At 47.8% G+C, this 71,783-nt stretch overlaps 1 protein-coding gene across 1 annotated transcript; it reads left to right on the forward strand.

Moving 5' to 3' along the window:
• The first annotated feature begins 29,427 nt into the window (after positions 1-29,427).
• On the forward strand, positions 29,428-38,698 carry Pkdcc (protein kinase domain containing, cytoplasmic). Its single transcript, XM_051175163.1, has 7 exons — positions 29,428-30,205; positions 34,093-34,215; positions 34,690-34,961; positions 35,550-35,629; positions 35,833-35,937; positions 37,442-37,615; positions 37,832-38,698. Exons 1-7 carry the CDS (start codon positions 29,567-29,569, stop codon positions 37,915-37,917), a joined length of 1,479 nt encoding a protein of 492 aa, XP_051031120.1. The 5' UTR covers positions 29,428-29,566; the 3' UTR covers positions 37,918-38,698.
• The last annotated feature ends 33,085 nt before the right edge of the window (positions 38,699-71,783 follow it).

Here is a 71,783-nt window from a genome sequence, read left to right on the forward strand (position 1 = left end):
ATAGAGTGGAGGCTGCCATCATGTCTGAAGTGAAGGATGCTGGGATGCCTGCCAGCAACTCAGTCTCTCCCTCAAACCCTTGAACTTACTTTTTGTAATGCTTTTGGCAGGATAATTAACATACTGAAAGTGCCCAATTTGTTGCATATGCAGCTTGGTAAGTTTTCTACATTCAAATGTACCTTAGTAGTATGTTCTGTTAAAAGAAGAATCAGGTAGGTCTCGGAATCCCAGAAGTCTCTCTGCTGCATCACCCTGCAAAGGGCTAACTCCCAACACTATTCATCAGCCTCACATGTTTTAAAACTGTATATAAATAGAATCAAGTTATATGTTCTTGTGTCTAGGTGTTTGTTTGTTCCTCATTATATTACAGATGGAACCACCTAGACTTTCCCAGGTAAACATCAGCCACTCACTCATTTCTGAATAGCATCCTTTGTGTGAATCCACCACTGGTTATTAATCTGGGTATGTACGTAGTTTCCAATAACAACCGGGTTTTTAATCCTTTGCACCTTTGAATAGCTAAAGGGCAAGATCTCTTTGACCTTCAGATTGTGAGTCATTGCAAATGGACATTTTCAACAAAGGGAAAGACTTTTTTTTCTTAAGTTAAAGCACTACATTCAATAGCTGTGATATCTTTGCCTCTAATAGAAGTCGTAGAGAGATAGGACCTTAAAAGTCACTTTGGAGGGGCAGGAGAGATGGCTCAGAGGATAACAGTCCTGACTGGTCTTGTAGAGGACCCAGGTTTGATTCCCAGCACCTACTTGGAGGCTCACAACCATCTGTTAAGTCTAGTTCCAGAGGATTTGGTGCCTTCTACTAACCTCTGTGGGCACTGTATACACTTAAGTATACACAAACTTGTACATAAAATAAAATAATTTCTTTTAAAGTCACTTTGGAGATAGGTGTATGGTTCAGTTGAAAGAATGCTTATCTGGCATGTAGAAAGCCTTGGGTTCAATCTCCAGCAGTACATAAAATGATACCATGGTACATACCTAGAACTCAGCACAGCAGGTGAAGCAGGGAAACCAGATGTTAAACTTCATCCTCTACTACACACGGAAATCAAGGCCATCCTAAACCAAAACAGGAAAAAATGAATATATTTGCTCGCTCTCTCTCTCTCTCTCTCTCTATATATATATATACATATATACATACATATATATACATATATACATACATATATACATACATATATACATACATATATACATATATGTGTATATATGTATGTATATATGTATGTATATATGAATGTATATATGTATATATATGTAATCACAGAAGAATAATATGATACTTATGCCTGTTGAAGGAAGAAGTCACTTTGAACAAATACGTAAGGAACTCTACATCTTCCCTACTCTGTCTGAGCTACTGCAACAAAATGCCATCAACTTGATAAATTTATAAACAAATTTAAGCGTCACAGTTCTAGAGGCTGAGATCCAAACATTGGCAAGGGCCAGACATGGTAGCACATGCTTATTCTCAGTACTCAGGAAGGCAGAGGCAAGTGGATCTCTGTGAGTTCAAGGCCAGCCTGGTCCTACTTAGCAATTTTCAGGCCAGCCTGGCTATAATAATGATAAATTAATTTAAAAATCATTATAGCTTTGGTGTGTGATATGACTCCTTTCTCTGGTTCATAGGCAATACCTTCTGCCTACATCCTTCCACGGCAACATGACCCAGTGGCACACTGACGTTCTTTTTTATTGGAGCACTTACCCTTCCTGGGGGTTCTACCTCTACATATGAATTGGTTTCCAAATGTCACCTTCTCACAGTGGGGAGATGGGGACCCAGAGAGTCAGATGCAACAGTCCCCACTAAATCTTCCTTAGAATCAGTCACAATTTCAAGCAGAGATCTACCCTATCCTGTGAGCAAATCATTATGAGATCAGGGGACCCCAGAGCACAGCACAGGAGAGGCTTCATAAAACCTTCCTCGTCCTGGAGAGGTAGGAAAATAGTTTCTTCTAACAAATGCTTGTTAGCCTTTTTCCTTTCCCTCCCCAAAATTGGAGGCACAGATGTAAGTGACTTAAGTGGCTGAAAACATTTCCCTCTATTTTGCAGACACAAGGGGAGGAGGAGAGGGTGAGTGACATGCATAACCATGCTAAATTAGTAATTTCCCTTACCCTGAATTTCTCAGTTACCATAATGAATGCACTTATGTTACAGAAAATGCCTGAGGCCTCATTTGACCCCAAAGTATCACAGGGGCTATAATAGTTGTCCCGTTCTTCCTCTTCTTTCTCCTCCTTTTTTAAGCTAACCCTTCCCCGAAGGGGCAAACACCTTTCACTCGCACTAAAGACTCATTGAGAACACTATGCTCACAGATTTCACCAGGACCTTCTGGAGTTCTTATAAGGAGGAGGAAGATGGTGGGTATCACAGCTATGTGATCCCTGCCCAGGCCATTTCTCTGAGCTGTATCCTCATCACTAAAATGAGGACAATAATGGTCATCTCCTGGGATTTTATATTAAGTGAGTTAATATATGTGAAAAGCTTTCTAGCTGGGGGACCAGTTCATACCAGACATCCATTCTATTGCAGCTAAGGACGACAGCAGCACAGCGAAGAAGGAGATTCTATTTATTTTCAGGATATAGTTAAAGTTGATCAAACATCACCTTGCAAATGTGATGGCATATCACATCTTGTAGATGCGATCCTGTCATCTACTGTGTTGCTGAGATCTCAGTCTCAGAAAGTTCTAGACATCCCCCTGGGGAAAAGGATTAAGCATTGGGTTGAGGGGCTGGAAGAGGTGGCTCCGTGGTTAAGAGCACTGGCTGCTCTTGCAGAGGACCCAGGTTTGGTTCTCAGTACTCACGTGGAGGCCCACAACCATCCATAACTCCAGTTCCAGGGAATCCAGCATCTTCTTCTGTCTTCATTGGGCACCACTGAAGTGGCTCACAGACACACAAACAGGCAAGACATTCATAATTATTCAATACATTTTAAAAGTAAAATAAAATGACTCCGCAAGTGAGTTTGTCACTTAGCTCTCTGACTATCTACACATCACTCAACAAGCTTTTGTGAAGCAACCCATGCAGTCCTTTACTTTCCGCTGAAAGCCAGTAAACAAGAAAATAAGCAATAAGAGATAATTGATCACAAGTGTGCTACGTTACAATAGATTCCAATGACGAAAAGTAAGCAAGATGCAGCAAAGAAGGAAGGAAGGAAGGAAGGAAGGAAGGAAGGAGAAACAGACTAGGATTCAAAAAGGAACTAAGAAATAAAGGGGGCTCACTTGGTGGCTGGAGTATACAGATATGAGAGAGCAGACAGAGAAAGGACAAAGAGAGAGGAGGTGAAGGGAGAGGTAAAGGAGGGAAAGGGGAAGAGGAAGATTAGAACAGAGGAAGGGGAAAAGAGGAGGAAATGCAGGACAAGGAGATGAGGGCAGGTCCATAGTCATGACTTGGGTTACACAAGCTTTGTAAACCATGGTAAGGAGCCTGAATATTCCTTCAACTCTGACTCTGCACAAAATTCTGTTTTCTCCAGGTCTTACACATAAAACTCCCAAATGTTTTTTTAAAATAGGTTAGCAAACAAAGCTTCAGCAGCCAATTGTTGCTCCAATGGAAACTTTCAATGTAAATTTAAAAACACTCTTCTTGCAAGCTTGCCACAAAAGGGCCTGGGCTGCTGTTGAATTTTCTTTAATCACTAATAACAACATCCAAGCTGACACCATGGCATGGCGGTGTTGGGGGGCAGGGGGAAGACGATGGACAGACAGACAACCAGGTGAAGTACTCAAGAGCCCTTGAATACTTTTCTACAACTTCCTGTGACTTTGCACCTAGTTCCAATTTGAAACACCTAGACCTGGTAGTGTTAAAACAGTAGACAGCCTTGTCAGCTAGGACAATCTGATCTGCTGTGTCTCTTCTCCCAGTGTCGTCTGGGCAATCCAACGGCACATTAAAAGCCAGGAAACTGAGAAGGTAGAAAGATGGCCCAGCTGGTAAGAGTACTTGCAGCTCTTCCAGAGGCTCTCGGTCTCATTTCCAGCACCCACGTGAGGCAGTTCACAACTGTCTCTAAACTCCAGCAGACAGACACACCTACACATAAATATAAAATAACGAAAATAAAGAAATAAAACCTAGGAAACTGGAAAACCAATCTTTTCCATGTGTTTGTTATTTCATAGGGCAATATAGAAATATAGTTTCCACAACAGCTTCACAATTATAGACATTTGTCCGCAGTCAAGACATAGAATTTGCAAAGCATGTATTTTTCTCCAGTGTGAACCCTCTTTTGTGGGGTTGGGGCAGGAGGCTTCTGGAAATTTCTCTCTGTAAACGGACTACACTTTAAGAGCTAACCTTGCCCTATACTTTTGCACATTTTAGGCTCTACTTACATCTGAGAGTCGAATTTTCCCCCCACAGAGTGTTTAAACACAAGCATGGAGTTATGTTCACAAACATATATTTAAGCAGCCTGAGTTTGCAACCAACAAAAAAGAAAATCTCAACATTAAAACCTTGCTAAAAAAGAATTTTAAAAAATGGTGTCCACAGTTTGGTTATCTCTTACATGATGTCTTGTGTCATTCCATCACTAGCAAGAATCTCATGCAATCTCTATGTTAATAGCTAAGAGCCGCAGCTAGCGGCTCCCAACCTTCTAAATGCCGGGGACCCTCTAATGTAGTTCTTCCTAACATGGTGCCCCACCACCATAATTTTCATTACTAAGTCATAACTGCAATTTTGCTACTGTTATGAATCATAATGTAAATATCTGATATGTAGATATCTGATATGTGACCCATGTGGAATGGTCATTCAACCCCAAAGGGGTCAAAACTCACAGATTGATAACCACTGATCTATCTTTTCATAACAGATTGTATAGTCTTTGCTTGAGACAAAGCCCTAAACTTTCTATATGACTAAGGATGACCTTGAACTTCTGATTCTCCAGCCTTCATATCCCCAAGAGCTGAGATTATAGACCTGAGGTGCCACACCGTTAATATGGTGCTGGGCATCAAATCCAGAACTCTACCAACTGAACTACACCCCCGGCTCTTGGACATTCTTCTAACACACTTGGCAAGGGTCATGGGCTGCAAAATTTCACAGAAGCAGCTATGGAAGCAGGAATTCCAATCAGTTAAAGTAACATGGGGTCAATTCCCCGCCCCCCTCTCTCTGGCTTAAGTCTCCAAAGAAAACAACCAACTAGTATGCAGATACAAGGACATACCGGAGTGGTAGCCTGGAAGCCAGTCTGTTTGATTCTCAACTTTCTCAATTATCTGTGTGACCTTAGGCAAGTTAATTAATAATTCATTGCCTTGGTCCTATCATCTGTTCAACCCAAGCCATAAGGTAATCTGTGCTGTTGATTACTGTGCAGATTAAATGAGATAATGTGTGCAAAGGATTTAGCCCAGTGTTCTTGGTTACTGATAAATGCTTCAAAAGCACTCTCTGTTATTGAATTCTGCTTGGTAAGCAAAATCTAAACAAATGGCCCTTAAGACTGAAGACAGCTCCCTCATCCCAGAGCAATAAATCCTCCCTGGCCATCAGGCTATTCTTGCATCTCATAGCCTACATTCCCCTCCCCAAGGCCAGGCTTGGAGAAGCTTGCCATAGCCATCTTGCCACTCTGAACCATTTTCCCCACCTCTTCTCAGCCCATTTTTTTTTTCTTTCTGTTTAAAGTGCAGTGTCTTCCCACAGTGCTGGTAGACATCACATCTCCCCTGCATCCCCACCCAATTTGGTGTTGATTCAATTAGAACTACTCTCCTAGCTCAGCGAAGGCACCCAAGGTCAGAGGCAAGTGCAGAAATTGAATTACCTTCCCTGTGAGTCACAGCCTATCATTTCATGTTTGTGTCAGTAAGCTCTTTCTGTGAGAGCTACACACGCAATCTAGTCGCATAGATCCTGCCCTTTTGTTTTGTGTTCCTTTAGAACACATGTAATTTTATTTTAACTCCTATAACTTTGTTTCTCACAATGGGAACTATATGTGTGCATTTTTTCCTCCTCTGTTGTCTCCTTTGATGTCAGTCTCCTTGCTTAGCTGAAAACCAACTATTTCCATTCTGACCGTGACTGGCTTTGGAAATGTCCTGGGCATATAACCAATGGCTTCACATTTTCCCTTTCAATTTCCAGAAGTACCCTGTGTTCAATAGGTCTAAAATCAAACTCACATTCTCATCCCCCAAGCTTTCTCTATGCAACCTTACCTGAATGATGGTGTCCCCATCACCCGTGCATCTGGACAAGCCTGGGATCCAGGGGTTGTTTTCAATACCTTCTTTCCTTGCCTGTCATATGCACTTGTACCTCTAAGATCCAAGTTCCTGAGCATCCCCTGAACCCATCCATTTCTTTCTATCTTTACTGTCTCAATATCAGTCTAAGCCACCATGGCTCCTGACCCAGACCAGAACAATAGCCTCCTAGGTGGGTCTCCCTGCCACCTTCGTAGAATTCTCCAGCCTCTTACTGACCATTTTTAGGAAAGACACATGTTCTGTTTTCCAGATTTTTCAGCTATGGCTTCTAACCTTGCCATACATTGAATCAACAGGCATCTTCGTTGAATTCAGAATCCACGTGGAGAAGTTTTAATTCACTGGGTTGAAGAATTCCAGAGACTTCTTAAGTATCCCAAAATGACCCTGGTGCAGCTAGTCTGCCAATTAGCATCTGAAAGTCATTGGTTGCCTCTCAGAAGCACCATCTTTGGTCCATTTTAGAGATTTTCAGGCATGCCTCCAACATGAAAAAAGCACTTACTGAATCTCCACTATGTGCCAGGCCACTTCAGGCACAAGGGCTACAGTGATGTAGAAAGCATACCAAAGCCCCGGTCTTCACACAGCTGGTGACAGTCTCATGATAAGAGACAAAGGAAACAAAAATTAGGATGAAATGTTGATGGCAGAAAGTGCTACAGAGAAAAGCAAGTTGAAAGTGGAAGACAGCTATGGAGGGAGAGATGGTTTGAATGGGGAGAGACAAGAAGACCTAGAACTAAAATTAACTGCCAGGCAGTGGTGGCACGCACCTTTAATCCCAGCACTTGGGAGGCAGAGGCAGGTGAATCTGAGTGTGAGGCCAGCATGGTCTACAGAGGGAGTTCGAGGACAGTCAAAACTGTTACACAGATAAACCCAGTCATGAAAAACCAAAGAAAGGAGGGAGAGAGGGAGGGAGGGAGGGAGGGAGGTTAACCAAAGACTCCAGAGAAGAGGACTTTCCATGGTGAATTATAGCAGCAGCAAATAAGCCACTCTATTTTCCAAAAGAAAAATACATATTCTACAAATCCTGTGTTCATGCTCTCAGTCCTCAACTCAAGACTAGAGAACATCCCCCCAATAAAATGTGACTTCACCATGCTGCCATTGCCCAAAGTCTTCCTTCTGCCTGAGATCTTGCTCTGGACCCTCAACCTATGACCCTCACAGACCCAGCCCTGTTACCACCACCCATGTATACCTGAATGAACTTCTACTCTAGGCACTTAAGATGGGGCACTGTGTTTCCTGGTTGATAAATGTGTCCCCACCCCCAAGACCAGGCTTCAAATTGTCTGTATTGTTCTTATCCATTGTCAGATCTTTAATATTCAACAAAGCCCTGGGCCCAGAGCAAATTGTTTTAAGTATTTATTTATTTACTTATGTATTTATTTAATTTTTATGTGTGTTGGTATTTGGCCTGTGTGTTTGTGTATGTGTGTGTGTGTATCTAAGGAAGTCAGATCCACTGGAACTTGAGTTACAGTCATGAGCTGCCATGTGGGTGCTGGGAATTGAATCCAGGGCCTCTGAAAGAGTAGCCAATGCTGTTATAACCACTGAGCCATCTCTCCAGTCCCACCAGAGTAGATTCTTTTATCTTTGTTTTGTTTTGTTTTTATAGACAGAAACAGTCCTTACTGTCCTGGAACTCACTCTATAAACCAGGCTGCCTCGGACTCACTGAGATCTGTCTGCCTCTGCCTCTCAAGTGCTAGGATTAAAGGTGTGTGCCACCACTGCCCTACCTAGAATAGATGCTTAACAGTATAAATCTGAAAACCCAGAGCTTCTGCTGGCCAGTCCTTTGGGCTGTGACACCTCATCCCACCATTCTTTGGCTCCAGGAGGTGGTCCGCATGCTCAGGTAAGTAGTGATAAGCCATGGTAGTAATTAATACTAATACTTTCTACAAACGGGCTTCTCTTCTAGCTCCTCTGTGAAGCTGTTAGCCTCATGGAGAAGGGCTGTAGGGAAAGCCTCCCAAGCCTGGGTGGCAGCTGAAGACTGTTTAGAAAAGCTACATCTGAAAAATCCCACATTTGCTCAAAGATTTGAGGAGAAAACAAAAGAAAATCTAGCAGGTTGGGCAGGGACTCAGTCAGGAATCCTGCCTGCAGCTCAAGCTTGGGCCTGGCCCAATGGCTTCAAAATGTTTTTTTCCCTGAATTCATATTTTAACATTGGGCACCAATTGTAACATGAAAAATAAAAGACCCAGAGACTGATACTGGGGTTTTAAGCTTCAAGCTGAAGATCAAAGAAGCAAAGCAGCCAGCCACTCTCTAGCTTTTACTGCTACCTCAGACTGAAAGGGTTGATCCTGTCTCCACGAATCCTCAGAGGCAAAAGCTCTGAATTCCTGTCTCCTCCTCCTCCTTATATTCCTTTCTATGCCCAGCCATGTCCTCCTGTCTCCACCTCCCTAGTGCTCGGGTCAAAGGCTCTGTTACTCTTCACTCTTGTGTTGGCCAAGGTGGCCTTGAACTCAGATCCACCTGCCTGTCTCCTGAGTCCTGGGATTAAAGGTATATGTGTCACCACTGCCTAGATTCTACAGCCAACTAGTGTGGCTGGCTTTGCTTTCTGATACTTCAGGTAATCTTTACTAAATCATAAATGATATATCACCACACCTCTGGATTTTCCTTCCTCTTCCTCCTAATTATTTATTTATTATCTACATTGTACAACAAAGAAATGGAGAGAGGTCCAGGCCTTCAAAGAAGTCATAGCTCCTCAAGAATCCAAAGTCCCTTCACCAAAGGTCTCTCTTAGAATCCTCTTGGGGGAATTTGGAGGAGGGAGGCGGCTAAATCTGGAACTGGATTGAACAGGGATCCAAAAGCCCAGAGGTTTCTAAAAGAAATGTGTTTCCTGGGTTGGCCCCAAATAGACTTGGGACCATTTGGTTTTCTGGTCTCATTGTTGTATGGTCTTTCAAGTCTGCCCTTGGCCAGCCACAATATCACTTAGCTCCAGGCACACTCCTGTGCTACAAGCAGGAGCTTCATTGAACTGGGTCTCCAGCACCAAAAGGAACAGCATTTGGTCCCTGTGTGCACAGAATTCCTTCTCACCCAATGACAGAGAGAGCCCTTCCTTACAGGAGCCTCCTGACTCTTCACCCCACCTTCTCTCCATCTGTCCTTCACCCCAAGAGAACATTCCTTCAGCTGGATTTTCCTACCATCTGAAGATCAAAATTTCAACACAGGGAGGGTTGATTGCGGTATGTACCCTTGTGTAGGGGGTAGGGAAGACATAAAAACGATGAAATAGAGAGAAATAAAGGGTTCAGTTAGAGCCCAATCTTTTGACGCTGGGAGCTATACAGAAACTTGACACCAAGGCCAGGTTTTGCCTGGGGTGGGGGGGGGGAGTGAGTAAACCATCTTCCCGGAGCAGGAAGTGAGGGAGAGCCAGAAAGAGAGGGAGCCGGAGAAGCTCTGTTTTCTTTGGCCTCCTTCAGCCCTGGAGGGAACTGGGAGAGAGGGGGAGAGGCTGCAAAACGGAGAGATCCGGCTTTTGTGTCCTACCCTCCCCCAGGAGACAAGACTGAAGGAAAAGTGGGGGGGGGGCAGGGAGAGGAGAGGGCCACCCAGGCCAGGCCAAGATTTCCTCCCTGCTGCTCCTTGTGACATGAAGGGAGCTGGGAACACAAAGTCCTAAAATCAGAGGCCAGATAACAGAGAGCATGGAGTGTGATGGAGATTGGATCAGCTGAGGTGGGAGGCATGACAGGCTAGGTGTGGGAGGACCGGAATTACCCTAAAATACTCATTCCCAGCCCTGCTCTGCTCAAGGAAGGCCTTCATCTTGTGCTCACCAAAGAGGTAGGAGGGTCCAGCCTGGGAAACATGCCAGGCTTAGGCCGACAAGGGCACCCCTCGGGAAGCTGGATCGCCAGCATGCCTCAGTGTCTACTGAGTTCATGCTAAGACATAGCTGGATGTGGTTATTCAACTCTCCCATTGACTTCCATCCCAAATGCCACCCTTTACAGTCTCAAAACCTCAAAGTGATCACAACCCACACGCTCCAACAGTTGAATTCAACCCCACACCTTTATCAGCATCAACATCTCCTAAACCTTACTGTGGAGTGTGTGTGTGTGTGTGTGTGGGGTGTGTGTGTGTGTGTGTGTGTGTGTGTGTGTGTCCAGCTTCTGCAGTAGAAATGCTGTAGCATTTCTACAGAAAGAGCATGGGAAGAATGGTCATTTTATAAACACTGCCTCACTCCTGGGCTCCTAAAAACTCTGAAACCTCATCACTGCACCCCTGACCCCGTCTCTTCCAGGGATGAGTCTTATCTGGGCCCAGTGAATATTCTAATCCATAGCAAGCAACAAGCTAGGTAAAAAGGCCTTCTGAACCCTCAAGGTGCCAGAGCCTTCCAGAACAGAGCAGGAACAACCACCTAAACAGTGGCTTCCTTCATATACATATCACAGTGGGGGCTTGTTCATCTACCACAAGATACCAATCAGGACCACACCAGTTTCTTCTTCCTGCTCCAGACCTGCATATTTCTCTAGTGCAGTGAGGAAAGTTAACAGCAGGTCTGCTTCCCCCACCCCCAGAAGGCCTCAACTGAAGAAACACTGGCTTGCAGAGTTCCACAGATACCCACAAGTCTGGGACAGACTGGAAGAAGGGCACTCCCTTCTAGACCCCTCTGTTTCCCCTGGGCCAGGCTATGTGTTGGTGTGTTGGGAACTTAACAGCCAGAATGTTTGTCTGCCCAACCATGAAAGACCACATCAAAAAATGCTTGGCTCGCCCATTTAACCATACAGCCATATAACCCTTGGTCTTCTTGGAATTACCTATAGCCTTTCTTTCTTCAACCAGCCTAGGAACTCACTCCCAAGATGGCCTAGAGAGACCACCCTTAGCTGCTTCTGTCCAGTCCCATATTGTCCCATCCCCCATATTCCCATATTCATCCCCCTCCCATAACCAATCTGAGTATCCTTCCACCGCCATCTGCATTTGTCTTATAGAGCCATATGCTCTACTGGAACAGAAAGCCTTGAGTGTCACAGACAGGTAGCACCAGGGAGGCGTGAGACCTCTGACACTATTGTCTCTGACATGAAACTTCATAGCCAAGACCCTAAGGGAGCAGAGGCAAAGGCTTGGTGACATGGAGGCCCCCACCCCACAGGCCTTGCCTAGAAACTGATGGCTCCAGAGATTAGGGAGCCACCACCTACAGAGCCCCTCTAGACTCCACAGATGACGATACAAGTGGGAACAGGAGTAACCAGCACTGAGAGGGGAAGAACAGATGTGGCCATCAGAGCCCCAGATGTGGCTCAGCCATGGTCACTGCCAGGAATGCTGTGCCTCTAGACAGGAATGTAGACCCAGATGTGGACAGCAATGGAGATGGGGGCTGGAAGAGGAGACGGAACAGCTTCTGGGCTCCAGGAGGGGCACGGCTCTGAGAAAGAAAGAGGTTTAGTGTTCGGCTTCTCAAAAATGTTCAGCCTGTTGTGTGTGTGTGGGGGGGGGGTTGCACAAATAAACACACCATCCTCCTGCATCCCAAGCCTCGTCACTCCATCCTAATACTTCTGCAAATCCCGATGCTTGACCTGACCTCTGTTCTTGTGTACCTCCTGCCACTCAGGGGAGGGCAGTGATGGCTGCCTCTGTCTCTGGAACAGGGAGGGAGATGTCACTTTTAACCCAGCAGGTCAGCATCTTTCCTGAGCTTCACAATGTCCAGTATTCCAAGCACCATAGAGATGAAGAAGGAGCCCACTGCCCCATGAGTCCACCCAGCCCCATGCACATAAACACCCCAGTGACAAAGCTTCCTGCGACATTGCTCACAAGGCCCATTTACTTCACTTAGTTTTGAATTTTCATCTTGGGAGAAATTTAGCAAATTGCTAACAGCAGGAACTTCCCAGAAGCGGCAGGATATATTCAGTATATTCTCAGCCTTGCAAGTTTCAGACATATCTTCCCCCAGGAGTGTCACCTAAAGAAGTGGAGGAAACAGGACTATGGAGGTGGCTGGCATTGCCTGGGGTGGAAGAAGTCACCTAAGACTGTCTGCCCAACCCCGCCTTGTAACATGTGAAAACATAGACAGCAGCCATACTCTACTGCTCCAAGAGGACTGGCTATCTCCACAGACTGTCTCTGCTGGGCAGGAAGTTCTTTAAATATAACCTGAGCCCCTCCTATCACCAGATCAGCCACCCTCCGGTCAGACCTCAGGAAAGGGGATGTGGAGAAATATAGCTGTCACTTCTTTTACTGAGAGCCAGAGAGGAGGTTCTGGGGTATTGAGCCCCAGTCCTTACTTGTTTCTTGCCTGCCTTCTGCATACACCTGCTCTACGACCTACCCAACTCTGGGTGGGAGTCCTCAGAAGTAGTTCTAAGTGTCATCCTGTCCCTTCAACAGGGGTCTCTAGGGATCCTGACAGAGCTGGCCTTCTCCCTCCAATCTCCTACAAAAAGCCATATAAACACTCACAAGAGTACCTGCTGTATGTCCCACAGGCTTCAGTAAATCTAATTCTACCTTGACACCAATGGGGATGCCACCAGAGTACTCAATAAGAGGAAACAACCTCTGAGAGGATTAAATCGTGGCCTCGGACTACATGGCTAATACCATGTCAGGACTGAGCAGAAACCTACATCCTCTACCTGTGCTGAAACCTCAGGTGACATGAGGAGAAGGCAGGACAGCTCAATCTAACATCCCTTGGGTGACAGAGGAGCTCACACAGCACTGCTCTCTGATCATCTCTGAGGTGACTTCCCCAACTAGGTTCAAGCCTGCACCCACACCTTTGCACAGCCCAGTCCCAGGGGTCTCAGCAGCCAAGGGCATGTCTCCTCCTCCAGAGGAGAGTGGATAGCTTTTTTAGTCCAATCTGGAATTAGAAATTTATAAGGACTCCTCATATCAGACGAGCTTAAATCAAGAAATACTAACCTGGGCAGTGGTGATGCACACTTTTGATTCAAGCACTTGGGAGGCAGAGAGAGGCAGATGAATCTCTGAGTTCAAGGCCAGTCTGGTCTACTAAATGAGTTCCAGGAAAGCCAGGGCTGTTACATAAAGAAACCCTGTCTTTAAAAAAAAAAAAAAAAAAAAGTAGAGAAAGAAGCCCAAGAAGAGAGGCAACCACGGCCAGTTAGCCAGTTTGACATAAAGGTAGAATTCTCAGGCAACAGGAGAGAGAGCAGAAACATATCATGCAGAGGAGATGGAAAGCCCAGAATGGGCACACCCTACATGGGGTTCTGCTGGCCATCTACATCTCAAAGTCCAGAACCCGGGTCCCTGAGGGGCTGTACAGCCCTCTCACTGCGGGTCTGCTCTGCATTCCTCACATACTTTACGCTCAATTAGGGAGAAATTATCAGGGGAGTGAGCAAGGCCACAGCATCACATCTTGCCCCACACCACCAGGGTCACATGGAGAACAGCCTCGGTCCATAGGGCCAGGCATGATCTTAGACCAGAAGGTTCAACAGGAAGAAAAAGGCAAGCAGCGAGGGCAGAGTGTCTCTCTGCTCTCCACAAGATAAAGGGTAGTAAAGGAGAGGAGGGTAAGGGAGAGGAAGGGTTCTGAAGAGGAAAGGTCACAACTGGGGGGAAGACGGAAAGCTTCTTGGTTCACTACAGTCACCCCCCACCATCACATATCCCCTGAGATCTCCTAATATACTTACAATGTTACTCACCTTCACCAAGGACCATGGGAATGATGTCTCTGGTCCTCCAATCCCAATGCCAGTCTCAAGTCTGCCAAGGGATGCTATATGTGACAACATGAATGTTCTTTCTTCTTCCTTGGCCTAGTCAGCCTAGCAAATTCCTCTGAAGTCAAAGACTGCCTTCTCCTTCCAGAAGCCCTTCCCTGACAGCCCACAGGCCTAAGATCTCTTTCTCTGATCTCCCTTGTCTGCCACCTAAAACTAGAACAGCTCTTAGCACACAGTTTTGTTCTTCTAGGTGTATTTTTCTGCATCTCCTTCAGAACAAATGGGAACTAAATGGTTGTTCTTGTTCACTGAGCCTCTTGTATGTTTCAGGCACCTGGCTAGCTAGTGCCATATCAATGAGTTCATTTGTCCAGATACCACTGGTATTCTTATCCCCACTTTATTCATAAGCAAGTTGAGACTCGAAAAGATTACGAAAATGCGTCCACAATGACCCTGCTAGTAAATCAGTGAAGTGGAGGTCTTAATGCACTATGTTCATCTATCAAAAGTCATGCTGTTAACCTAACTCGGCTGTGCCCAAACTCTGAACCCCAAAATCAACAAAAGACCTGACCCAATGCAAAAGCAAAGTCTTTAATTTTACAAGTTAATTCAGTTTTACCTCCATCTGACACAGCAGGTGAAGCAGGCAGGACCTTGAGCAGCAGTGGGGCAGAGAATATATTTGGGTAGAGCAAGGGGAGTGGGGGGGGGGGGCGCTTGTACATAGCAACAGTCTCAGAATTGGTACATCTCTGGGCTTGGGTGACCTGTCCTGTGTTGATTGGTCAACTGCAGCAGCACGAAGGTTGCTATGCCTAGAGGCCCTTCCATTGTGGTTGCTACACTGCATTTCATTGTTATCAGTAAAGCACATCCAGAGCTCACCAATTAACTTCTGATTGGTCCCTCACCACATGGAGGACAAGGTCAGACAAGGTCAGGAAATGTCAAGAGCTCAGCACTTGTTGCTGAGTCAGGGGTCTATGTCTTGCTGGGTCTTTCTGCAGCCTGTCATGACAGCCAAAGCTGGGCTGGGTGAGGGTCTGGGCCCTTCAACACAAAGATTTTTTTAAAAAGATTTATTTATTATATATACAGTGTTCTGAATGCATGTGTGCCATGCAGAAAAGGACACCAGATCTCATTACAGATGGTTGTGAGCCACTGTGTGGATGCTGGGAACTGAACTCAGAACCTCTGGAAGAGCAGCCTGTGCTCTTAACTTCTGAGCCATCTCTCCAGCCCGACACCAAGATGTTTCAGGATGGAGTTTGCCTAACTGTGCTTCCCACAACATGACAAAAAAAAAAGTGCTCAGTATAAGATGGGTAGATGGACAGATAGACAAACAGATGGACAAATAGAAGGTTGATATGGGTTTCACAGATTCAACCACAGAACAGAAACAAAAACCAAACCAAAACAAAACAAAACAAAAAACCTGTTTTCCAATCCCTACTATAACATTCAATGGGTTAAATTTGTGAGACGATTTGTTAACCCAAGCACCCAATTCTATGATTTTGTTGTGTCTCAGATTATGACTGCACTTAAGATAGCATGTGGCCATTTGGAGCTTCAGGCTATGATCATATGAGGGCTTCGGTTTGGGGCTACTGTCATAATTTGGGTATGAAGTGCCAACAACCACACACACACACACACACACACACACACACACACACACACACACACACACAAAGGTTTCTGTGTTAAAGGCTGGTTGCAGGTGATATGGACTCTTAGGAAGTTGGATCAAGAAGACTCTAATCTTATCAATGGACTAAGCCATTGATGGCAAATTATTGGGAAGTAGAGCCTAGTTAGAGGAATTATGTTACTGGGGGGTACGACCTATAACTTCTCTCTCTCTCTTCTTTCTTTCTCTGTGTGTGTCTGTCTGTCTATATGTATGTATGTATGTATCTATCTATCTATCTATCTCTGCCCGTCTGTATGAATGTCTCTATTTCTGTGTGTGTGTGTGTGTGTGTCTGTCTGTCTGTCTATATGTATATATGTATCTCTGTCTGTATCTATCTATCTCTGTCTTTGTGTGTATCTGTCTATATTTATGTATGTATCTATCTCTGCCTGTCTGTATGAATGTATCTTTCTCTCTATTTCTGTCTTTGTGTGTGTGTGTGTCCATATGTAAGTATGCATGTATCTATCTCTCTGTCTCTGTGTATATGTATGTATGTATGTATATATCTATCTCTTCCTGTCTATTTATGTGCATATCTATCTATCTCTACCTGTTTGCCTGTATGTATGTATGTATGTATCTATCTGTCTATCTCTGTCAGCATGCCTGTCTGTTTGAATCTATCTCTGTCTCTCTTTCTGTATATATCTTTCTTCCTTCCTTTTCTTTTTTTTTTCATTGTATTATTCATTTTATTAATTTTTTTTTACAAAAGTTTATTACAGTGTACAACAGGCTCCAAGACAACGCTTCATTCTAGCTGTAGGTGGCAAAGATGTTATGGCAGGGAATCCAGATGTTTAAATAGGAATGGAAGAGGGTCACCATCATCTCAGATATGAGGAACAGCTTATTTTTTGCCAGATTTCTTGATTCCACCTGTGGCCAGGGGTCCCTTCCCCGCAGCCTTGGCTTTTAGCTCCTCGAGTTTCTTCTGCTCCTCTTTTTGCTTCTGCTTGAAAGCCTTGTCTTCCTCATCCATCTTCTTGGCCTGCTTCTTGGGCCGTTTCAGGGGCTTCTTTTTGCCACCTTCGCTGCCTGACATGGCGCCCACCCCTTCCTTTTCTTTTGCTGCCTCCCTCCCTTCTCTCTTCTCCTTGCCACTCTAAGGTGAGCAGTGTCCCCTACTGAATATATCTGTCACCATGACAGCTCATGGTGCCATGCCTTATGCCCAAAGCCATGGAATGTAACCATGTCCTGAGACCACTAAAATCATGAGCCAAATGAACCTTCCTTGCTGTAAGCTGATTTGCTCAGGTATTTTTTCATCACAACAGAAAGTGATTAGCACAGCCGTTTGGAAATTGTAGTTTGTGGCCAGAAGCATGAGCCAGTTTATTAGCAGTTTGGGCCTGTGTCAGTGGTCAGCCAGTAGAAGCTGGAAGAAGAGAACACATTCCTGGGAAGCCAACCTCCATCTGGATAGAAAACGGACAGTCTTCAACCATAGTCCTTCAGTCCTAGGCATTTGGGGGCGAGGCAACTGGGAGAGTTTGGGCTAGGGTGCCTGGGAAGGGGGACAAGGCTTGGAATGTACTAAGTATGTGCCATATGTGCTTTGTGAATCCCACATCCATGAGAGAGCAGGATATGGCACATGTGTGTGCTGTGTGTGTGTTGGGGCAACAGGGGCAGGGTAGGGTGTGGGAGAGACAGGCACACACCTGTAATAACATTGGCTTCAGACGCTCAGAGAGAAGAAATCCCCCAACTGTTTTATCAGAGCCCAAGTTACCAAATTACGTTGTTGTTTTAAATTTGAGCTCCTCTGCCTGCAAATGGGGGGATCTCAGGTTCACGAGTTTAATGCTTGGTTGGGCCTGGAGCTCTGCTTCCCAACCCAACTGGATTCCCAGACTCCTGGCCTGAGGAACAAAAGTCTTCTCTCTCAGGGCTTTGAAGTGGAAACACTAACTGCTCCCTTTAATTAGAAAGAAACCCCCTATTGTTCCTACTTTATTACTGATGGATGGAGACGTAGCAGGGGGCAGATTCTGAAGAACACAGTTTGGTAGGGGGAGGGTAAAGAGGGACCAAGAAATCTTGAATACACAATCTCCTAGGCCGGTTCCATGCACCAAGCCAGAACTCCTTGTCCACCTACTCAACAAAGAGTCTACCGGGCCCTCCAGCTTTTGATTAGGCAAGACCAGGAGTAGACAATGAGAGCTGAGACTAAACCAGTCCTGTTAACACACGCAATAAAAATATGGAGAGATCATCCCATGAGGCAACCTCCTAGGGCAGTTCTGAGGATGGGAGGGGACAAGCTAGGTTCTACAGTCTGGAGAGTTAGCAGATAGACTAGAGGAAGGTGTTCCTGGGCCCTGCCGGTAAATGTCCCATGCAGGGACACCGAAGTCAGAATGGGTTGGGCTTTTCTGAGGACACAGGGAAACTGAGGGAGCAGACCTAGAAGAAAGAAGGCAGGAGGAAAAGATCTGAGGGCCAGAAACTTCGGGACACTTCCAGCCTGAGCAGATAAGACTATGTTGTGTGTGTGTTGGGGGGGGGGGGGATAGTTAGCCTCTGCCCCACCCCCACCCTGGGAGCCAGCAGCTCGGTGCAGGAAAACACACTGGGAAGGGTGAAACCAGAGAGGAACTCTGGGTTGCTCACACAGAAGCTGGGATAATGATGATTTAGATGGAGGTGGCGGTGATTGTAAGACCAGGAAGCGAAGGTGAGTCCGGGATAGACTTCAAAGGGGCAAACAAGCCATGCTGACAGCACAGATATGAGGGGATAAAGGAATGACAAGAGTGAGACACGTCCAAGATCTCTAGTCTGGGAAACAAGAATGTGGATTGGGGAGGAAGGGAGCAGAGGCTCTGGGGGGAAGGGATGGCGGTAAAGGAATTATATATATAAAACCCTCCCAAATCCTCACTCTCCTTTCCAAGGACAAAAGATGTTCTGAACTGAGTCCAGGGAAAGGAAGGTGGGTTCCTGGGATCTGTACCAGTGAGGAATGCAGCTGCCTCTGCTGCTTTCATGCACTTCAAAGTGACTCACACCTGTGTTTCATTCCATCCTCAAAAGAACCGCAGCAGGTGTCTGCATCCCCATTTTGTAGATGAAAAAAACTGAGGCCCAGAAAGGCCGAATCATTTGCCCCAAGTCACAGGGGCACTTTTAGGGTACAGCTGAGAATAGACACCTTCTGGGTTCCAGCTCAGAAGCCCTTCCACTGCCTGGGGGCAGCTGGGCCGAGGGAGAGGGAGGGGCAGTGGCAACACCCGCCCTGAGTTACAAGGGGGCGGAGACAAGCAGTCAGGGGGCTCCCGGATGAAGAGCCATTAGGATTTGAACCACACGTTCACTTGGAGTAGGGTAAGGCAGGAGGAGCTCAGGGTTGGAATCGCCAAGTCTACTCAGACATCACAGGCGGTTTGAATCAGCGTGCTACCTTGATAGGAATAATGGGGGAGCCTGAAGACAGTCTCATGCCTGCCCCATCCATCCGGGCAGAGAACGGTATCTTCCAAGAGACCTTTTCTGTCTGGGGTGTCATGTCCATACCCCCTCGCAAGCCCAGCGAATCCATAAGGAAATCCTGTCCCAAAGAACACCTGTTCTTTTCCCCACCAGAAGAACCACTAACAGGTTGCCAGAAACGTCTGGCCTCTGGTTCTGGTTTGACAAACTCTGACCTTGACCTTTATTGAGGTCAAACATGGTTCCTAGGGAAATGCAACAACCGTGGGAGATGAACTAGTCTAGGATGAGATCTGTGGACACACAACCAAGTTGTGTAGACGCACCTGGATAATAACAAATGAGACCAGGAAAGCGAATGTCCCACCTATTTCCTGGTAGAATGGGTGCCTTGCGGGTTTTTGTTATTGTTATTGTTTGGTTTGGGTTTTGTTTTGTTTTTTGAGACCATCTCACACAGTAGCCCAGGCTGGCTTAAAACTCACTACATATCCCAGGCTAGCCTTAAACTCAACCAAAATCCTCCCACTTCAGCCTCTTGGGTATTAGGATTGCAGACACCATAAGCCATCATACCCAACCTGTCCCTGTGTTCATCATTTCGCTCATTCAACATGACAACTGCCACTGTGGCATTCCTTTTCATGAGACACTTAACCTAGGCTGTTCAAAACCCATGAAGGCTGAAAGTAATCATTGTATAAGGTGACATATTCCCACGGATAAAACCAGATCTGTTGTTCAAAGATCCTATCAGAGCTAGGACCCCACTCCCTTACCTCCCACCCACACCCGTAACAAAGTAGCAAAGTAGCCCTTCCACAGGGAAAGAGAACAATGTGTGTGCATTCCTCCAAGCATCAGGGATCTGTTTCATGAAAATTTGGCCCTTAACCCACCCCCTAGGTCCTGCCCCACCCCCCAAAGATTGTCTTAGAGCTTAAAAATACAATGAAGTTAATTTTTAAAAACCTTTCATTGAGTTCCTTGAGGCCCCTATTAATTTTATTGTTTCAATAAAGCATTTATTTAATTGTCTCCAGAAGGGTCCTGTTAAAGGCACAGATGTTACCTGAATCAGAAGGGAGGGAGAGCCAGGAGCCTTTTTTTCCACCCTTTCCCATTAGCACGTTAGCAGGATTCTGTTATTGGATTAACTGATTGTCACCTTAAAGTCATGGAGTAGAGCCCTGAGGGAATGGGACAGGGCTCAGTTAAACCACAGGCCACAGTTTCAGGGAGCCAGGCTCAGTTGATAAGGAGGCTGGTTTGGGCTAAGACGAGAGAGGTTTATTTGTGGTTGCTTTCCCATTGGTAAGGAGACACTTGTGGTTTAGCCTCTAATGTATGACTGATGTCTGTCATTTGGATGATAAGCACATTACTAGATGTATAGTGTCCAACCCATAGGAGGAGAAACATTCAGTTTCACTAGCCAAAGACCTGTACCACCACTGCTTGGAGCTGGAAACATCCACCAGAGAATAACATGAAGCCCCACCCTCATGGTGCTTACATAAGAATGAGGGGGAGGCTAGAGGCAGGCAGGGAAAACTACTACAGATATGGCAAGATGGTTTCAGAAAACAGTGTCTTGAGAACGTAAAACAGGGCACATGATGGGCAGTGGTCAGAGGAGGCCTGTCTGATGGGAAGATGTTCCCTTCCTGGGGATGTCTGAGGCCTCACAGGGCCCTATAGGTAAAGGGAATAACAGAAGCCCTGTCGGAGAGGACTGTCACCAAACGCTAAGAAAGTGGAAAGATACAGCAGAAGGGGAGCCCCAGAGTCTTCTTTTCATCGAGAATGTTTGAGGCTGGAGTGATGACTCTGTGACAGTGCCAAGTATGAGAAGCTGAGTTTGAATCCCCAGGACCCACATAGTCTTATCAGGTAGCAAGTCTGCAATTCCAGAGTGCCTAGTAGGCATGGAAGGCTGGCCCAGGAGAATCCTTGGAAGCTCACTGCCGACTAGCTTGCATATGGACAGGGACTGGCATCCAACCCTGTCCTCTGACCTTTATACATGCACCACCACGTTCGTATATACAAATCACACCACACACACACACACACACACACACACACACACACACACCACCCCACACATGAAAAGAGTTTTTAAAAATGTTGAGACTGGCTGAGGATGGTAGTATACACTTGTACTCCCATCACTTGGGAAGCAGAGGCAAGCAGATGACAAATTCAAGACCAATCTTGACTATACAGCAAGTTTCAGGCAAGTCTGGGCTACCAAGCAAGACCTGGAGAGACAGAGAGAGAGAATACGTCAGCTGGGTGGTGGTGGGGCACACTTTTAACAGCACTGGGGAGGCAGAAGCAGGAAGATCTTTGTGAGTTCAAGACCAGCCTCGACTACACAGAGAAACCCTGTCTCGAAAAACCAAAGAGAGAGAGAAAAAATATGTCAAGAAACATCACAGGACAGGGACTAAAGTAAATGACCAAGACATAGGGGCAGGTGACCACAGTGGGCACTTTTAGTCCCACTGTTCTTAACTTCTATATGGAGTTAAAGCAGAAATTAAAAATGAAGTTTAGTCCCAGCCTTGGGCCATCTGTGGCAGAGTATGTATGGGAAGAATAAGCTATTAGCTAGACAGGAGAAGAACTCCTAAGATTGGTGAAGCCACCGGCTGGGCTGCCAGTCGGAGTCAGGAAGTACTTGTGCATACAAGAATCCAAGAGGTAGGCTTCGCCTAACAGTAAGTGCCAACTAAATTACTCTCCAAATGATGGGGAATCATCAAAGATTTTCCCAGTAGGAAAATGACGTGTTTAAAGCAGTGTTCTTGGCAGAGAGATCTGGTGCCCATGCAAGCTTTGAGATGGGAAGAGACCCAATCCTGAGAGCATCTGTGAGAGAAAGGCCCAGGCTCTGGAGAACAGGGATAACAAAGTAAAAAAAAAAAAAAAAAAAAAAAAAAGGAGCAAATCCAAATGAGAGGTTTTGTTTTTTGTCTGGGAGGAGGGGGGGGGTTGTTGTTGTTGTTGCTGCTGCTGCAGCTTCTGTTTTTGTTTGACAGGCCAGGATTGGGATTTGAGCTTGCAAACATCAGGAGTCCTGAGATGTCTAACCTTGAGCCCAACTGCAAAATAGCTAAGATAGTGGGGGAGGGGCTGTTGAGTCCACAGGCATCTGTGTGAGCCTTCACCCTCCTCTCTGGTCAGAGTGGTCACCTCTGCAGATGGGGCTGGAGGAGCAGGCAAGATGCCTCTCACATCTTACTACAGGTAATCTCCTCTAATGGAGGGATTTAGTGTAATTTTTACTTCCTTTTCTTTTTTTTAATGTGTGTGTGCCTTTTTTTTCCCAAATTTTTCAAACAATTATTTTAATTCCACACAGACTCCCCGAGTCAAGTTAACCCTTTGTCAGCTATCATTTCTGATTATTTTGTTCCCTCTCATCCTCAGAGAAGGGGAGGGAGGGGTGATTACAGAGCCTCTGAAGTTTCTGAAGTACTCTGCATAGAAGTTGCTTGAGCCTGGTTTTCTATTGCAGAACCTCTTCAAGGTGCCCATAGCTACTCGCTCCATACTTGTCTCCATAGCCACTAGCTCCAGAAGGATGTGGCTCACCTCCATCCTTTAAATGCTCAAACAGCACCACACACTTACCCTCTAACCAAGATGGCAGCTCTGGGCTTGGAAAGGCTGTCTCTGAGATCAACTCAGCCTGGCCAGGCGGTGAGCTATATAATACAGGCCAAAAGAGGGAATTCCCCACAGACCCTAGGTCATGAGAGGACTCCCAAGCTCAGGCCCTGCCCCCTGACAGTTGTCTTCAAGCACCTCACCTCCGCCTTCTTATTTCAATTCTCTCATCATGAAAATTGGAGATAATGATAGCGTTTATCTCCTACAGTTGTTAAGTAGATTATATGATAATGGAAGTCGTTTAATAAAAAGTGTGCTCTATCATTAGTATTAATAAGAACAATAAAATAATAAATCTTTACGACCGAACCGTGTTACCTGGAGGCTAAAGTGACTTTAATGAACCTGTATCTTGGTTCCCATTGGTGCCTCCCTCTCTGCCTCTCTCTTGGACTAGGTTTTCCTCCCTAGAAACTAATGAAAAGCTGAGGAAAGACCCGAGGATCTGGGCCAGCGTCCACTGCTGCTTACAAAGGCTGGCTCCTTCAACAGATCCCTGAAATGTACAAGCCTCGCCATCGTCTACAAAATAAGCACTCTTTCTGACCTCGTGGCATGTGTCAGGGAGATGGGGGACTTTCCTGGTTGAGAAAACAGGCCCTCCCAAGGAGGGAGTTCTCCATGGGAGTCAGGCAGCATAGCTCTCCACTTTTCTGTCCTTTGCTCTTCCCCTTCCCACATTCTCCTTTATTTAGGCCCTAATGGTTTGGGATGATTCTTCCCAGTTACACTATAAACTCCCGAGGCGGGCCATGAAGAGGGGGTTTAAATGAGTCCACCAGACCCAAGATAAATGATAATTAGGTATTTATTAGGGAAGAACTTACACAGATAAGAGTAAATAACCTTCGCATTCTTCCTGCTCCAGAAGATGCAGTCTCTACCCTTCCAATGTTCTCCTCAACCCAAGAAAGCATGAACCAGCCCCTCCTCTACCTTATAATGGGTCAGGTCTGCACATGAAGCTACACCCAAAGGGAGGGTGTTCACTGGCAAGGCAAGACACTACTACAAGGCCACAGAGCCAAGACTTTCTTGACTAGGCATGGTGCCGTCCTCCTGTGTGCTCCCGTTATAGGAGATGTCATTCTGTAAATATGTTTGTCTTATTGGTCAATGAATAAAGCACTGTTGGCAAAGAGGAAGGCAAGATAGGCGGGACTAGGAGACAAGAAGGATTCTGGGAGAGGTAGTAAAGAGGAGTCAAGATGTAGGACATGAGAGGAATAAGAGGTGAGGACTCTCTCTCCAGTAAGATAAGACCATGTGGAAACACTTAGATTGATAGAAATGAGTTACTATTTAAGACAGAGCTAGCCAATAAGAAGCTCTAGCCATTGGCCAACAACTTTATAACTAATAGAGTCTCTGTGTGTTATTGTGGGACTGACGTGGCCCTGGGACCAGTGCTGGCAGGAAAATGCTCGTAATACTCCCAGGACAAAGAAGAGAGCAGATGAGAGAGAATTTCCCAACCTCTGTAAGTCAGAGCCAGGTGCATACTCAGTGCCCTCCCCCTTCGGTTCCCCACTCTACTTCCCAAGCTACAGCAAAGCAGATGGATTCATAGAGCCAGGCCATGGTGGCGCACTCCTTTAATCCCAGCACTTAGGAGGCAGAGGCAAGTGGATCTCTGTGAGTTTGAGGCTAGCCTGGTCTACAGAGCTAGTTCTAGGACAACTAGGGCTACACAGAGAAATCCTGTCTTGAAAAACCAGTAAATGAAGGGGTCCTTCTCCTTGATCATGGTCAAGGAGAAACATTCCTCTATCTGCTCAGGGAGCATTGGTTGGTCAGAGAAGGTGTGATATGTTATCTCTAGCCACTACCTGCATACCTGCCTCCAGACCTGACTGTAGTATGCCCTGAGGAAGCATCTGCTTTACCAGCTCTTGCCAGGGCCTAACAGTCCCCACTTACAGATGGTAAACTGTCCGGCTCTCTGCTTGCCACTCCTTCTGCCCAGAATAGGCAGAAGCTCTGGGGCTTGATCCTTGCTGTTTATCCCTTCCCATCTCCCTGCTTCTCCATTCAGCTCAGGGTCCCAGTCCCAAAGTCAATGGCTCACACCTTCCCTCAGCTAACATTTACCACAGAGTTCAGTCACAGCAGCCACAACCTTAGAAAGCCAGAAAATGGGTGGGGGAGGAGAGATCACCACAAGATAGCCTGAGCAGTGGGTACAGCTGAGCAGGAAGGGAGGCAGCTAACAAGAACAGGCCTAGTCAAGAGCTAGAGGAGAAGCCACTGAACAGGCAGGCCCTGGTGCTGAGGAGACACTCTAAGCGGGCCAAGCTGTGGGGGCACCAGGAGCCCTCAGAACATTTTTTGTTCCTGGATTGAGAGAGGGCCTTGCCACATGACCTAGCTGTGGGGCTGAAGGGGCTCCAGTTTCCAGGCAGAGCCCCACCCAAGCTTTTCTCCAGATAGTTGCCATCTCTTCCTGGGCGCTGCTTTTTCCATCTTTGTCTGACTACCTTTCTCAGGATTCCTTGGGCTGCCCATGTTTCTGCATCTTCCTCTATCTCCACTCAGTCTTTCTCATTTTCCCCAACCCAATTTCTCATAATTTCTTGGGAACTCCAACTTGGGGTTCCCTTATGTCTTTTAGGCCAGAAACCCGACCTCTGCTATCTGGTTTTTATATATTTTGGAAAAGTCAGCTTCATTTCCTACCTGAGAGCACAGGCTGCCTAGCAGTGCCCATCCCCATCCATCCTGCATCCTTTTGGAAGCAGTCCTGCTCCATGAGTACTTGGCCCAAGGAGGACAGGGCTAAGGCTGAACCCCAGGCCTTCTGTTAACTCATCCCAGTGTGGAGAAGGGCCTTTCTAATGAACTTCTAGTCTGCTAATCCTGGGAAAAGTGAATACTTCATATTGGAAGGGAGCCTGGAAGGTCGAGCAGTTTCTCAGTTGGCAACCAGGGGCCAAAGCAGTCAAAGCCAGTTCTGCCTTGAGGAAGAATCATAGCCCTAGCCACATTATCTACCACATTAAAAAATGTTATTAATACTATATTGTATGCACTGAGGGATCTCAACTGGGATTTAACCTCTGACTTCAAATCCAGAGTTCTTTACACAACCTTTCCTAGACCTGAGCAAAGGGCTCCGGACATTTTTGTAAAGGAAGTAAAGCCTCAGGGCTCCAGGCATACACTGTCCAGATCCCAGGATCCTATGTATCCTGGCTATAGAAGTGTTGTCTCCAGCTCACTGCTTCCTGGAAAAGCATGAAGGAGCAGCTGAGGAAACTGAAGGGAAGGTCTAGGAGAAGGCACACCAGGAAGGCAGACTTAGAAGACTAGGGGCTCATGGGAAGAGGCAGGGGGTGGCCAAGAGGCTGGAGAATGTGGCATTCTTCGACAGGGAGGAAAGTTGGGGGGCCAGGCTGTATGGAGAGCTTGTCGAAGCTCATGGAAGCCCAGATTACCAGTTCAGTTGATCCTCCAGTTGTCTCAGCAGGAAAAGCAACACTACACCAGAGATGCCAGGGACCTGAGCTGGAAGGAAAGGGATAGTAGTACAGGCAGCCCAGAAAGGCAGTGCCTTGTAGAGTCTAGGTCAGCCATCTCCTTCCCAAGCACTGGTGTCCTGGCTACTAGTGTGTTGCATTTGAGTGGGATGAAGGGAAGACAAAGGAAACACAGTGGGTGTAAAGCATGGAGCCATGTTAAGCAATTGCTGGTCTAAAGGTTCGTGGTGGGGTCGGAGTCAGGGAAAGAGTAGGAAGAAGAGGACGCTGCTGTTGGAAGCTGTGTGGAGAAACAGCACCGGGCTCTGGGGCTCTGAGCAGGACACTGGCCTTGAGGCCCAGGCTGTGGTGTGGGCCCTGCCTGGCCTTTCTTTGCATGGCTGGACAAACATAGATGAAGGAACAGTAGTAGCTTTGCACAAGTGTTCCTGCTTTGCAGTTCTTTTAAATAACTCCTTCCTGGGTGGCATGTGGGTGCGTGCACACACACACTCAAAAGCAAACAATCAAAATTTGGTTAAGAACTGTCAATTCCAAAGGTTTGATCTCTCTCTCTCTCTCTCTCTTTTTTTAGCAGCCCAAATCCTGTTTCCATTTCTGATCATGTATGTCTGTGTGGCTCAGGGAGGACTGAGGGAAACAGTAAATGTGAGGCAGTGCAGTTGAAGGGTCTTTGTTTCCGTATATGAGGCTCCTGTTTGCAGGGCTTCTGGATGTGCGCCCTATGTACATTTGTGCCTATTTCTCTGGCCCTTGTTGTGCACTGAACTTTCAAACCATAATAGAAACACCAAAGCTTGGCAGACATATCATAGGAATAATTATCTAATTTCAGAACATGTTATTATAATACCTACACGATGTGTAATGAAGTTAACAATGTTCACGTTATATTCACCAACTCTGAGCTGTACAGCCACAATGCCAATCCCTCCCCTGGGAGGCTTCTCTAAGATGTGAACACTCAGAGGATCCAAAGAAAGCTTTTCAAGGAATCTGCCCCCCACAACGACTCTCTCAAAGATCTCCATGTCTGGCTGTGGAGCCAGGTTGTGGAATTGTGGGAAGGCAGGCAGACCTTGGGATGATAGCTGGTCCTCACACTCCTTGAGAAGATACTGTGGAATTGCAAGGAAATGGCAGTCGTGTTGGGGTCGCCCAGGTAGACAGGGGATTTCTGATCCACCCAGCTTCCTCTCTTCCCTGGGGGGCTGGGTTTCGATTGAGGCTGAGTGTAAGGGGACTGTTTACTATTTGCTGCTGTTCCATGTTGACTTTAGCCAGTAGCTCTGTTTACAAACCCAGGTTGGTTTTCTCAGCACAGTTAATTAGACCAAAGACATCTGGTGTGAGGGCTGGGGAGGGCATCTGCTCAGAGCCCCCCCCACACACACACACACACTCCCGGCAGCTATGGGCCAGAGCGGGGCGGAGCAGCTTAAACAAGAACAGACCAATGTACCGGACTCCATCAAAACCAAGTCTCTCAGGGGGAATCATGGCTTCCTTCAACCTGCCTTTCCCATGACTAATAAGTCAGCACGGTCCCCACTTTCTGAATCTTAGGGGATCACAAAGTCAAAGCCAGGAGGCCTACCTCAATAGGATCACAGGCTAAGCTTAAGAAACTTGCCCCCTCTCCTTCCATGTTCAAAAGAACTAGTCAGAAATTTCTGTTCCCTTTCTGATCGCAGAGACCCTCCCTGCGTTCGACTGGAACGTGAGACCTCTTAAGGGAAAACCCCCTCTCACTAGAAAGCCCCTCAGAAAGAAGGTTCCTCCCCCACCCCTAAACTTTACCCCCACCTTGTCTCCTCCGCTTCTCCATGACACTGCAAGGAAGACACAGATTTTCCCCATCCAGAGGAAAGCTGGAGGGAGCCAGAGTTGGTGAGAGGACCTAGGTGGACAGTTTCAGGGCCCTAGGGAAGTGGAGAGCTGTGAGGGGGAGGGGCAGCGGCTTATCTCCCAGGAGGGGGGAGCTCACTCCAAACAGCTAATGCACTGGCGTGTGAAAGCCCCTCAATTAGCACTAATGATGCAATCAGGGAGGGAGGAGGAGGGACCAGAAGTTCTGATGGAGTCAGCACCAACTTACACACAGGTTACACACACTCCCTCCCTGGGACACAGCCCCTTCAAGGCACGCGGATGCACACACTCCACAGACAGACGTGCGTGGACACCAATGCACTCACTGCATACGTTTCCAAATCCCCTACTGGCGGGTTAGAGATCGGGGATCTCCAGGGTGGGGGTGGAGCTCGTCTGTCTAGATGTGGCGATTCGGGGACAAGGCAAATCAGAAAGTCCTGGAAGAAGGCACGTTGAACAGGACCTTCCTGAAACTTCATGATTAACTCCACAGTCCTCACCCCTCCCGCTCTCGCAGGTGCCGGGCCGCCTCCTCAGACCGCCGCCCTTCACCACACCCAGAATCCGGGATGTCACCGAGCAGCCTCAGTCACATAAAGCGGGACCCCTGCGCCCATCCCCAAAGCCCCGATCACCCCCCCACACCAGGAGGCAGCCGTGCACCCCCTGTGACCCCGCATCCAGGCTTTGGCGGCTCGTCTCTCGGAGCCCGTTACCCGCTGGCCTCGCCCCTCCAACTCCCCGCACCCTGCCGGCCAGCTCCGCTTTCGGCCTCCGGGTCCCGTTATGCCGCCTCGCCTCGGGCTTGGAACCCGTGCACGCCGCTCGCCGCCGCCCCCTCCCCCGCTCCCCGGTCTGAGCTCCCCGGGCCGCGCGCTGGGCAGGGCCGGAGCCGCCTCCGCGCCGCTTCCCAGGCCCCGCTGGCCGCGGGAGGAGGTCCCGCTGTCAGTCAGCGGGGAAGGCCGGCCCGGGCGGCCGGAGGGGGCGGCGCCGAGGACGGGCTCGGCCGGGCGCTGGGAGGCGCTGGCGGAGGGGCGGGCGGGCGAGCGGGGGGGTGGGGGGGAGGTGGCTCCGGGCCTTATAAGCGGCGGGGGCAGGGCGGGAGGGAGGCAAGTGTCAGGCCGATGTGCCGCCCGCCGGGGGCCGGGGTCGGGGCTGCCCGGGCCATGCGCGCGGGCTGGGCAGGGGGCCGGCGCGGCGCGAAGCGGAGTCGCCTCGGAGCCTGAGCCGCCCCGGGCCGGGGCCGGGGCCGGGGAGCCGCGCGCGGCCGGCCGGGGGGGAGGGGAACGATGCGGCGCCGGCGGGCGGCCGTGGCCGCGGGTTTCTGCGCCTCCTTCCTGCTGGGCTCCGTTCTCAACGTGCTCTTCGCACCGGGCTCGGAGCCTCCGAGGCCAGGCCAGTCCCCGGGACCCTCGGCAGCCCCGGGCCCGGGCCGTCGCGGGGGCCGTGGGGAGCTAGCTCGGCAGATCCGGGCGCGCTACGAGGAGGTGCAGCGCTATTCCCGCGGGGGCCCCGGGCCGGGAGCCGGGCGGCCGGAGCGGAGACGCCTGATGGACCTGGCTCCGGGAGGGCCGGGCCTGCAGCGTCCCCGGCCCCCGCGGGCCCGGCCCCCTCCCGACGGCGCTCCGGGCTGGCCCCCTGCTCCCGGCCCGGGCTCCCCCGGCCCGGGCCCGCGCCTGGGCTGCGCCGCGCTCCGCAACGTGTCTGGCGCGCAGTACGTGGGCTCAGGCTACACTAAGGCAGTGTACCGGGTCCGCCTGCCCGGCGGCGCCGCGGTGGCGCTTAAAGCAGTGGACTTCAGCGGCCACGATCTGGGCAGCTGCGTGCGCGAGTTCGGGGCGCGAAGGGGCTGCTATCGCCTGGCGGCCCACAAGCTGCTTAAGGAGATGGTGCTGCTGGAGCGGCTGCGGCACCCCAACGTGCTGCAGGTACGAGAGTGGGGTTCCGGGATAAGGGGGCTGGCTGGTCACTCTGGAAGACTCCTTAGTCTTACAGAGTTAAGTCACGAGGCATCAATGACTGTGTCCCGGTTGCAGCTAGGTGCAGAACCCAGATCAGGGCACTACTGAGTGTCACCTATTCTGCCTCTCACCCTTTGGATGAAACACTCTACCCAACTTACAGGCATCCATCAGAGGCAGGGGCAGGAAGGGGCCCAAACTGGTGGTAGGGCAGTGAATAAGGTGGTATGACCACGTAGGACCCTGCTGCTGGCTAAAACTGACGGCTGAACGCCGGAGTATTATCTCCAGTCATAGTGACCTCGAGCCCAGCTCCTGCGGTGAGCTTCAGGCAACTCCCAGCTGCAGTAACAGGATCCCCCATATTGGTAGGGCCTGAACCCCACTTCTTTCAAAGTCCAGTGACATGTCTGGCTTTGGAGACGGTGTGTGTGCGCGCCAAGGGCTCTAAAGAGACCAACTGTGTGTCTAACTTGATTCTCGGAGAGTCACTCACTCATTCCTCACTCTGCTCACAGATCATTGGAAGGGATAAAGGAGGCCAGAAAATCCACAGCCTTTTCCAGAAGTGACTGTGGGCTTTCCTGGGACTTCTAGTGGGTCCAGCTGAAGCATAGGGGAAGAAGCCTCAGGGTCTTAGGCCAGAAGACTTAAGGTCTGCCAGTGTGAATGCCACACACTCTTTTAAATGTGCTTAGCCAAGAGACTAGAAGGTTCAAAAAGCCAGATGCATACCCTCCTGGTAGGAAACTCTGTGTCCCTGTTCATTGAGGACACAGGCAGGAAAGATGAGCCCCACCTCTGTCCCTCCAAGACTTAGAAGGGGCCTTCACCATGCCAGCCATGTCCAAACACAGCCCACTGCCCCTCTCTGAGGGCTCTGCCTTGACTCTGCCTGGGATAAGACAGACTGCTCCTCCCTCTGCCTATGTCTGAGCTCACTGAAAGGGACCCCTGACTGCAACTCCCAGCGGTGAATCTCACCCACCTCACAGTCCCTCACATTCACCTTCTACACCCAACAAGCTAACCAGAAACCCTTCTTTTCTCCGTGGGGGCCCCAGACCTTCAGGGATCTGTGGGCCATATGGAATAGAAGAGGCCAGAATGCTACTTGTACTCCTGGAGGCTCCAAGTCTCCCTAGGACATGCCTTCCCAATCCTGGCCAGACACTGTGACAAGCTCTGCCAAAGTCCTAGGCCCTGCATTGGTCCCAGGCAGCTACCTGTTGTGTGTGTTGATGATTGGCTGTATGGCTAACACTGGCTGGAGCTTAAGGGAGCTAGCAGCTGGTTACGTGGCCATTCTAACTGGGAGGAACTTGTTTTCTTTTCCTCTTTTGGATTCTTGGGAACTTTCTGGAAACTCCCTGGTGCCAGCCAGATTCTGAAGAGATGGAGATGCCCTGAGTGACTTAGCAGGACAGCCAGAGTTCATTAGTTGTTCGAGGTCCTTTCACAGGACAGGGTTGCCCTTCAGTGGGTTTCCCTATGCCTTAGGAATTCCTGCCTCACTGACCCTCACCAAGCATTTCAACAAGTATCCAGCTAGATGCCCACCCAGACCCCCAGACAGATCCTTCTCTGTAATGTTGTCTCCTCCAGTAATGAGGGCACCAGAGAAAGATAAGACATTGCAACAGAACACATTTCACCCAAGCCCTCACCAGCATGGCGTCTCTCGGAACTGTGACCGCTCCAGTCTGAGGCTGGAGCAATCCCCCTAGAACAGGAGTAATAAGGGTCTTAGGGAAAAGTGGAAGTCCCTGTCACATCTTGGGGACTGCTTTGAGGGTGAGTTGCCCACTCATTCTCTGACTCCCAGGCCATGTCCCTCTGGCTTCTTCAGTTCTGTAGCCCACACAGCCTGCTCAAGAGGCCTCAGAGCTGTGTGCCAGGAACTAGAAATCGCGTTGTGTTAATACCTCCTAATCATTTAAAATTTCACAACCATTTGACTGTTTGCTGAACTAGGGAGGAGCCAGAGGACTTTCTAAAGTATGTCGGGCTCTCAAGATCCCTCCCCCCTCTCTGGCAGCCTGAAGTTAGGCTATGGGCTCTACTAGAGGCCTACTGTGCTCTTCCCAGCAGATTCTGGTCACTAGAGGACTACCTGGGGAATACTATCAGCCTTTTGGACCCTCTGTCCCCCACATTCATTTTTCTGGTAGGATAGACGCCCAGGGTCAAAAGGCACAAGAATCTTCCTTCTCCTGATTCCATCATCCTGGAACCTCAGGCCTCAGATGAGTCCCCAGGCCTGCCTGGGCCACAGATTCTGACCATGCTAGAGTGTATTTCTCTTCCAGAAAGAACAAAAGATGCAACTATGGTGCTCAAGTCCCGTGCTTCTTGTTTTGGTGGGGGGGGGGGGTTAGTGGTATCTTTTTTTTTTTTTTTTTTCCTGAGGAGTGTTGATTAATACCTTGTTAACAGTGCATTTAACGACCTCTGGGTGTTTAATAACCTTCAGAAGTTTCCCACAAAGGCCCGGACTGGAGCAAGAAAATGAGAACCAGGCCCCAGGGTTGCTCTCTTTACCTTCCCCAAAGCCCATCCTGGATCTGGGGCCTCCCTGAGCTGATTGGGGGTATGGAAGGAGAGAGAAAAAGAGGGTACCTAGGACAGGGCCTGGTCCCCTGCATCACAGCCCAGGTGGCCTGGTAGAGTGTAGCTTCTCTGGTCGTACAGGATTGGGACTCCTGGGACCAGAGTGTTTGGGACAGGAAGAGCATCTGGGGAGGGTAAGAAGACTGGCATGAGGAACTGCTGTGTACTGGCATGTTTAGGTCACGGGCTTCCTGGGCTCCATCTCAGCCCTCTACCACAGAGATCTCCACTTTCCCTTGTATGACTTAGACAGCTCGGCCTTTGTGCCCATGCTTTGTCCGTAAGGTCCTGGCTGTTTGGAGCCCATTGTGAGCCAGAGCTATGCAGTGTGTTGGGGGAAGCATGGAGAAGCAGGCCTCCCTGTGAGATGCTAATGGGGGTGTTATGGCAAGGGTTTTCTCCTGTGCTTTTCCCTGGCCAGCTGTCCCCAGGGTGTGAGAAGAAGTATGGAGCGTCTTACACTGGAAAGCAGACCTTCCCCAGAACCACTCTCACTGTGTCTTCTTTGTATGTCACCTATCCAGATGTGCCTCTGTGCTTCGGGAAGTTGAGACAGTAGAGAAACTGACCCAGGGGAGGGCACCAGATAATCATTTGCTGACCTGTGTACTATAACAGGGGAGCCAGGTTGTGGAACTGTCGTGGCATCCGTTTAAATCCCAGCTCTTGTGTTTGTTAGCCGTATAGCCCATTTAAGCCACACAAACGTTGCTTAAATCAGTTTCCCCACCCAAAATCAGACATAGTGATAGAGGCCACGAGCTGCTAGGGCAATCTTGAGAACTGGAAGACTGGCAAGATGACTCAGTAGGTAAAAGTGTGTGTGAAAGTGTATGCCACCAAGCCTGAAGGCCCGAGTTCACTCCCTAGAACCCACAGTGAAAGACAAGAGCCAGCTCCTGGAAGTTGCCCTCTGACCTCAGCACACACACTCATACATACCACACACACTACAAAAATAATAAGTTAAACTTGAAAAAAAATAAGAACTGGATTGTGCACATAGTACGTTACCTGATACATGGTGGCCAAGCCTGCCCATCTCCCTGAGTAACAAGAGGTAAGGGCTCTGGGAACAGAGGCCAAATTTCCCAGGAAACACTGTTCTTGACTGGCTTGAGCAGAAAGCAAAGGCAGAGGGAGGGAGGGCCTCAAGGGCAGAGGGAGGAGCATCTGATAGTTCCATCTCTATCTGTCCCTGCCTCTACCCTGTGACCTAATGACCTGCCCTGGATCTCCCCCAGCTCTATGGCTATTGCTACCAGGACAGTGAGGACATCCCGGACACACTGACCACCATCACAGAGCTGGGTGCCCCTGTGGAAATGATCCAGCTGTTGCAGACTTCCTGGGAGGACCGATTCCGAGTAAGCCTGGGCTTTTTGTGGGGATGGCTCTCCCTCAGAAGGCAGCCTCCCAGAGCAGCCTAGACTTTGTAGCCAGGGAGGGAGGAAGAGAGAAGCACATGGTGGCTCAGCCATAGGCCAAAGGGAGGTGGAAGGCAAGGTGGGGTGGGGGATTTGGGGAGGGGTTGGGACAGAGGATCCTGATGTTCTGTGTTCTTGCTGTTCTCCCCACTCACTACTGAGCACATGAGCACACTCCTACTGCTATCTCGCTCCTAGCCCATGCTTAGTGCATGCTTAGTCAGCCAAGGGTCATCCATGCCATGTGCATGATTGGTCAGCCAAGGGCCAGTTGAAGATCGGTGATCTTTTCAAGGCCCTGGCCATAGCCTTTTTGTTGCATTAGAACCCAGAAAAGAGGAAAGCCAATCTCCAAGCTAAATCCAGAGCCTGTGAGTCTGGGAGGCCTGACCCAACCTATGTGTCTGCTCTCAGATCTGCCTCAGCCTTGGCCGCCTCCTCCATCACCTAGCCCACTCCCCTCTGGGCTCGGTCACTCTGCTTGACTTCCGCCCTCGGCAGTTCGTGCTAGTGGATGGGGAGCTAAAGGTCACGGACCTGGATGATGCCCGAGTGGAGGAGACACCATGTACTAGTGTTGCTGACTGTGTCCTCGAGTTTCCAGCCAGGAACTTCACCCTGCCCTGCTCTGCCCAGGGCTGGTGTGAGGGCATGAATGAAAAAAGGAACCTCTACAACGCCTACAGGTGATGACCCTACATTTTGGGACCCTAACCAAGGAGGGGCTGGCAGGGCGAGAGCCCCATGGGGGCCAGAAGGCCAACCAGGGAGAATAACCACGGGGCCCCAGTCAAGAGAGAATGTGGCTGTGGGGACTAAAAATAGAGAGCTGTGAGAGCTAGTTCATAGGGGCAGCTGGAGACGTCTTAAAATAGTGTCACATTCATTCAGGGCCTAGGGCTGCCAGAACTGGCATGTCCCTTCTCTACCCTAGCTCTTGACCTTTACAAAGCTCCTCACAGCTGAGAAGCACCATCTATGGGGGTACTACACCTCTCGGGTCAAACAGAGGACAGTGTGGGCTGGAAGATGAGGAAGGGTGGAGAAAGGGGACCTCTGGTCCCAATTTGGACTCAAATTAGTCATAGTCACAACTGTGCCCTTCCCATGCTTCAAGGCTGAGTTGAGTCCCTGGGATAGTGTGGACATGCCTGGTCCCTGTGTGAGGATCGGGCTCTCACACCACACTGATGTCCATACATCAGTGGAAATGAAAGGGAAGGACATACTTCCAAAGGCTGGGCCCCTGAGCCCCTGTCCCCTCTTGGCCACAGGTTCTTCTTCACATACCTCCTGCCCCATAGTGCCCCTCCCTCCCTCCGGCCTCTGCTGGGTACCATCGTCAATGCCACAGGTAAGCCTCAGGACCCTTCCACTGCCTATGAGACATGGGGACAAGAATGACCCTGGGAAATACACAGTCTAGGACCTGTTGCATTCTAAGACAGCATTCTGTGGTAAGGGCCCTCCCTAGCCACCAGGCTCTGGGCCCAAGCTCTGGCTGTGGGGAGGGACAGGAGCCCGGGTATGTCATGATAACTATACTGTACCTTTCAGGGGAGCTCACCTGGGGTGTGGATGAGACCCTGGCCCAGCTGGAGATGGTACTGCATCTCTTCCGGAGTGGGCAGTACCTGCAGAACGCCACAAGCAGCAGTGCTGGTGAGTGACCACTCCAGGGGCTGGCAGGTGGGAGCAGGTGTGAGAGTGAGTGTCCTCCATCCGGCTCTGGCTTACTCTTCTGGGGACTCTGGCCTCCAGAGGCCGCTCACTTGGAATCACTTAGACAGCGGAACTCTCCCTTTGAAGTCCCATCCCTGACTGAGTTAGAACAGCTAGCATTCTGCCTTCCTGTGCATGGCTTCAAGCCCCTCCATGAACCGGATCTGCGACTTACCCCAGCCCCTCATTTTCCTCATCCATGAATTGGGTTCAAGATGATTCACCTAGCAAAATTCTTAGGAGGATTAAATAGCCTGCAAGGTGTGTAAATAAAAGCAATTAGCACAGTTCCTATTGCACAGCTGGAACCCAATACACATTTGCTTCTCTTTCCTTCCTCTGCACTCCTGGGGCTTGGAGGGCTGCTGGAAGAAGGGGGTAGCCTACTTTGAAAGCAGCCAAGAAGCCACTTCTCCCAGGGATGGGGGGAATTATAGCTACTGTTGCAGGCAGTGGTCCCTCTACAGAAGCCTTAGGGTTTAGCAGTGGTTGGCAGGGGGGCAAGGGGTGGGCAGCCTCTGTTTTCAAGGAGGCCTGGCCAGCCTTAGGGGTGGGGGAGCCCTCGTTAGCCCTGTAAATAAAGTTTAACGAGGTGAACAATGGCTGGCTCTGTCCCCGAGGACTCAGTTTATGGGGCCATAAATCACAGGCAACCCTGCCTGGACTTTGGTCTAGTCCCTGGCAGGAGAAGGAGGCAGGAGGGTGGGGTGACCAGAGGCCCAGGACTTCAGCATTATCAGTCAGCAACCTGGGCTTCCAGGGCAGTGGGAAAGAGTAAGGAGCCAGAGGCTCACTCTCAGCCTCTTGTAGAGCCCTTGCACTCGCTGGATCTCAGGGGCTCTGCGCCACAGGGAGACCTGGAACCTTCTCAGACACATGAGCCCTGAATTGTGGCATTTTGTGATGCCTCTTAACCTTAAAACTCCTTTACTGGGGCCCCAGGCCTGTCTTAGAAGCTTGGCTGACCTTTCCCCGAAGTCAGGACCAAGTATGTCAGAGGAGCTCTGAACCCTTGCAATACGTAAGCAAGACTGGGATCTAGTCAAGAATCCTTAGGCCCCACCCCAGGCCTTCCCGAATCAGAGCCTGCATTTTTAATCAAACTGCATGGAAATACATGCGTACCATGATATTTGAGGGGCCCATTCCAAATGTCTTAAGATGCCCTGACCTCAGAGCCCAATGAAGACAGCTGGTATCTCTGAGTATGTGCCTGGCCTGCATGTGCCCCATTTATCCTGTGCTGTTTAAACTAGCTAGGTGGCCTTAAATCTAAGAGATGTCTATGTCCTGAAATCCAAGCTTGATTTTTGGCTGCCAAGCAAGATTTTTGCAGCTCTGGCTGCCTTCATGTCCGTGCTGGGTGTGCTGGTCTGGACATCAGCTTTCAAATGAGCCCTCACCCTAGGCACACTGTTCTCCCTTTCTCCCCATCATTCTTTAGAGTACCAGCGCATTCCAGACAGTACCATCACACAGGAGGACTATCGATGCTGGCCATCCTACCACCATGGCGGCTGCCTCCTGTCTGTGTTCAACCTGGCTGAAGCCATAGATGTCTGTGAGAGCCATGCTCAGTGTCGTGCCTTTGTGGTCACCAACCAGACCACCTGGACAGGTGAGCCAGAGGGAGGGGCTATCTCAAAGGAGTGGCTAGACTTCTCCAAAGGATGGGAAATGTAGAGGGCCCACCTCAGAAAAGCCAGAGGGGAGGCAGAGTAGTGAGAGAGATGTATGTGTATATGAGTCCCTCAAGGCGGCTACTTTATAGATGGTGGCCCTGCCTCCCAGGAGACAGTTACCAAGACCTGTAACCCCTCATCTCTGTCCTTAGGTCGGAAGCTGGTCTTTTTTAAGACTGGATGGAGCCAAGTGGTCCCCGATGCCGGCAAGACCACATATGTGAAGGCCCCTGGTTGACTGGTGATGGGCTCAGCTGACCGGCTGGCATCTTTACCAGTAGGCTTACCTGCTGCAGGAGTGGCTTTCACTCGAGATGTTGCTTATCACCTGGGAACCCCTGCAGACAAAGCTAACATCCCAGACCAACTGAAGTGACCAGGACAAACGTGCAATATGCAAAAAATGTTAAAATGTGAGTTTGCCAGCTTGGGTCTGAGACTGTTGGAGCTGTGACTGCCTCTCGGGAGCTCGGGGCTGCAAACCGGGCTCAGGCTAGTCTTAACTGGGACAGTTCAATGGGCAGCCCCATCGCTGCATTCATGGTTTGAGAGGGTAGCCAGAACACTGCCACTGCTGCATAAGCCACAGTGGGCAGGAACTGCTTGGGGACAATCAGTCAGTTGCAGAGGACTCTCTCAGCTCAGCTCCAAATGGGGAGCTGAGAGATGGATGCTCCAAGGTGTTGAGTGAACCGCTACCTGGGAAGGCTATCTCTGCCCTCTCCCCAGAGGTTGCTCCTAGGCCAGCCCAGGGGTCATGGGCAGTGATGCCCACATCCATGTGAGCCGACACTAGAGTGGAGGAACAGATTGCATTTGAGCCAGGACCTGGGGTGGGGGTAGGGTCAGAGCCTTTCTGCCTCATTTGCTTTCAGTGAAAGCCACCAAGCAGCCCAAACCAGGCTCTCCCCCTCCTGGAGTTTGCATTTCCAGAAGCTTTTATACTTCTTGTTCATTAGATTGTTTATTTTTGTAAAAAAAAAAATTAATCGATTAATAAAATGATGTTTCATGACAAATACTCTTCTCAGCCATGAGTTCTTGAAAAGCTCCTTTCCCGGGCCCAGTTATGTCTATGATGCATGTAGCTAGTGGTACGTGTACATGTCTAAGGGGGGTTGACACCTCTGAGGAGCGAAATCTCAGTGGCAAACACGAAAGATGCTTGGTGTGTTTTCAGGCTCTTCTCGAATGGTGCCTATTTTCTGCTTGGACCTCCATACCAAATCCTAAGTGAAAGACATGAGGGTGGATTCTTTCCCCCCCACACCAGAAGGTTCTCATTGAAACACATTTTTGACTGTCTGTGCACAAAGCCTTATCCCAAGAGTGTCACCCTTATAGTAGGACACTGGCTATCTTAATTCACCGCTGGAGCCTGGAGATATAATTAAGAAGGGAGGAGGTAGGCAAACAACCTCCAGGCAGACTGGCTTTGCCTGGTACACCATAGACGTATGTTATCACCATCACCCACCACAAGTTCATAGGCACTTTTCTTTCTTAGAGCCTTTCTCTAAGTGAGAAATATGTGGAGAGTGGAGAGAAGGAAGGGTCAATAGAACAACCAGTTTTTTATGGACTTAGTCTTAGCAGGGGTGTGTGGATATCCGAAGCAAAAATGATAAACCCGGGTTGGAGGGACACCCAGGTTAGCGCTAGGGAACACATTCTTTTTCTGAGTATGCAGCAAGCTAAGGCATAAAATCTTTTCAGAAAGATTCACACAGAGGTTATAAGAGTTTCTCCCTCAGACTAAAAAGCCTTGTTTCAGAACCCCTTTCTGGGGGCAGAAATGGCCACTCTTAGTTCAGTGGAATTGAGAGAACACTTGCAACCTGGAGTAAAAAGAGGATGGGATCTTACTATCCTAACGCAGCATCTTTCCTCCCTCCAGACAGCCATGCATATACAACCACCTATCTCTCAGTTCCCAGCTGCATGCTGCATCTTGTCCTTCCCGCAAACACCATAGCTGCTCACAGTGCTGCTCTCTTTAGAACCTAGACTTGGTCTACTCCTGAATAGTAACCATAACATCCAAGAGCAATGGGTGGAGACAGCATATTCACCTACTGATGCCAAGTGTTGCCAGAGAAGGGAGGCCTGGTGTGTAACCGGAACTTTCCCACCGCCCTTCTCAACCCCAAAGAAACACAGATACTATGTTACAAAGCTGTTGGCTAGTGACTAGTGTTTCTTATTGGCTTGCTCTGTCTTAATTATTTACCCATTTCTATTCATCTAAGTACTTCCATGTGGTCTTGGTTTACCTGGGAACACCTGCAACTCCTTTGTGATGATGGCTCAGCATCTCTGCAGAGAAGAGAGCCATTTCCTGTTTGTCCCTGCTTATATCCTGATTCTGCCCACTTCCTATCTGGCCAATTGGCCAATCGGTGTTTTATTCATTAACCAATAAGAGAAACAAATATACAGAAGAACATTCCCATCACTGGTGGATGGGGAGTATGGATCTGTTTCAAAGTCCAGGAAGACAAAAGCAGCATGAAGTGACAGTGTAGCTAGGTGGTTCTCTGTGAGGCTCCAGAGCCAGACCAAGGTGGAGCAGCGGCCCCAGGAACGCCACCTTTGTTCCTTGTGTTATCTGGCTAAAATAATTTCCCTGAATTTATTTGTCTGCAAAATTTAGGTTGATAATATAGGAAGGTCCTAGCCAGTGTCAGGCAACAGTAAGTGCTTTGGGCATAGTGTTGAACGCTGTCACTGTGTGACCAGTTAGAGTGATTGCCCAGGATCTGTTCACAGGGAGCAAGGCAGAGTGAACTGCCTGTCCATACCCCTGCCTGAGATGCCCTCCCACCCACAAGCAAACACTTCTTTTGACTGGGTGAGGTGAGGCCCAGCTCCGGGGCCAGTGCCTTGGGAGTTGAGTGTGTGGCAGACAGAAAAGGCTTGGAAGAGGATTAACCTGAAAGCAGAAAATGGGATTAGAAGGCTTCGGGATAATGTACCCACCCGCCCCCTGTCCATGACAACGGCTTCTGGCTTTCATTCTGTGACCAGAACATGTAAAACATGGTTGCCCACCCCCCCACCCCCCCCACCCCGCTCAAGGATCAAGAGGCAGAGACTTGCTGGCCTCTGACTAAGAGACTCCCGATTGTTCTTGGCTGCCCTTCCATGGACTTTTCATTTAATCCTCATGGCAAACCTGGGGTGGGTGTTTGTCCTGGGAACGGAAGAGCCTGGTTCTGTATCCAGAGGTCTGTCATCTCCTTTTCTCAGCATAGCAATCTTTGAAGGCAGGGGTCATCCACAGGACCGGTGGTCCGCTCATGCATGCCACTCCACAGGGAAAAGACCCCAGACTACAGCCGTACCTTTGAAGGGCTGCTCTGTACATAGAGATCCAGGACTATCTCACAGGCATCATCACACACAAAGAATGAGGATGTCCCCAAAGGGTCTATCCCTGAAGGACCCATCTGAGATCTGCTGCACAGAAACCCTAACTCCTATTCACATCTGTGGTTAGTGTTCCTCTTGCGTGGAAAAACTGTCAAACCTATCAGTCAAACCATATGAAGAAGATACGAGATCCTTCCAAAAATTCCCTCCCAATCGCGAGGGAGCACCTGCCTGCTCTCCCCCGTACCTCGTTATATCTTCCTCAGAGTGAGGTGGCGAGCCACCCCCACTCCAGCACCCAATGGCGCACCAGGAAACAGTACAGTGAATGTAAGGTGCACTGGGTGACAGGGGAATGGCAAATGGGACCCCAAGGGTAGCCGAGCAACCTGGGGCTGCAGGAGTGAAGTCGCCGCCACCTCCAACCGTGGGAAGGGAATGGGGGCTGTTACCAGAACCTGGAAAACCCGCAAAGGAGCCAGGCAGAAAGGCCACAGGAGAGGAAGTGACCGGCACAAACAGGAGTACAAGGTGACCTCACACAAAGAAACACCATTGTCACAGTCCCTTTCTTCCTTCCTTCCTTCCTTCCTCCCTCCCTCCCTCCCTCCCTCCCTTCCTTCCTTCCTTCCTTCCTTCCTTCCTTCCTTCCTTCCTTCTCCTCAAGCTCCCAGTCAAGAGGACAAACATAAGTTACAGCCAGAGGCCTAAGGAAGTTGGTGTGAGTGCGTTGTCGACAGCCCTCCCAGATAGGCAGAACCATGGGGGGGGGGCTAAAGGACTAGGAGCCCTCCCCCGACCCTTCACACTGGAGGACTGGATTGCCTTGAGGAGGCTTAAGAGAAAATGTCTCTCTCTAGTTCCATTTTTGTATATTTAGTTACTGTGTCGCTTTGGTGAAGTGTCAGCTTTGGCCCAAACTTGTAGGGGAGTCCTCTATTGCATATGTACTTATTAAGATCCTTCCACCTGAAAGAGCTCTTAGTCTCTGAAGAAACTCGGCCCTTAGAAGAAAGATCTTAGGTAATGCAATGGTTTATGGCCCTCCAGATGTAACCAGATATATAACCAGTCAGCGCTATTAAAATTCTATAAGATGCTCAATGGTGATGGCACATACCTTTACTCCCAGCACTAGGGAGGCAGATGCAAACAGATCTCTCTGAGTTCAAGGCCAGCCTGGTCTGCAGAGTGAGTTCTGGGACAACCAGGGCTATACAGAGGAACCCTATTAAAAAAAAAAACAAAAACAAAAAAAAAAAAAACAAGCAAACAAAAATTCTATTGGAGGCATCTAGGAAGATGACTTCTTGGGTAATCACATGTATTGCTCATGCATGAGGACCTGAGTTTGGATAAAAGCCAGGTGTCTGTAACCCCAACATTGCATGGGCAAAACCAAGCAGACATCCAAAGTTTGCTGGCCAGCCAGTCTAGATGAATCAGTAAGTTCTAGATTCAGTGAAGACTCCCTGTCCCTAAAAGCACCCACCATCAATCTCTTTCCTCCATGCACACAAACACACACACATGTGTACATCACACACATCTATGCCGCATGAACGCACCAGACTTCTTAAAAATTCTCAAGAGGGTAAGGCCTCCCCTAGAAAGTCTACTAAGGGGAAGGGTGTCTTAAAAATTGGTAGTGAAGATAATAACGAAGAATGCTGAAATTCTTTGGACTGACTGGTGTAACCCATGTGGCTTCTTGAGCTGTCACTCAGAGTTTTGAACTTATCACCTCAGGCAAAGGCTCGGTAGGTAAAGGCACCTGTTGCCGAGCCTGACAACCTGAGTTCCATCATTGAGACCCACATGGTAGAAAGAGAAAACTAGATCCCACCAGCTACCCTCAGATCTCCACACATGTGATATGGCATGTGCATCCATGCTCTAAATCATAAATAAATAAAATGTAATAAAAGCTAAATAGGAATCTCTATTTTTTTAAAGTATGAAAACTATTTTTATTTAAATTAAAAGCTTATTTTACATACCAATCCCAGTTCCCTCTCCCTCCCATCTTCCCATCCCCCACCAACCCCCATCCCACCCCCCCATCCACACCCCAGGGAGGATGAGACCTCCCATGGGGAATCACCAAAGTCTGTCGCATCATCTGGGGCAGGACCTAGGACCTCCCCTGTGTATTTAGGTTGAGAGAGTATTCCTCCATGGGGGAATGGGCTCCCAAAGTCCATTTATGCACTAGGAATAAATACTGTTCCACTGCCAGAGGCCCCATAGACTATCCAAGACTCCTAACTGTCACTCAGGTTCGGGGGGCCTGGTTCAGTCCTATGCTGGTTCTCCAGCTGTCAGTCTGGAGTCCATGAGCCCCCCTTGTTCAAGTCAGCTGTCTCACTGCCTGGTCTTGACCCCTTGCTCATCACTCCTCCCTCTCTACATCTGGATTCCAGGAGTTCGGCTCAGTGCTTAGCTGTGGGTGTCTGCTTCTGCTTCCATCAGCTACAGGATAAAGGCTCTAATATGGCATTTAAGGTTGTCATCAATGGAATCTCTATTTTTAAAAGCAAATAAACTTGCTACTATTGTCTAAAGGGATGTTTTCATTCTTCACATTGTTCATAACAGAACCAGAGTACACATCCTTCATACTCACATGCCTTTACACGAGTTAAGCATCTTGGGCCCCTCGGGGGCCTCCTGCACCTTCAGCATCTTACAGTTCCTTATTGAAATCCCCACACTTGGAAGAGCTGGAAGTCATCTGCAGATGCCAGTCACCATGTTAGATACACCTCCTCTTCCACGAGTTTATCCTATCACTAGAGATGCCACCAAAACAGACACATCCCCCCTCCAAAAAAAATCCACTTATAAGAAACGGCTGTGTGCTAATGCACAAACACATTTAGTGGACCCCATGCTACATGGAGAGACACCTTGCCCAGCCTAGACACCTGTGTGGGCGGGTGGAGAGGTGCCTTAGTCCTGCCTCAACTAGATGATGGCACGGACTTAGTAGACTTCCTAGGGGAGGCCCTACCATCTCCAGAGAGCAGATGGGAGGGGGGGAGAAGGTGAGCCAAGGGAGTGTGAGGAAAGGAGGGAGGGGGAGCTGGGATTGGAATGTAAAAATAAATTAATAAAAAGTGAACGAGAGAGAGAGAGAGAGAGAGGAGAGGAGAGGAAAGAAACAGCTATGTGGCAGGAGATTGATCAAACAAGGGACCTGATAGTCACATCTCTATATCTCTAGTCACTGAGGGCCTGTTCATCTGAACCACCAGAAACGTCGGCTCCCCAGCAACCACCCCGCTGCTGTTAACATTTTTCTACACTTAACTTATCCCGGCTCTTTAGTTCTTATCTCGGAGCCATTTCCCTATTTGTCACCAGACATTCTCCCCATCCCCATGGCGACAGCTCTGCGGACAGGCTTTGGGTGCAGAGCTTTCTGGGGCTTCTGGAAAGTGTAAATAGATTGTGTCTACTGCTTCCCCCTTATCCACACTCTTATTTGACCCTTCAAAAAGCTCTGGTAGATTATGGGAGCGTAGTTTCTCCTCAGCACAGACAGGCTGCCTTGCCACAGGGAGGTGGAGTTTGCTCAAGTGATCTCTAATCCGGCCCTTAGAGATCCTGACAACTTGTCTGGCTTTCAAGCCGGTGGGGGTGGACCATTTCCCAGACACACCTCTGGGGCCTCCAGATCTTCACCAAGGAGTCAAGCTTCAAATCTGAAGGTGGGGTTTAAATGAGTATACCAGACCCAAGATAAATGATAAATATGTGTTTATTGGGGAAGCACTTACCCAGATGAGAGTAAATAACCTCCATGGTCAGTCTTCCTGCTCCAGAAGATGCAGTCTCTGCTTTTCTGATGCTCTCTGAGGCCCAAGGAAGCACCCACAGCTCCTCTACCTTAAAAGGGTCAAGTCTGCACCTGAACCCACACCCAAAGGGTGTGGCCGCTACTGCAAGTTCATTGGCAAGGCAAGATGCCACTATACAAATCAGCATCTCGTTTTGTCCTGCCTCATCATGAGATAAGTCTCCTTATTTATTTGGCCACTGCAAGTTGGTGGGTACAAGGCAGGCAAATAAAAATAAAATCTACCGTGTGCTTTGCTTTCCACAGCCTAGAGAAGTCACTGAATTCATCTGAACTTGTGCAGGAGGTTATTTGTATCCCATTTCATTTTATGACATACCATTTTGTTTACGTCATTTTCTAGGTTGTATGTAGGATATAAATTGACCTCAAATGATCCTGACTTGTCTAGTCATTTTTTTCCCCATCCATAAAAAATTTAAAGGCAGCTATTTCTCTCAGAAATGACTGTTGTGCTCAGGGTTCAGAGATACTGCAATTGAAAAAGACAGTTTGCCTTGCATCCCCTGTCTTCCATATCCTCTTCTACCAGCCTTTGATGCTGCCATGCGTCTCCTGACTTCATCATTGAACTGAGCGGCATTGTGAAGTTAACTAAGAGAAAATGAGTTTCTTCTTTAAAATATAGACGTCTCCTGAGCACATTTAGTACTGTTTGACTTAGATGTCAGGATATTGCTATTCCTAGAATGGACTTCTCATGCTGAAATTAAAAATAAAAATAAAATAAAATAAAACACATTACCCATGATTCTGTCACACGTTCTGAAATAAGCTTTTTTTCCCCCCAGTAGTCTCTCCAACAGTTTGCTGAGATGCAGACATTGCCACAGGGTTAAAAACTTCCAGGTTAACCTGTTTGTTTGTTTGTTTGTTGAGACAGAGTTTCTCTGTGTAGCCTTGGCTGTCATGGAACTTGCTCTGTAGACCAGGCTGGCCTCAAACTCACAGAGATCCTCCTGCCTCTGCCTCCTGATGCTGGGATTAAAGGCAGGCACCACCAGTGTCCAGCCCCAGGTTAACTCTATGGCTCCAGTCTTTATGGAACCCATTCATGCTGCTTATGAAAATATAGGCTGAGCCAGGTGGTGGTGGAGCATGCTTTTAGTCCCAGCACTCAGGAGGCAGAGGCAGGAGTTCTGTGAGTTCAAGGCCAGCCTGGTCTACAGAGCTACTTCCAGGACAGATTCCAAAACAATACAGAGAAACCCTGTCTCAAAAAACAAAAACAAAATAAAAATAAAACAAGCAAACAAACAAAACAAAAACAGGAAAAAGAAAGGGAAGGAGGGAAGGAAGGGAGGAAGGAAGGAAGGTTAATACTGAGAAAGAAATCCAGACTTCAGGAAGACGCAAGTGTTGGGCTACAGATGTGGCTCATTGTGTAAAGTGTTTGTCTGGCCTGCATGAGGATGAATTTAACCCTCAGCACACCATGCACTGATGGAGTATGGCTGCATACCTGCAGTCCTAGCACTTGGAAGGTGGAGGCAGGAGGATCAGGAGTTGAGGGTCATCTTCAGCTATACAGTGGCTTTGAGGCAGGTCTGGGCTATGTGAGTCTCTGACTCATGGAAGCAAAGATACAGAACTATTCCTTGCACTGTTCCTTAGTGTTCCTTGCACTGTTATTTAGAATCACAGGAATGAGGATCATACAACAATACAAGAAAATACCTAAGTTATAGTGACAAATGAAAGAAATAGGGGCAAACCTAGGCTTTTCTAGTGGTGGAAAAAATATGTAAGAAAAGAAATGAAAGGGTACACACAGGACCAAGTGCTTCTTTATAATTCTGCTTTTCTTCGTTTTCAAAATTTCCATGTATGCTACATATTTTTACTTTTTGTTTGCTATTTGTGCTAACATATGATGAGTTTCACTGTGGTGCTTCATACTCTCGTGTCACTATACTTTGCAATGTTGTTTGATTAATAAAAAAACACCTTTTTTGTAGTACTGGGCCTTACGTGTGCTGGTCACACACTCCATTGCTGAGCTATGTGCCAAGCCAAAAAACTATTATTTAGATAATAGTTGCACTATATTGAGGGAACGGTTCAATCTTTGTATCAAAAGTGAGACCAGAATCTCTCATTCCATTGTATGACCTTCTTTAATGGCTTAATAGAGGAACTGAAATCACAGATAAGTACAGGAGCCAAGAGGCAATGAAGCAGTGGTTATCAAGACTACGTGGCCAGGAGTGAGAGCTGAACTGCACAGGCAAGAGAGAGGAATCAGTGTGTGTGTGTGTGTGTGTGTGTGTGTGTGTGTGTGTGTGATGGTGTGTGTATGTTGTGTGTATATGCATGTGAGTGTCTTTATGTGTATTGTGGGTATGTGTGTGTGGTGTGTGTATGTTGTGTGTATATGCATGTATCTTTTTGTGTGTGTTGTGTGTATGTGTGTGCATTGTGTGTATGTGTGTGTGGTGTGTGTATGTTGTGTGTATATGCATGTATCTTTTTGTGTGTGTTGTGTGTATGTGTATGTGTGGTGTGTGTATGTTGTGTGTATATGTGTGTGTGCATGTGTATGTTGTGTATATGTGTGTAGTGTGTGTGAACGTGTGTGTTGTGTATGTTGTGTATATGTGTATGGTGTGTATATGAGTGTATATGTGTGTTGTGTCTGTATGTATGTGCTGCATATGAATATGTGTGTGCTGTGTGTATTGTATGTATATGTGAGTATGTGTGTATATGTGAGTTTGTGTATGTTTGGTGTGTGTGTGTGTGTTCTTTCTTTTTAGTTACGTGTATGTGGGTCATGGGGTATGTATACAGAAGTGCATGTGACTGAGGAGACCAGAGGTGTCAGATCCCCCTAGAGTTACAGCCACAGACAGAGCCCAAATGTGGATGGTGGGTGGTGGGATCCAAACTCAGGTACTCTGGAAAAGCAGTACACACACTCCTAATTAACATTGAACAATATTTCCAGCCCCTTTTCGTGACTTCCTATTTGTGTGCTTTGAGCCACTAATTGAAATTTAAAATTAAAGTAAGATAAAGACATTTGTGGGTCAAATAAAGCATGTCTACAAGTTGTATTCAGCCAGTTGACAGCCAGTTTGTGACCTCTGGCACAAAAACCACCTCAGAAGCTCCCACTGGCTGCCTTCTTTCCAGGTACCCAATCAAGCAACCCCTCGCCCCACAATCCACATGTCTTGGCTCGCCCTTCTGCTGCTAGTCCTGCGATGATGCCACCTGCTTGATGAGGGTGATGAAGCATAGTAGTCCTCAGACGCAAAAAGGCTTGCAAATCTGTCCAAGGCTGGAAGCATTTCTCCTGCCAGAATGTGAGAGCTGGTGACATTTTTGGTATTAATTTGTTTCTCTGTCTGTCGCTTACATTAAATGTGGCTGTGAGGAATGGATTTGATGCTGTTCAAATATGCCCAATTTCATCCACAAGCCCCTTCACAGTTGTCAGATGGTGCCAGCCAGTCCCAGACCCTGTTTCTAGCTTGTCAATCAAACTTCAGCAGTAAATATATTTGTCACTGTTTACTCCAGCACCACTACCCTGCCTGGCACAAATGCCAGCTTCAGAGGGCCAATGTCCACACGTGCCTCTCTTGGGTGGGAGTGTGGCTCAATGGCACGGTGCTTGGCTAGCACACCCAGAGTCCTGGGATCCTGGCTACTTCCGAGCTGAGTCTGCTCTCCACCTCCGGAAAATGACTTCCCTAGGATAACCCAAGTGACTTTGCCACACAGATTTCCCACTGTTCTTGGATCTTAGCATTACTGGACTCTAGACTTGCAGTAGGTATAGTTGACCTCCCAGAGCTAACCATTGTTCTTGGTCCCTGATCCATTATTTGTCCCCACTAAGTCAGGGTACTGTCCCCACTGCCCTGAACCATGGTAAATTGCATCAGCCAGAGAGTTTAGGATCTTGGGCATTAATCAACTAGTTAATCACCAATCAATAAACAAATGCCTTGAGATTCTTCTACATAGTGAACTACCCCCTTCCTGTGCCATCCAGGACATTCTGTGGTCACAAATGCCTCCTATTAGTTCTTAGTTTATTTTGGGCACTGCAGATGCTGCCAGATGTTTACTTTTAACGTGAGGAGAATTACACTACTCTTGTGGTTGGGGGATAGAAAGGGGAGCTGAGGGCTGAGGGGCTGAAAAGCTCCTCCACAGCTCAGCCCCTGGGGCTCCTGCCCCCTCCCCTGCAGATGTGGTCCAGCCCCCACCCATATCGCCAAGTCAGCAGATCCACACTCTTCCAAGCATGGAGGGTCTTCTTGCAGCCTCCAGAGCCCAGCCGCAGCACACATGGCCCACCATGTGGGGCACATGTGTGTGACTGAGGTCACGCCGGGGCTCTGTGAGCCCACACAGCACTGAGATGGAGGCTCACTGCACTAACCCTTTCTCACCTTGCCTTTTGCAACGCCTCCTCCCTCTCTGACAAGATGAAAAGGGGGAGAAAGACTTGGAATAATGTAGACTATCTGTGTGAAAGACACTTCTGGTACTTAGGATCACAGCAGATCAAGATTGACCGCAGAACCTGTCAGAGTCTTGCCCACTCACAGCCTTGTCTCTGTCTCCTGATCCTGTCACAGCTTGCAGAACTTTCTACCAAGGGGGAGCTAAGGCTAATGGCAGCAGCCAGTGTAAACACAGATCTTACATCTGGATTCAAAGCCTTCTAAAGCACGGTTGGCAACAACCCACGATCGAAACCTTTGGAAGGAGAGGCTCTGCATCCTGCATCACGCTGGACCGAAACCTTTGGAAGGAGAGGCTCTGCATCCTGTATCATCCTGGACCCCCTGTCTCTGCCGAGGTCTCACAAGGAATGCGACTCATGTCCACTCACCAGTGTTTCAGTTCCTCCCCCTCACCATTGTGGACTCTAACAACCCAGAACATCTTCTCCCTTTTCTTTTCCCTTCTTGGTGCCAGGAATCAGGACCCAAACAGGAAAGGTCCTAAATAGAACAACGCCAAACACCTGCAGAAGCAAGAGGAATAGCAACAGGCTCCCCAGTAGTCCAGCCCAACCAGATCCAGAGACAGAGCCGTGAGTACCGACAGAGGACTGACCAGTAAGACTGAGTTAGCTGCGGGTCCTCAGTGGCTCACGCCCTTTAATCCCAGCAGACTAGGCAGAGGCAGCCTAGTCTACAGAGAGAGTTCCAGGACAACCTCCAAAGCTACATAGAGAAACCCTGTCTCGAGAAACAACAACAAAGACTGAGTTAGCTACGGCCCACGTGCTGTATTCCTCTAGGAATGCCTAGAAAATACATATTGCCAGTCTCCATGCCTGAGACATCCATCCAAAACACAGCAGTGATTGAGAACTCTCTCATGAACTTGTTTCCCCAAGGATAAATGGGGTGCAGAAATTACTATGTGCAGATTCAGTAAGGAAGTGAGCCCATCTCCAGCCTCCTGCATCCACCACCCTGTGTCATTTGCCCCCAGTCACCACACCACAGTATGGAAAACAGTTGCTTGGAAACAGAAGTAACCCAACCCAGCATTCATCCTTTTCGTTTCTCCCCATGTCTCCTCTGGGAGCTGCATCAAGATGGCTTGAGTTACCAGATCCTCTCTTCCAAGACTTCTGCCACCCTCAAGATGCCCTTACCTCCTTCTCCTTTCCCTTCAAAAAGCCTCTAAGGATTTTGCTCTACTTTCAAAAAAGTCCTGTTTTTCCACTTTGGTTAACAATGTGACCACCAAGTGACAACTCCCGAGAGACTTCATGGGACCCGAGAGAACACAGGCTTCAGAAGAAGCAGGTACTTCAAAGAAGGACCCGCCGATGTGTGGTTCCAGAATCCTTCCTAATGATGACCAAGGATGACTTCCTTCTGCCTTTGTCTCTAAAGCAAGCTGGAAGGGTTCAAAGCCTTAACCGTGGCCTTCCCCTCTAGTTAGCTGATCTGAGGCCAGGAATAGGTCATTGGAAACAATAGAGCATGCTGCTAAGGTATTTAGTCTAGTGGTCATGAGTTTGAAATCAAGCTCCCTAGGCCTGTATCTCCCCTCCGTAACTTGAGCCTCAGGAGACCTTATGTAGATCCCTTCATCTGGGTTACACTCAGTTGCTGCATCTGTGGAAAGGAGATGTCATAGTATATGCCCTGCGGTGAGGGCAGGGGCCATAAAGTACAGAGCAAGCTCACAAATCACCTTACGTGCCACGTTGTAAGTCCTTTGTAAACACTGTCATTATCATTCTGGGTTTCCAGACCTGGTCCTTCCCTAATGGTCCTCATGGGTGAATCCAGGCTCTCCCAGCTCTGTATTTAGCCAGATGTGGCCTAGCAATTGCAGCAGATGCGGCAGGCTGAGAGAGCTGAGAACCCAACAAGACCACCCATCAGGCTTGGGAAGGTGCTGGCAGGACGGCCTCAGCTGCAGCTGCTGGGCAGCCGTCCAGGGTGACAGGCACGAGGCAGTGTACAAGGGTGTGGAAACAGACAGCAGGTGGCAGCTCAGCAACAGTGTGAGGCTGGGGAGGGGTGTGGCAGAGCATCTAGCATTTGGTAGCAGGGTGTCCCTGGCAGCAGGTGGATCACAGCAATGGGTGACTTTGGAGGGCTTTTCTGTAATCTAGGCAGTTGGGCAGCAGCAGGAATGTCTCTCTGCAGATCGTAGAAGGTAATGAATGAAGGGCTAGATAGAGCTAGGATTGTGGGCACCAGGCAGGGAGGAGAGCCAGCAAACAGGGTCTTGAGCCTAGAAAGACCAGACTGTATCAGGAGCTGGACACATGTTAGCAGAGGCATCATCAGAATATACATATCTACCCAGAGGAGGGGACCAGGATGCCATTGGCTGGGAGCACAGCAGTGAGGTGCCTAATCCTACCCCAGTCACCAGGGCAAGTCTGATGCTGTACTGTCTCCATGATGAGGGTGCAGGAGAAAGAAACTATGGCCTAAACATTGTCTGTCTGTCTGTCTGTCTGTCTGTCTGTCTGTCTGTCTGTCTTCCTCTTTCTCCCTGTCTCTCCCTCTCTCTTTGTTTCTCCCTCTCTGTTTCTCCCTCTCTCCCTCTCTCTCTTCTCCCCGTGTCTTCTCCCTCTCTGTCTTCCTCCCTCTTTCTCTTTCTCCCCCTCCCCATCTGTGTGTCTGTGCCTATGTCTCTGTTTCTCTATGGTCTAAGCAGCCCTTCAGAGAGTGACCTAATGGCTGACATGTGGCATGTGCTCTCTGACCCAGTGGAGCAGTGCTCTGTCATGGTGGACACAGCTGGAGGGAACTAGACTCCCCATTAAGAAGGAGGATGAGGCCTCCCCACAGCCTCCAATGTGGGTTCATTTCCCACATGGCCTATTCTTAGACCCAACTGACAATCCACAGACAGCATTCTGCTGTAGAAGACTATCTTAAGGACCAAGGGCTTATGGGAATCAGCCTCAAGTTTATCCAAGCTAGACCTACACCCTCAGAGTGGAAATTAATTCACATTCATCTGCAAAGTTAGATAAGCCCCACATTTTTAGATTGATATTAGCCTTTAAGCCACCTGGTGTATGCTCAGGTACACACAAACACACATACACTCACACACACACACACATACACACACACACTTCGCACACATACAATTTAGAAAGCACGTTTTAAAAAGAGAAAAAAAAAAAGCATTTTCTCTGGACATGTATGTGCAAACCAAACACTCACTGAATTCAGTGACAAAACAATCATAAAGGAATTCTTTGGTATACATATAATTTTAACATTTATTCAAGATAAAAGCAAATTTACACACTAACGAAGTGGATGCATTTGTTTTTACATAAAGACTTTAATTTTGGCTGAATAGTTGATCCTGCAGGACACAGAACATAGTTAACATTTTTCAGAGTTGATTGATATATTGATTTTTATATTCGATTATTTATGTCAATGCTGAGGATGGATCTTTGCCTACATATATAGCACAAAATGGCAGGAATGTATCTAGGAACATTTTAGAACTGTTGGAAATTCTGTCAATGCCATTGAGCCAAAGCTGAACGAATAATTACTGTGAAACTCCTGTCAGCAACTCACATAGCAGGGTTCTAAGTCAAACGTTGTGAAACAATACAATCCAAATATATGCTAATTTGGTACTTACACACTGAGGAACAATAGTAGGAAAATGTAAAAAGCCGTTGTTTTCCTTAATTAAACCATTATGTTTCCATAAGAGTGGAAAATTTGGTGTATGCCGTAGAAACACTGATTCATAACCCTTGGTACTCTTGAATCTGAGCCGGAGTGTTTCTGATAGTGTTCATCAGTTTTGTGTGGTGTGATGGGGTTCACAGAGCAATATGCCCATGGTATGTGCTCAGATCTTAAAGCTGCAGTGGAGTCGTGTGACACAACACAGGACACCTGAGAATCATCACACGTGTGATTTTGAAATTTTGTTTACATTAAAATATTTTTATTACTCTTATTGCTGGTTTATTTGTGTATCATGTACATGGAGGGCAGAGTACAACTTGCAAGAGTCAGCTTTCTCCTTCTATTCTTGTGGATTCCAGGGGTCAAGTTCAAGTCATCAGGGTTAGCGGCAAGTGCCTTTCTTTACTCCTTGAGTCATTTTGTTGCCCCCTGTTGTTATAATAATAATAATAATAATAATAATAATAATAATAATAATTTAATCAATTTCTTGCTGCTTTTACTGCTTCCTAGTTTTTTGTGACCTTCACATCCAATCACTTGGTCTCACATGGGTCAATGTAAGAAGCTATGTGCTAGAGTATGCTTGCTGATGGAAAAAAGATGGACCATCCAGGTATGGTGGCATACTCCTTTAATCCCAGCATTCAGGAGGCAGAAGCAGAAGCAGGTGGATCTCTGTGAGTTCAAGGCCAGCCTGGACTACATAGCAAGTTCCAAGACTCTAGAGAGAGGCCCTATCTCAAAAAGAACCTAAATAGGCCGGGTGGTTGTGGTGGCTCACACCTTTAGTCCCAGCACTTGGGAGGCAGAGGCAGGCGGATCTCTGTGAGTTTGAGACCAGCCTGGTCTACAAGAGCAAGTTCCAGGACAGTCTCCAAAGCTACACAGAGAGATCCTGTCTCGAAAAACAACAATAAAGAGCCTAAATAAATAAATAAAGTGGGCCCTCCTACCAGAGCTGAGCCTACAGTGTCCCTCTGGAGTTAGGATTATGGCTCTGTGATGGAAACACTAGGTCCCCCTTGGCTTCCAGATCTCCTAGGTACTAAAAGGCAGGATGTCCATGATTCCAGACTAGCTCTTTTCAACAGAGGGAATGTCATGCGGAGATGCACAGTTGACAGGGTGTGCAGGCGTTGTCCAGCTGGGGTTGTCCAGCAGGAACCACAGCCATGGGGAGGTGACACCTGATAAGAACTGGAACCATAGAGAGTCCCAGATCCTGCTAGAGATCCCATAGGAAGCAAACGGAGCTTCCTAAACTTTCTCTTCTCTATCTTCTTTCAATCTTTTCCTAGGGTCCCATTGGCTAGACTCACTTGTAAGGATAAGGCTGGGAGCCTGGAAGGTGGGTCCCTGCAGAAGGAGTCTGTGGTGGTTTGAGATGTCCAATAATCTCAGACATTTGAACACTTGGTCTTCAGTGGGTAACTGAAGATGAGTAGGAGGTTTGGCCTTGCTTAAGGAAGTATGCCCCTGGGGGCAGACTTTGAGTTTTCAAAAGACTGGGGCCATTTCAAGTCAGCCCTCTCTGCCTCCAGCTTGTGGTTGGAACTGTGAGCTCTCAGCTGTTCCTACCACCATGGCTCTAACCCTAGAACCATAAACCCAATGGAAGGCTTCATTAGTTGCCTTGCTCACAGTGTTTTATTACAATAGAAAGTGACTGAGACAAAATCCCTGAAGAGTAAGTAGCCCAAGAAGGTCAGAGAATAAAATAGGCAATTGACAAGAACTAGTGATGGGTGGTTCTGAAAGTCCCTCTTTTCTAGAGAAATCTAGAACTAGTGGCCTGTGGGAAGCTTCCTCCTTGGTCCTCATAGAGGACCCACTCCATAACATTAGCACATAGGCAAACCTGTTGAGCATTTTCTTGATTGATGGTTGATGTGAGATGGCCCAGCCCACGTGGGTGGTGCCAATCCTGGGCAGGTGGTCCTGTGTGTGAGAAAGCAGGCTGAGCAAGCCCTGGGGAGCAAGCCAGTAAGTAACATTCCACCAATGGTTTCTGCTTTAGTTCCTACCTTCTGATTCCTGCTTGTGTTCTTGTCCTGAGTTCCCTCAGTGATGGAGTGTGACCTGAGAGTTCTAAAATAAACACTTTCCTCCCCAAGTTGCTTTTGGTGGTGATTTTTATCACAGCAACAGAAAAGTAATTAAGATAATCAGATAGGATGCTACCCTCTGAAGGAAACTCAGCATCACCTACAAACAGGAGGTATACTTCCCAGATGTCATCTGTCTTTATCAGAGGTTGGACTGGGTCTGCCCTAGGAGGCTTTTGGAGCTATTTCCTACCTTGATAGAAGACATTTCCTATGCCTTGGGGAATTACCAGGTATTGGGCTATAGACTAGGGAGGCACCAAATGTTCTCAGTATACTCCTTTAGAAAACTGGAAAGCACCAGGTGATGGTGGTACACACCTTTAATCTCAGAGCTCAGGAGGCAGAAGCATGTGGATCTCTGTGAGTTCAAGGCCAGCCTAGCCTGGTCTACAGGACTGCCAGAGCTGTTATACAGAGAAACCTTGTCTTAGAAAACCAATAAAAGAAAACCAGAAAACTGTCTCTTCCCCTCCTCCTCCCTCTTCCCCTCCTCCTCTTCCTCCTCATCCTTCTCTCCTTCTTCCTCCTTCTCCTAGTTCTCTACACCTTCCTCAAACCCAAACCAATTTGACCCAGCCTCCCCCCGGGGTTTTTCAAGTGGCTCCCCCAAGAACTTGACCTTGTGCTGATACTCTACAGGTTCCAAAGCTCATCATTCCTCCCAGGAATAATACATCTCCCTCCCCATTACACACCCACCCCATTAGCCAGCCCTGATCTAGGAAGCCCCTCCCTCACTGCATCATGCAAATCCAGGAAGGACCTCCACAATGAGTCAAGCTGCCTGCTTTTAGTACAAGATGTGATCGCTGACTCAATGTGAATGTTGACAACTGGCGAAAACGGCTAGACTGCAGCTCCTGGTAGATCATTTACCAAGGATGTGGAAAGCCCTCGGTGCCTGGGTCCCATCCCCAATACTACAAAAGAATGGAAGAAAGGAGAAGAAAGGTAGGAAGGGAGGGAGAGGGGGAGAGGGAGGAGAAGAGAGGGAGGGAGGGGAGGGAGAGGGGGAGAGGGAGGGAGAGAAGGAAGAAGTTAGTTGATCCTCAAAATTGCTAGGTCACCAAGGATGACCTTCACCTTTGTCCTCCTACCTCCACTCCCTCTGTGCTCCAACTGCAGGCCTATGCCACCATGGGGCTTATTCAGTGGAGGGGATCAAACTCAGGACTTCATGCATGCTAGCCAAGCACTCTACCAACTGAGCTACATTCCTACCCCCGAAATGTGTTAACAATAAAAACACAGTGGCAATAGAGTATTGCACTAAGAAGCATGGGACCATCAAAAGTGTGGGAACCCATGCAACTGCACAGGCGACCTACCAACGGATACTGCCACGGACTCAGGCAATGCATTAATTCCTCATCTGTGTGTGCCTACATGATAGTCCCACAGTAAAAGGCAAAGCTTCATTCCCTTCCCTTCATGTGCTGGAAATGATGTCCTTGCACCTCCAGGGTTAGTCCACAAGAAGCCTGGGCCTAGTGCACTGCTTGCTCTTAGAACATTTCTTCTGAGAACACAGCCGGCACACTGTGAAAAATAGTGTGTGTGTGTTGGGGGGGGGGGGACTTGCATAACTGAACAGCCTTGGAGGAGCCCCAGATGGACAGCCAGCATCAATTTCCAGTCTTGTGAGTGAGCCACAGTGACCAGCTCTCACATCCCTGCAGCCCATCTGACATGTGACTTCAACCAGATAAAGGACCCCAAGTGGAAACCTCCGGACTGTGGCCGACAACCCACAGAAGCATAAAGGAAACTAAGCCATCTTGAGTCTCAAACTTTTGTAAGAGTTCCATGTGCAACAATAGCTAACTGGGACATGCTCCAAGAAATGACATTCACTTCGAATGTCATGTGAATGAGCTGACCTGCTCGGAGAGCGCTGGTTGAGCGAGCACACAGTAGGAGTTTGGGGAGGCTGATAGTACTGGCACCAGCCATGTGGACTCCCTGACCCAGTCCATGCTCCCCCCTCCCCCCCTCTTTCTGACAGATGCTCTTTGTGATTAAATATTTGCCATCTGGCTTCAACCTGACATCTCCCTAGCTAATGAGGATACGGATACTGCTGACTCCAGGGATTCATGACCACTTCCCCCTCTTCCTATCTCAGGAAATGAAAAGCAATTTTTCCCCAGGGCCTGTTTACCCACAGCAACGTAACAGGGTTCTAAACCCAATCTCGCAGCCAGTTCCAATATCTGTCTCCGCTACAGTAATAAGACAGACACTGCACCTGCCTATAGATTCTGTCCTCCTTGCTTGCATTGCTCATGTGTGTAGGACCTTTAAACATCTGATTAAATTTCATGCTTCAAATGAAAAGTTCTGAAGATGAAAGATTATCAAACTTTCATCAGCCCTCTCTGTTTGGCAATTCTTCACATTCCCCGAGTCTCCGCTCCCCCCATCTCCCAAAAGTCCTTGTATGTCCTGCGAATTCCCTCCCCAGTTGCTGGCCACACTTACCTCTCCTGCTTACAGCACACCCCTGGCACACATGTCATGGGCAAGCCCGAGAAAAATCCGTAAGGGCAGGGGGCAGGAGGCTGGCAAGGGATGTGAGCCTATGGGACTCCAGATACGTTTCGGTGAACAAAAATGGGCCTGAGGGCTTGGGATTGTAGCTCAGTTGGTAAAATACTTGCCTAACACACATGAAGCTCTGAGTTCAATTCCCTGAAACCCCATAAAACCAGGCATAGTAGCATATGCCCATAATCGCAATGCTTTGGGGGCTGGGAGTGGAAGTAGGAAAATTCAAGGTTATCTCAGTTATAGAGCAAAGTAAAAGCCAGCCCGGGCTAATTGAGAGCTCTCCTAAAAGAAGGAAAAGGAGGAGAAAGAGAGAAGGAAGGCAGGCAGGCAGGAAGGAAGGGAAGGAGGGAGGGAGGGAGGAAGGACAAAGGAAGGAAGGGAGAGAGGGAGGGAGAGAGGGAGGGAGGGAGGGAGGGAGGAAGGACAAAGGAAGGAAGGGAGGAAGGGAGAGAGAGGGAGGGAGGAGAGAAATGGCTCAGTGGTTAAGAGTACTTTTTTAACAACCACGAGGATTGGAATTTGGATCCAAACACCCATGCAACAAGCCAGACAGCCCTCACATGCCTGTAATTCCAGTTCCAAGATGGGTGGAGACAGGAGGTCACTGGGGCTTATTAGCTTCCAGTTTAGATGAGAAAACATGAGCCTTAGGTCTTAGAGAGAGATCCTGCCCCAAAGGAATAAGCAGAGGATGAGAGAAGAGGAAACCTAACAGCCTCTGAGAGCATGCTCAGGCATACATGTATTCACATACACAACACATTCACACACTGAGAGAGAGAGAGAGAGAGAGAGAGAGAGAGAGAGAGAGAGAAATAGAGAGAGAGAGAGAGAAGCTGAGATCCTAGACTAACATTCCTTCTCAAGATGCTACTGACTTGGCCCCATCCAGAAAATGTAGCCCCCCCCCTCCAAATTTAGCTCTCCTTGCAGTGGTCAGACACTGGCCAAAGACACAGTTCACTAGGCGGTTCCTATGCTGCATGCCCCACCGGTTGTGTGCTGTATTCCTTGGGAAAACAAAGGGATCCAGAGGGCCCTGTGTCATGATTAGTCTGCACAGGTTGACTCATCTCTTGAACACACATGCCACTTTCAAGATCCTGGTTGTTAGATTACCCAAGCCGTTCTCATTTAGTGCATTACTTGCAAGCCATGCTTGCAGCCACCAGCCAGCGGACAGTGAGTGGTCTCATGGCCAACAACTCTAATGCAACAGGAAGTGTTTTGTGAGATCATGACTTTTTCCTCCCAGGGGTTCTCATCTGTCTTCCCAGGCTCTACCTCTCCCCAGTTCCTATTCAAGCAGCCAGAATCTTGGATACTCTCTGCCTCGAGGGAAAGATGTGATAGGAAGAAAGAGGAAAAGACAAACTTTGATGTCTGGACAAGATTAAAGTATTTACAAGAAATATTTTGAGGGGGAGTAGTACTTCTCTCCACCCATCCTGTACACCCCTAAAAATAAATGATGAAGAGTCCTCAGAAATGATACAGGCAGGAAAGAGAAAGAACATCTGACCAGAGATGCAGTTGTGTTCAGGCACATTCCGGATATGAGGGGCTCACACAGAGGGCATGGAGAGCGTGTTGACCAGGGGCCTCTGTGAAGGTCATTCCTGGCACCCAGAATCCTGGGCTCCATCTGTCAACCCCTGCCCCCTGCTGTCTTCCTTGTTAGGTTCCTCAAAGCTTCCTTTCACAACAGCATCATGAGCCAAATTGTCCTCTCCTCATCCAAGCTGACCCAACCCTCTCATGATACCTAAGTCCTCATTAAAAGGAAGTTAGACTCTCAACCCCACAGCACCATTACCAACTCCCATGCACCTCCTGAAAAGTAGCTCCAAGTCCCACAAAGACCATGAGCTGAAGGCGGGGTGGAGCTTTCACAGTTTCAACACTGACCTAGCTCTAGCTGGAAGGCAGGAATCTATGAAAGGTTTCCCTGCTCTGTTAGCTTACTGTTCACATTCTTCCTGCTCACCCTTAAAACCTAGCCTTGGACTCAGCCTCCCCACTGTGTCACTCCTTAATTTCAATGGCAGGTTTGTCCTCTCTCCTTGGTGTCATATCTGTAGCCTTTTCTTCTACCATTCCACACACTGCATTGCTTTATAATGAGTACTGATGGGTCAGTGTTGCTGATCAGACCAGAACACCTTGGGACCAGTCATGTCATTTTCGTGTGCCTCACAGCAAACATAGTAAGCACAAAACTTGTGCTTGTGTTGTTGAATTGAATTGTGAATCCCATTCTCTTTCTCAATTAAAAGTAGAATTCCTCACCTAAAATTGCTGCAGAGCAAGAGGCATGGTCATAAAGACCAAAGCGTCAGAGGGGACCAGTTCGATAAATGACCGGTGGTTCCCACGTGTTCTTTACATGCCCTCCATTTCTCCTCGAACCATGGCTGTTACCTCTGCCTTCTCATTTCCCAGATCTACACAGTTCTCTGACCAGGAGCCCCTACTGTGTTTGTCACTTTAAAAAGATTTTAAGATTGCTTCCTCCCTTTTTGTTCTGTCTTAAAGTCTTTCTGAAATGGCCAGGTTAAGGTGGAAACTGGGAACTTTCCACACTTCCTATGTGAGATCAATAAAATCTTAATAGTCAGGCTGGCAATATGGCCCGACAGTTAAAAACCACTTGCCCCCAAGCCTGGTGACTGAGTGCAATTCCTGGAATTCACATGGTAGAGGGAGAAAACTGACTCCCACAAGTGGTACTCTGACCTCCATATGTATGCTCACACACACACACACACACACACACACACACACAATGTAAGAAATAAAATTTAAACAGAGTACAATCTGGAAATGGCACCAAATTTTAAACACATATAACTTCTGACCTAGTCCCTTAACTTCTAAAGAGCCATTCTAAACAAAGAGGTAAGTACACTACAAAGAACATCTTTGTAGTGTTGTTTATGAACTACATCCTTCCAGCCTTGACTTGGTTCCATTTTGCTTTCTGGGCATCAGCCATCCTTCAGTTTCTTTTTCTTCTCTTTAATATTCTGAAAGTCCCCAGATCCTCATCCTAACGTCCCCTTCTAATTTTTCCACCTCATTTAGACCTTCCACAAGTATTTAGAGACTCTCAAGAGACTCTTGCAGAGAGAACACACTTTGAAGAGCAGATAAGGCAGGACTTGAGGAGGACCATTGAGAGGGAGACAGAGCAGGCATCCAGATGGCTTCCCAGAGCTCAGCCACCCTGCTGTGCTACTGCATGAACAGAGTCCTGGCACTCTGAGCTGCACCAAAACATGCTGGGATCATTCAAAAGGAACTATAGTTTGCTCTCTCGCTCTCTCCCTCCCTCTCTCTCTCTTGCTCACTTGCTCGCTCTTGCTCTCTCTGTCTCTCTCTCTCTCTCTGATGTTCGCATGTGTGCATGTGTTAAAGGGAAAAGAAATTAATTTTTATTTAAAAATAACAGAAACACAGCTAGAGAGATAAAATGCCTGCTGGACAAGTTCAAGGGCCAGAGGTTGGATTCCCACAACCCATGTTAAAGTCTGATGGGCACAGTGGCCAGCCTGTAATTCTAGCACTCAGAAAGCAGAGACACGCAGCTCCCTGAACAGGCTGGCTAACCAGACTAGTCCTTATGGATAGTCTCTGAATTCAGTTGAGACTCTGTGAGTATGGTGGAGTGCAACTGAGGGAATCTCTCATTGTTAACCCAGGACCTCCAATATGTATACGTACACATGTGAGCGGCTCATGGACTCATGCATGTGTGCCTACATACACATCACACACAAAAGAAAGGTGATCAATGGAGAAAGACGTCTAATATCAACCTCTGGACTCCAAACACAGGTACACACTCCCACATGCTCTATTAGATATTACCTATTAACTATTAACATGCAGTATGTGTGTGGAATGAATTATTAACATATAAACTGTTGACTATGCCACATACATGCAGGTGCACATGCACACATACACATGCTTATCAAATAAAAACCAACTTTAAAATGTAAAATAGAAACAAACAAGGTTGTGTGTTTCTACCTGGAAGTCATAATCACATGGTAAAACACCCCTCCCTTGTAATACCCATGGAACCCCAGGCTTTTATCGCCTACCCCTCAGTTCCGTGGGCAACCCCCCACAGCAGAACTTTATTTCTCTGTACATTTTTATTTCTTACAAGTTGATCTTTATACATGTTATTTTAAATGTGTTTTCGACAATACCAAACCATACAATTTTTTAAAAAGCATAAACAAAAACAAAAACAAGAAACTGACCCTCTCCATCTCTTTTCCTCTCTCCCTCCCTCCCTTCCTCCCTCTTTCCCTTTCTCCTCTCTCTCTCTCTCACCCAGGCATCAAGCCTTCTTACTAGAATCAGACTGTCCATGTGCCAGCATATAGGAATGTGTGTACATCATACTCTACCCTGGCCACCTCCCTGGTCATCACCGGTACCTTAGAGACTGTTCTCTAACACTCATCTACTAGCTTAACGCTCCATAATCGGTACACCAGCTCCTGTCTGTGAACCAGTAACTAACGGTGGCCACACCCCTTTGGGTGTGGCTTCAGGCAGATGCAGGTGGGAAGAGGGAAACCTAAGGTGTGGTCTCTTGTCGTCCACTCTCATTCTCACTCCCACGGTTCTTTATATTTATCTGTGTAAATGTTCCCCCCAGTAAATACCCACGCATCACTTATCTACACCCTCACCTTCAGTGGATGCTTGGCTTCTTTCCAGACACTTGCTATCTCAAATATTCTACAATAAATGTCCACGGGTCCCATTACCTGAATGGCAGAAAAATGCCCCAAATAGGGTTTCTATGTCAAAGCAAACATGTGTGTAAAATGTTGGTAGATATTGCCAGATTGCCCTCAAAAATAGTCTAACTAACGTTTCTACCAATCATATGTGAATGTGGTTTTTACCTAAGTGAAAACATCATCCACCAAGTGTTTTGGTATTTGCTGATGTGACTTACAAAGTACAATGTTTCGCTACCATTTTAATTTGGATTTCTTTTAGAATATGTGAAGTTGAGGAAGCTGTGCTTGAAAGGACAAATTAGTCCCCAAATGCCTGGCTCCAAATCCCAACCCAGCTGCGCTGGCTAGTTTCACATCAGTGGTACATAAACTTCAATCATCTGGGAAGAAGAAATCTCAATTGAGAAAATATCTCCCTCCATTCAATCTGCCCATGAGAAAGCTTGTGTTACATTTTCCTAGTTGATAATTAATGTGAGATTATTTAGATCACTGTGGGCAATGCCACCCCTGGGCTGGTGGTTCTGGGTTATATGAGAAACCAGGCTGAGCGAGGTACAGGGAGAAAGATGGTAAGCAGTTCCCCTCTAAGGCCTTCTTGTTGAGTTCTTGCCTCCACGTTCCTGTTCAGCTGGAGTTCCTGTCCTGACTTCTCTCTGCGATAAACTGTGATGTGGAAGTGTAAACTGAAATAAACCTTTCCCAGACACACACACCGCCAATTGCTTTTGGTCATGTTTTATCACAATAGAAACCTAATTAAGACATTAGTTGATGCCAGGTGTAGTGGCTCATGCCTTTAATTCCAGCACTAAAGAGGCAGAGGCAGGTAGGTCTCTGAGTCTGAGGCCAGGCTGGTCTAAAAAAATGTAGTTCCAAGACAGCCAGAACTACATAGAGAAACATTGTCTTTAAAATCTGAGGGGGGAAAAAACAGTTGAGTGACTTGGGCAACTTCCTTAATGATGGGGATGGCCTTCTGTATGCTGTGAACTCACTCTTTAGACCAGGCTGGCCACTTATTATAAATTAAAAATTCTTACTTATAAGTAACCAAGCCTTAGCTTGGCTTGTTTCTAGCCATCTTTTCTTAAATTATGCCGTCTATCTTATGCCTCTGGGCCTTTACCTTTCTCTATCCTATCTACCTTACTCTGACGGTTTGTGTGGCTGGGCAGCTGGCCCCTAGGGTCCTCTTCTCCTCCTTTTCTCCCACCTGTCCCTTCTCTCTCTTCTATGTATTCTCTGCCTGCCAGCCCTGCCTATCCTTTCTCCTGCCTTGCTATTGGTCATCCAGCTCTTTATTAGACCAATCAGGAGCTTTAGGCAGGCAAAGTAACACAGCTTCACAGAGTTAAACAAATGCAACATAAAAGAATTCAATACTGGGGCTGGAGAGATAGCTGAATGGTTAAGAGCACTGACTACTCTTCCAGAGGCCCTGGGTTCAATTCTCAGTACCCACACCACAGGTCACAAGTGTTTGTAATTAATTCTAGTTTCAGGGAATCCAACACCCTTAGACAGACACACCAATGCAAATAAATAAATATTTTTTTTTTAAAAAAGAGTGCAACACATCTTTTTATCGTTAAACAAATATTCCACAGCATAAATGAATGTAACACATTGTAAACCAATATTCCACAACAGGCAACTCCTATAAGGATCCTTCCCTGCTCGAGGGTTCAGTGTCTCCCCATTGCCCACTGAGCTAAGAGCAAGCATCACAATATAGGCATCTGATTATGACCCCAACCTACCTTGTCAGTTGCTGGATCTCTACGCATCCTCTAACTTCTCAGCTGACCCCACTTCCCAACATTCCCTGCAGTGGTCAAACCTTCTGCCCATCTCTACCTATCAAAAACCTCCCCATCTTTCAAGATTCACCCCAAAGTCCCTTTTCTGTGATGTTTCTAGCAAATCATATTGATCTCGGAGGGATTTTGATTTTGCTTCTCTTGGGAAGCACTCCTTCAGTGTGTCTCTCTCGGCTTCACCAAGAGCTCTTCGGGAATATGTGAATGTGAGCTGCATTTCTCCCTGCTGTGCATTTACCTCAGTTCCACAACCTTCCACTGCAGTGAGCCATACATGCAAGTAGTCAGGCTGGGGGAGCCACTGTCCGTGTGGTAAACCATACAAGCCAGGCGCTGGACTGGGACTGCCTGGTCCCTTGCTGTGCCTGATGGTAAACACATTGTTTGTAGTTGCATGGGGAAATGCCATGCAGCCCTCGGTTCCCACATCCTAAATATTCAGTCCATCGTCCTACCCTCTGTCTCCCTGGCAGCAACAATTCTTATGGTCACTCACACTCACACATCATCCCACTTCAAGTCCAAGAGGGAAAAAAAAATACCTGCTTCTGTCCCAGCATCCCCAGCTGCCTTTTTGTGTTCTTCATAAGATGAGATGCCCCTCTATCCCCTTGGTCAACAGCTATGACTGCAAGAATGTGTTGCTCTGATTGGTCAGGCCTGAGCTCAGAGGTCAGAGCTGAGGATTAGACAAACATACAGTGTACAACCTTCCACAGAAGGAAACCAATGTGCCACTACCAATGCAAGCAAGAGCAGAAACGGGGCCAGCAAGATGGCTCCGTGGGTAAGGCACTTGCTGCCCCGCCTAATGGCCTGAGTTTGATCCCCAGGATCCACATGGTGGAAGAGAGCCAACTCCCGCAAGTTATCCTCTGAGTTACACACCTACACACAAAAAATAAACCACGTAATAACAATTAAGAACAACAATAACAGAAAGTGTTGCACTGAAATGCCAAACATCTACTTAGCATAGCACAGAACATTACTGCTCTCCTGGAAGAGTGGGCGGGTCAGGAGCCCCCACCCCTGAGCTATTTCTTTCTTTTCTGCTATTCTTCCCTGCCCTAGAGGTAGTTCCAGCTTCCAAGCACAACATGGTCCCCCAAGGTTTGTGGCTCAGCCACAGGACCAGTGTGAACAGATCTTAACCAAACCCCAGACCAGGCAATGGCTGCCGTGGTCCAGCCAGCTCCAAGTTATTAGAACCAGGAGTCCCAGTCCCAAGAGTTGCAGGATTGTTTATCTTTGTTGGGGAAAAACTGTAGCCAGGGCCATAAATCACTGCCCAGCTGGATGGCTTCATTGAAATGTTTGTTTAAATAATGAAATCTCCTGACACACTGAAAATATAGAATGGATCACCCTGTCCCTCTTAGGCCCAGTCTCACAGGCTAGAGCTAAAGACTTCGAAGAGAGGCTCAAAATTGGTTCCCACCCCCAATATCAACCCCCAAAGAATGAAGCCACAGCATAGCTAATCTGAAACAGCAGATAATGCAAAAGCCATGTCTATCAATCTTTGAAATACAATCTCTGGAGTGGTTCGCATTGGACGTGCCTTCTGAATGCAAGTAGCATTTCTTGACTAACGTGAACAAGGAGGCACACGAGGGGCAGCTGCTGGAGGAAGACTTCATGAGGCACAGCGGGGAGGCTGGCTCTACCCTAACCAGCTGTGGAGTGTGGGCAGACACTTTTCCTTCTCTGCGCCTCGGCTCCCTCACTCGTGTGTGAGGGGATTAGACTGGGCCACACGTTTCCTTCTAGCTCTCACCCACTGTGGAAGCCTGCTATGCATTTACATTCACAAAAGAAACACTAGATAAGCAAAAAGGGGTCAGGAAAGCAGAGGGGGAGAGAGAATCGTGGGACGTTGAATGAGATGATTCCTTCAGATCTGTCTCTTCCAGCCTTAGATGTTCTCCACTTGGAAAAAGTTCTCCTCCAGGGTGTAAGGGAACAAAGAGGGGCTGGCTAAGTGATCAGTTAGCAGAACCGTCACAAGGACCTGGTGTCTCCCCATCTGAGGAGGAGGAGGAGACAATGAGTGGGCACCGTCCCAGGATGGATGTAGACAAGTCAGACTTCAGACCTGGAGCCTGTGTTCAAGTGCTACTTACCATCCTGGGAGCTGCTAGGACCAGTGAGACTGGACGCGGCAGGAGATCTCGCACACAGAGGCAAACCTCCTCCTCCCCTTCTTCCTAATGCAAAGAAGACAATAACAGACTGTGCATTTCTAGGTGGACACTGTGAGCCTGGCCCTGCGATAGCAACCATGACACGCCTGTGATAGGATGTGTGATGTGGGACATTGGGTTTGCTGTGTATTTTTGCAGATATAGTGCCTGTGAGATGCAGCGGAGTGACATCAGGAAGCTGAGTAAGATCAGAGCTCGTGGTTTGATGAGATTTCTCCTAGTAAACGTGCCAGTAGATTCACGGGATTGTGGAGAACATGGGGACAGGGGAAAGGTCTCTAAAAAGGTTTGCTCACAGTTACAGGAAGAAAGGATGCGTAGCAGAATAGCAACTGTAATTACTGTCTACAGGAGAGTCTAGGATGGGATTTTATGCGGGGTGTAGTGGAATGTTGTGGGGGGCTCACTGGATATAAGTGGAATTATAATTAGGTGTGTTTTGGTAGGTATAATGGTGTATGGGCAGCAAAGGAGTTGTCAGGGTACGCATGGTTTATTGACAGAGCAGTCTTCCCTGCAAAGTCAGGCAAGCCATGTCCTTCTCAATATGGTCTCGTAGCATCCTGTATCAATCATCTGTAACAGCTCAGTTGATGGGGGTCCATTGTTTTGTGGCCATTTACATTGTGTCTGGCTCCCTGTCAGGGCTACAAGAGCTGTGAAGACACTGGATGCTTTCTGGCCGCCTCCGCTGCTGTACCCTTTCCAGCTCTCTGCCCCAGCCACAGCCCAGGGCTGGCACACTGTAAGCTCTGGCTAACTGTTGATTGAACTCATTGGATGAAAATAGGATCAATAATCAGTTTAGCTCCGCAGCAATTAAGGAGGCCAGTCTAACAAAACAAAAAAATGTCCCACTCCAAATCCCCCAAATAAGGTCCCAGAAACTGCAGAGGACACGACTCTGTGACCACAAGGGTGTTTTGTTACCCTAGCTGACAACTTTGTCTGAAGGGAAGTGTCGCCATCTAGTGCCCACAATGCAGAAATAACCTCTTCGTTATTAGCTTCATCTGCCTAAGGGGTCTGCAAATGGACTGCAATCCTTCAGCCTGCAGCCCATTCAGGAATGGACCTCAGCTTTCCCCACTGCCTCTGGAATGAAACAATTGGAGATCGCAAAGCCCTGTGCTGGACTGCCCGCCCCGCCCCGCCCCGCCCCGCCCCACCCTGCCCTTTCATGGATCTCTCCATCCAATCCTCAGGTCCCCGGAAATAATGCCCACACTCCCTGACAGCCTTGGCCTGAGCTCAGCTCTTCAATTCCTCTTAACTCAACCCTTCCCGCTGCAGCCTCCACTTAGGTAAAGCTGGATCCTTGACTGTACCACAGAAAATAATTTTAAAGCGGGCCAGCGTGAAGCAGGGTTCTTTTTTTTTTTTTAAGGGGTGGGGGCGATGTTTAGGAAACGAAATCACACAGCCCAAGACATGGGTGAGGGCTTTGCAAGAGGGAGGTGGGCATTTAGGTGTCTTTGCAATCGATACGTGCAACACAGTGACCTGCTGAGTTACCCCCAATCAGAGGATGTAATTTATAGCGAAGTTTAAAAATCAAGCAAGGTTTAAAGTATAAGTAATGTATTAAAGGGAAATAAAAATATGTGACCGTCTTTACTTCTTTCTCTTAAAGAATTTCCTTTTGTAAATCAAACGGCAAGGTAGCTTTCTGGGATGAACTGTTTGGGTTTAAGGATCAGAAATGAGTGCGTACAATAAAGCTATGATTCCAACCACTCTGGCCCGAAGTGAGCACAGTTTGTTGTTTTAAACATCCGTGCTTGAGATGTCTTTAGGAAAACACACAGGTTATCTCTGTGGGCAGTTTAACGTTGTTAGTTGTATTGAGGTTTCTTGATGATCAAGCATCGAAAAAGGCAAAGTGCATCTCAGGATGAGGGGGCTCCTTTCCCTTCTGATGTCCTCTTAATTTCCCCTGTCCTTCGTGTTGCCTCCTTCCCAGGAGGGAGTCCTAATCCTAAACCATGAGAAGAGAGACTAACATGTAAACAGTAAAGGTTATCTGCAAAGCCTGGCTTGATGTTTGGTTTGGTTGGTTTTTTGAGACAGGGTTTCTCTGTGTAGCTTTATAGATCACGTTGGCCTCGAACTCACAGAGATCTGCCAGTGTCTGCCTCCTGAGTGCTGGGATTAAAGGCATGCACCACCACCATCTGGCTGTTTTGTTTCTATGTGTGTACAATCACGTACAAACTCAGGATAAGTATATCTGTCTGTTGCCAGCAGGTGGCGCCACAAAATCATGCCTAGCAAGAAAAACACTGCCCTTTTCCTAAAGGGCCCTTTCTCAGTGTCTCAGACCCTACCTATTAGGCTTTACAGACATCTCCATACTTACGGGGCTGCAGGGGCAGGGTGTTCATCTAGCTCAGGCAGAAGCACTGCTTAACACTGAATCGTCCTGCCCAGCATAATCCCTAACAAATTAAAGATAGAAAATACGAAACTATTGGGCTTATCGATAAATTGTTTGCCCTGAAAGCACAAGGACCCGGTTGGATATTCAGTACCCACGTAAAAGGGAGCTGTTGCCACCAGTGTCTGGTTCCATCACATCTTCCTGACCCTGCTGGAGGTTCATTTCCCCAGACCCACAAGCAGCTTTTGCCTTTTCCATCCACAAAGCCCTCCTCTCACACAGCTCAGGCTCCTGCTGGGATGAGATGAGATGGAGTGACTCTCCTGTCTTAAGTCAGTTCTTACCTGGTCTTTGATGTTGAGGACTTTGTTTCCCAGGTATCTGCACCTGTATGTGCATGTACTCTATCAAAACATTGCTCTTTTTTGTTTTGCTTAAATCTGGCTTCTATACACTTGGATAAAAGGCTGGCTTTTCTCCTCCTGTAACGTCAAAATAGTTTGTCTCTTAAAAACATTCGTGAAAGCATATATACTGCGCTCAGTGCTAAGAGAGCTTGTCTAGCATGTGCAATGCCTTGGGTTCATCTCCAACACCTGGTTGGAGGCTGGGGGGTGTTGCCATGCTGTTCTTTGGGTTTGGTAGTTTGCGAATTGACTTTTGGTTTTCATTGCTGCTGTTGCTGTTATTATGTAATATTTCCACCATGAAGCATTAACAAAACCTTAGGGATATAATAGCCTTTCCCCCCACTATGAAACAGACAAGCGCAGCTGGAGAGATGGCTCAGCAGGTTAAGAGCACTGACTGCTCTTCCAGGGATCCTGAGTTCAATTCCCAGCACCCACATGGTGGCTCACAACCATCTGTATGATGAGATCTGGTTCCCTCTTCTGGTCTGCAGGCATAGGAGGAGGAAGAGGAGGAGCAGAGAGTTATACCCACCCAAGCATTGCTACCAGGAAAAATAACCCTCCATCCAATAACATTCTTATGTGAAAGATAGTTCTTTCAAACCTTCCCATCTCAATCATTTCAGTAATTCACCTTGTGTGGCTAATGACTTCAGCACTGCCATATAGGTGCTGTCTCTCTGGAGTAGTAAGTCATGTATGAGTTGCATGTATGAATAAAATGTGGATGGTGACAGCATGCACACAAGACCTGCCTGAGCTCAAGCCCTACTGAATCCCAGCATAGAGAGGGAAAGTTGCCACAACCTCTCGTCAGTTTTCTTTAAGGGTATGATCCATGGGAGGTTGGTCGCCCTCCAATGGATGAGCACACACCCAAGAGTGTGGGAAGCACAATTGGACGTGATGGATCTTTAACAAGGAAGACACAAAGTTGGGTGTGTTGGAAAGTAGGGTAGGTCTTGGAGGAATTTGATGGCATGAATATGATCAGAAAGCATGGTGCAAAATTCTCAACTAATAAGAATATTTTTATCGATGCCCTGAGTCAAGTAGGGGAGTCGGTGTTGGGGTAAAAACACGGCTGAGCAGCAGCTTGAGGGACAACACTGGGGAGACTAGGGTGTGACCACTACCCGGTGGGTTCTTCTGCTCCCTTACTTTACCTGTGACCTATAACCAGGAGGCACCTAGAGGGAAGGAATGGATCTGTTGTGTGACGTTATCAGACCTCCTCCGTGTCTTTCAACACCCTAAAAAGTTCCATCCCTGCTATAAAACTGTAAAAGTCTCACCTGGATTAATTCAAACAGGAATAACCTGCTGGGTTGCCCCCACCCCACCCCACCCTGTTCACCAAGTGAGGCACCCTGGCTACTATGTTACCTCTCTGTTCAGATAGTTCCTGAAGGATCTGGTCAGTCCTCTTCCCTGAGACATGAAATGTGCATGCGCCCAGGCTCTTCCACAGCTCGTTTCCCAAGGTTTGACTTCTTCCTCTGCATTTGGACATGGAAAGAAACACGGCTTCATTTGTTTGTTTATTTTGGTTTTCAAGACAGGGTTTCTCCATGTAGCTCTGTGTAACCCTGCATATCCTAGAACTTGCTCTGGTGACCAGGCTGGCCTCGAACTCACAGAGATACACCTGTCTCTGCTCCCCGGTGCTAGGATTAAAGATGTGCACCACCACCCAGCTAGCAACCTGATTCTTTCAGAAATCTGTTGGTTCATTTCCTGATAACCCATTTTCTCGGTGGTTTTGGAGGTTTTAGGCCATAGCTGGCTGGCTGCATTGGTGTGTGGCTGAGGTGATGAGACTAAGTGTCATGGAGGGGACCGTGGTGGGAAGCAAGCAGAGAGAGCCTCCTGCATTCCTAATGAGGAGGTGGTATTCATTCCCTCTTCATTTTCTATCGGCGATGTGTGCCCCCCCCCCATTCTGTCTGATTTCTGTTCTTCTTTTCATCATTAGGTTGTAGGAATGTTATGTAATATGCTTTTGTGATTTTCTTTGTGTTTATACAACTTCAATTTTTTTATAATTGAGTTTACAACTCCCATCGTATTTGAATATTTTTTAGACTTTATTATTTTCCAGTGTGCTTTTTTCTACCTTCACTTTTGGTTTTCCATCTGGAAGTCTACATATTCATTAAGTTGCTGAAATTACCCAGTAGATTGCTGTGTCAGGGGCTTTGGTCTGAATAGATTTAGATGAGTTTTGGGGGGTTTAGGATGTTGTTGTATGCTCATGTTCACAGACGTTTTCTTCTGCAAGATCTAGTCAATACACTGTAAGCCCTTTTGGTGACTATTTTGCTTTATATATTATATTCCATAATTAGTTCTAGAAGAAAAAAAGTTGTGCCTTGAGCCAGACTGCTCACAGCCTTCTGAAGTCTGAGGCAGAAACATGAGTCCAGGACCAGCCTGGGCTATGTAG

Source organism: Phodopus roborovskii, unplaced genomic scaffold (assembly GCF_943737965.1).
Source record: "Phodopus roborovskii unplaced genomic scaffold, PHOROB, whole genome shotgun sequence".
Taxonomy (NCBI): Eukaryota; Metazoa; Chordata; class Mammalia; order Rodentia; family Cricetidae; genus Phodopus; species Phodopus roborovskii.

Excerpts from the sequence above, each read along its gene's own strand:
- Pkdcc (XM_051175163.1), top strand. The coding sequence starts at position 29,567 with ATGCGGCGCCGGCGGGCGGCCGTGGCCGCGGGTTTCTGCGCCTCCTTC. Across the intron at positions 30,206-34,092 it reads GGCACCCCAACGTGCTGCAG|CTCTATGGCTATTGCTACCA; the intron begins GTACGAGAGTGG and ends GATCTCCCCCAG. Across the intron at positions 34,216-34,689 it reads CCTGGGAGGACCGATTCCGA|ATCTGCCTCAGCCTTGGCCG; the intron begins GTAAGCCTGGGC and ends GTCTGCTCTCAG.